This window comes from Microchirus variegatus (genome assembly GCF_963457635.1).
Source record: "Microchirus variegatus genome assembly, chromosome: 4".
NCBI classification, from domain to species: domain Eukaryota; kingdom Metazoa; phylum Chordata; class Actinopteri; order Pleuronectiformes; family Soleidae; genus Microchirus; species Microchirus variegatus.
Window position 1 is genome coordinate 10,294,266 of NC_139805.1, and position 72,089 is coordinate 10,366,354.

The 72,089-nt window shown below is 40.1% G+C and overlaps 5 protein-coding genes across 5 annotated transcripts in view; 1 reads left to right on the forward strand and 4 right to left on the reverse strand.

The window, feature by feature from the left end:
- Positions 1–5,633, reverse strand: part of LOC310925765 (uncharacterized protein) — a gene marked incomplete at both ends in the record, with an annotated part of 12,634 nt that extends 7,001 nt beyond the window's left edge. Inside the window, one exon of the mRNA XM_083887781.1 lies at positions 5,549–5,633. Within this exon, the coding sequence (XP_083743907.1) occupies positions 5,549–5,633 (85 nt within the window). The remainder of the gene's footprint in view (positions 1–5,548) is intronic.
- A 23,527-nt stretch (positions 5,634–29,160) lies between these two features.
- LOC310926538 (prostaglandin E2 receptor EP4 subtype-like) lies at positions 29,161–32,177 on the forward strand (the record flags this gene model as incomplete). The annotated part of the gene is made up of 2 exons (XM_083888689.1): positions 29,161–30,018; positions 31,842–32,177. The coding sequence occupies 2 exons, from the start codon at positions 29,161–29,163 to the stop codon at positions 32,175–32,177; spliced, it is 1,194 nt and encodes a 397-aa protein (XP_083744815.1).
- Positions 32,178–39,065: 6,888 nt separating this feature from the next.
- slc35e1 (solute carrier family 35 member E1) lies at positions 39,066–46,719 on the reverse strand (the record flags this gene model as incomplete). Its single annotated transcript, XM_083888587.1, has 6 exons — positions 39,066–39,293; positions 40,211–40,456; positions 40,747–40,872; positions 42,192–42,329; positions 43,414–43,484; positions 46,392–46,719. The coding sequence occupies 6 exons, from the start codon at positions 46,717–46,719 to the stop codon at positions 39,066–39,068; spliced, it is 1,137 nt and encodes a 378-aa protein (XP_083744713.1).
- Positions 46,720–53,367: 6,648 nt separating this feature from the next.
- cluap1 (clusterin associated protein 1) lies at positions 53,368–59,005 on the reverse strand (the record flags this gene model as incomplete). The annotated part of the gene is made up of 14 exons (XM_083888752.1): positions 58,971–59,005; positions 58,628–58,688; positions 58,418–58,529; positions 57,370–57,454; positions 57,082–57,261; positions 56,733–56,828; positions 56,366–56,449; positions 56,142–56,275; positions 55,908–56,049; positions 54,605–54,677; positions 54,405–54,515; positions 54,196–54,245; positions 53,823–53,882; positions 53,368–53,541 (listed from the first exon to the last, which is right to left on the reverse strand). The coding sequence occupies exons 2-14, from the start codon at positions 58,647–58,649 to the stop codon at positions 53,368–53,370; spliced, it is 1,323 nt and encodes a 440-aa protein (XP_083744878.1). The 5' UTR covers positions 58,650–58,688; positions 58,971–59,005.
- A 4,473-nt stretch (positions 59,006–63,478) lies between these two features.
- Positions 63,479–72,089, reverse strand: part of slc5a5 (solute carrier family 5 member 5) — a gene marked incomplete at both ends in the record, with an annotated part of 11,966 nt that continues 3,355 nt past the window's right edge. The window contains 12 exons of the mRNA XM_083887782.1: positions 63,479–63,535; positions 63,820–63,906; positions 64,521–64,606; positions 64,783–64,880; positions 65,009–65,208; positions 67,345–67,431; positions 67,614–67,684; positions 68,519–68,631; positions 69,198–69,286; positions 70,229–70,358; positions 71,248–71,388; positions 72,061–72,089. The exon at positions 72,061–72,089 is cut by the window's right edge and continues 126 nt beyond it. Of these exons, the coding sequence (XP_083743908.1) occupies positions 63,479–63,535; positions 63,820–63,906; positions 64,521–64,606; positions 64,783–64,880; positions 65,009–65,208; positions 67,345–67,431; positions 67,614–67,684; positions 68,519–68,631; positions 69,198–69,286; positions 70,229–70,358; positions 71,248–71,388; positions 72,061–72,089 (1,188 nt within the window). The remainder of the gene's footprint in view (positions 63,536–63,819; positions 63,907–64,520; positions 64,607–64,782; positions 64,881–65,008; positions 65,209–67,344; positions 67,432–67,613; positions 67,685–68,518; positions 68,632–69,197; positions 69,287–70,228; positions 70,359–71,247; positions 71,389–72,060) is intronic.

Here is a 72,089-nt window from a genome sequence, read left to right on the forward strand (position 1 = left end):
GTTTCTGGGCAGATTATAAAATATTCTGCTGACGATGTTCAGCTCCATGTAGCTCATGTGACAGATAATTTAACAACACATCTCTTTTCCGTGGAGATTACTGATTTGACAAAATAAAGTGCAATAAAAGCCCAGGGTACATAATAAAATTCAAACACAAACAGTGGCCTTAGCAACACATTAAGCTGATCTTTCACTGTATTGTTGCATGAGTGCAAATTTGTGCGTAATGTCGTGACTAATTTCAAGCCAGATCTTTAAAACCTAATCTCATTTTCAATAAGTAAACACATTTCTAAGAGATGTTTAGTCAATTCCTTTAAACGTAATTCTATGCATGTTATTCAGTTCATGTATACATATTAACTCAAAGGTGCAATATGTAAGAATGTGGCCAAAAACGGTTACTACATTCAAATTCAAAATACAGAGGTCTTTTAGGTTTCGTTTTCTGACGTAACTGGCAACCCATGGTTGCTCGGCAGCTGAGACTCTACTGACTGCAATAATTGGTAGATGGCGGTAGGTGGCGCCACATGTGAAATGCAAATATTTTGGCTGTACTGTTGTTGTTCAGTATGTCATATGAACATTATTCCTGAGTCTCTGTGACATATAAGGAGGATTTTATGACCAGTTGATTTAGATTTATTACATAATGCACCTTTAAAGGTTGGGAAAATTCTCCCCTAATGTGTGGGTCCTGACCCAGTGTTTGGGAATCACTGGTCTACAGCGCCTCAGAAAGTCTTTGATATCGTATCCAAGAAGGGTTAGGGTAAGTTCTAATTTAACTCAATCTTAGTGATCAGTTTAAAATATCTGCACACTGAGAGATTTATTGTTCTGTGCTGAGGCAAAATCATTGTCATTCAGAAAAAAACTATTTGTAGTGGGATAAAAGTACAAAGTAAATCACTTAAAACATCCCTTAAAAGTAAGAACGGTATGGGGTAAAAAAGTTGCCCTGATGCTGTTATAATCAACAGTGTCATTTCAGTTATTTTGCCGCCCTTCATATTAAATGTAATGGACAAAATAATAAGAAATACGTGTCCATAGATTTTATGCAGAAGCTGCAGAAATCAAATGACCTGCTGTAATAAAGCAGCAGAACAGTCTGAGGTGTATAAACATGAACTCTGCAGCAGCAGCAGCAGCCGCTGACAAACACAGACAAAAACACTTTGTTGCTAGACAACTCAGACAGTTGTTGATGCTGTTGTCTCCCCTGCACCGTGAGTTACACCAATCAGTCATCTGCTGAACTCATCGGCTCCACGTTCTCTCCTGATTATTTCAATTCTCAGTGTGAAGTCCAGGCCGTTAGTCTCACTGCTCTCTGTGAGGTTTTCTTGAGCTGATCCAGCTCTGCAGATCAGAAACAGCTGAAAGGTGTACATTTCACTGGCAGCACAAGTGAGTGAAGGTCCTATAGCTGTTTAGGTGTATAGGCAACAGAATGGTCTTATGTTTTTATTTCATTTAATAGTTTCAATCAGAGACGCTCTGGTCATAATTAAACCCTTTATTACTACAATACAGTAATAAATACAGTGAGACTTTACGCAGACGATTCATCAAACACCATTCTGAATAACAAAGTTTTGCAACAGCAGTAGTATGAGGCAGCACTGGTGTGGCAGGAAATTAGTGAGGAAGGACTGCTAACTATATGGACTGCTTTATGCCTGCCCCACACTACAAGGATATTTGGCCTAATATCAGTCCTGATTTGGCCCTTCTAAAAACCGTGTGTGCCTTCCAATTTCAGCCTCATCTGAACAGATTATCTGGCCAAATTATCCTGCACGGTTAGGGATTGACAGACGCAATTTTGACACACATTCGGACAAATCAGAGTCTTCCCGATTTCAAATCGTAAGTATTAAAGCTCCCATAGAGTGGTCCTATCACACATATATGTTAGTTAAGGAGATCTATTTACATACATTAACTTGTCTTTATGGTCAAAAACCTCCTAGTTGCTGGAAACGAGCCGATAGAAATCTCTCCTCACTGAAGCTCTCGTCAGCCGTGCTGAGTTTGGCCAGGTACCTGGAAGTGACGTAATTTGCACACCCGCTCTCAGAAGCACAGCTCCCCCCTCTGGAAAAGTGGATGCACTGCTACTCATTATCAAAACATTGTTTTAACAATGTTTAAAAATGGCTTCTTCACGACTCGCCGCCGCAGTCCCTTTTACGACTTTGACCCATAGTCAGACCCAAAGTCAGAAGACACTGTCGCAAGTGAAACACCTCCACAACGGACGTTATTCTTCTTCTGTGGTTCAATGTACGCAACCAGATGTGCCCAGACTAGTGCGCGGACCAAGAGGATCTGCTCATCAGGAGACGAGATCCTCACGTCACGATTCCAGGCTTTTTCAGACTGCTTGAAGAGCCTGGGAATACAATAAAACCCAGCGTTCTCAGCAGTGGCTGAACTGTTTGTTTCCAAACTTTAGAGCTTCATAAACGGGGTAATGGCATAGATACACACCAAAAACAGCATTAATTGTAACATCTGATCTATGGCAGCTTTAAACATGTTTGTTATTTACGACTGAACATCGATCGGTGGCGTGTTCAGGACCCCACAGTAATGACCAACTAAATCTGGATTGTATCTAGTCTGTGCTATCTCAGGATTAAAACATTGAAAATTGGTTACAAAGTCTGTTGTGTCTGTGGTCTCCTACATTTTTAAAATTAAGTAAAAAATCCTCCAGTGTGAGGCAGGCAATAATCCTGAGAAAGCACAGACTAGACGATCCAGTCCAGACGCAGGACCGCATACTTTGCCTTTAGTCATATGATATGTCCCTTTATAGTTTAGGAAAAAATGAAAGCAACATGTAAAAAGAATAAATGATAGAAATAAAGTATATAATGGAACTATGTGATAAGACAAGAATGACTTATAAGATGTTTTCCTGTTTTAGCAGAAATGAACTGATGTAAAGAGGCCATATGCATACCATGGTTTAAAAAGGGTACTGTGATCCAAAGTAAAAATATTGGGACATATTTGACATCTTCCACCTCCTGCCCAGAGACTAGTTTGAGGATCCAATCCAAAATTCTAACCTATGAGGAGCTACACTTTTCTACACAATTGGTGGCGTGATCAGAACCCTGCAATAACATACTCAATCTGGATTGGATCGTCCAGTCTGTGCTTTCTCAGGATTAATCAGGCAATAATCTTGAGAATGCACAGACTAGACGAGCCATTCAAGACGTAGGATCACATACTTGGTGTAGAGTCAAAAGATTTTAGGAAGGAGATTCCAGGGATTTGGGATCTCACAGAAACTCGCGTGATTTAACGTGACTTCAGAATATAAACAGACATGGAGGTGGACTGTTGGCGTTGTCAGTTAATAGCTCTTGTGTGTGCGCGTTGTTTTGTGCTTTGAAATGCAAAAACAACAACGACTGTGGATTCAGTCATGGGTGAGAAGACGGAATCAACTTGGCTTGTACAAATTACAGTTCTAAAGAAAAGTATGCAACATCCGATCGCTGATGTTTGAAATCGGGAAGACTCTGATTTAAATTACGTCTCTTAATCCCGCACACAGATTATCTAGACAAATTTTGTCTAGATAATCTGTTCAGATCAGCCTAAAGTCAGAAGACACCAAGTTTTTTGGAAAGGCCAGATTGGGACTGAAATCTGGCCAATTATCCTCCAGTCTCGGACAGGCTGTAGTTTAAGAGTGGGTGTAATTGTAGCGTGACTAATAGATTGCGATCCGCTGGTTGTCCTCTGATTACAGCTGGACCGTATAACTACTGTGTCCTGCATGAACCAATGCAAGGATTCATTTCAACACTTATTTATTTTAGCTGCTAAAATATGATGTAAGAGTGGATATTTTAGGAGAAACAGATGAAAAATACCTGTTCACTGAACATTAATGTAGACATAATAACCAATATAGATGTCGTGACTTTGTTACTACTTTATTTCCTAGAGGATTAACACCCACATCTTTGAGCTTGCAATTTGTCCTAGTTTTGTGATACCAGGTCTAGAAAGGTGTTGGCCCTAAACTATAAATAACCTTGTAACTCTAACCTCACAAAGCTGCCAGAGTAAGATGAGAAAACGGCATCTGATTCTAGGACGCTGTATTAACTTTCACTTTTTTATCATAAAAAACATCCTGCAGGGCTTCTACTGTTGTTGAAAATTTCACCATATCTTCATTAAAAACTATAATTCCTTATGACGACTAATAACTGACACAATTGGGATGGTTTATAAACATCATTGCAGATTAATTTTAACACAGCATGTATTAGAAAAGGCAAGAAGAGAGCAGCGATTTTCATTTGCGCTCCTCCACATGGCAGTCCCAAAGGCTGCAAAAGGATTTCCAGTAAGAAATGACTGTATACATCAACATAATGACACCATGTTCCTTTAACAGCTGGAACAGTTGGACACAATCCAATCGAGCAAGTATGAGGAACAAGGAGGAAAACCCAAACAAACAAAAGTGCTACCTGAAAATGCTCCTCATTTCCCATCAGATTGTCACAAACTCAGTGTCCCTCTGTGAGGACAGAGGACAAACCGTCTCTAACAGCGGAGACACGCACAAGCACAGGCAGATTAATTCTCACAATGCATACAATATCACTTTGGAATGACGTGGAACTTATTCTGAGCAATAACAGTTTGTGTTTAAAGGTTATTACTTAACATTCCTCAGGTAACGGGACGTGCCAAAGATTTGACACTGAACCACGTGACGTTACGTAGGCAAAAGGGTCAAAAATATATTATACATAACATATACAACATCATTTCCTGTACTTGTACTGTGCGAGGTGAAGTTTAGAGGCAGTAAAGCTGCACATGAAGAGGTGACTCTCACGTGCATGAACTCAGAGAGCAGAGTTTGTCTCTTTTTAGTTTTGGAAAAATTAAAGCAACATGTCAAAAGAATAAATGACAGAAAGACATTTTATAACGGAACTGATATGTGACATTTTTCTGCAAATATGTTTGAACAGATTTAAACAGGATATGTATACTATGGTTTACAAAATGATACTGCAATTTAAAGGAAAACAGTATATTGGGACATATTTTCCCTCTTAAGGATAGAAGTAGTTTGAGGATCCAATCCAAAAGATGAATCTATGAGGAGCTACAGCTAAACCCTGTTCTCTCCCCACTGTGGGATAAATAAAGCTATCTTATCTTATACACCTTTTCCACAACATAAACATAGAATTTGCAGGTCGCAAATTACATTTAGTGCCACTGTTATTGGTGAAGCCAGTACTTTAACGTTTCATTAATCTCATACGGAATCATGTTCATTTTATGAATAAATACAACTCACGTGTCTTACATACAGATATTGTGGAACTGAAGGAGAATAATAAATGTGTCAAGCCAAACAACTGAACATTCCGTTGATTTTGACAGATTTCTCCTCAGATCACAGGTCAAAAAGCCTCTGTCGCTAAAAGGGAACGTTGGTGAATTCATTCAAATTCTAACAGCAGTTAAATACTTGTACCTCTTGCACTGGAGGAGAGCCAGGGTCTGACAGCCGCTTGGCTCGGGGCAGGACAACTTCCAGTCATTTGCTCCGTCTCCATCATGATGAGGTCTGTGTGGAAATGAAAGGCTGCAGGAGTTGGGGATCCCTGTGAAAACAGAGTGGCTGTCAGTTGTCAGGGTGCTGAATCCGGTCTGGTCAAAAGAAGAAACGTTGAATCCACCTTACCTGCTGGGAGTGTGCGTCTGCTCTGACCCCGTGGCTTAGTTTGACTCACAGATGGAACTTCTCCGAGTCAAAGGTCAGGCCACAGACTCACTGGTGAAATATTAACATCCTCTGGGACACACAAGTATGGGAACACTTGTAACAGACTGGAGAGGCTTCCCCTGCTTCATCTCTCAGGGGGTGAGTGTGAGGTCATGTATTTCTTTCTATAAATGAAGGCACTGGGTGGTATTTTCTTTAAAAACACAGCTAAACCATAGTGTGACATAAAAACATTGCTGGAAACTTTGAGAAAAGAATGGTTGAAATGTAAAATGGTCATATTTTTTAATTCCTTATGTGGCCTCGAATAGCTCTACACTGTTACCGTGTAACTTGTCTGTCATTCCAGGATTGATGACTATGTCGATCAGCTGAGCGTCTATTTCTCTAACCCATGAAACACACAAACCTCTGCTTTACTGTTTTGTTACTGTGTAACATAACAGCAGGTGGTAATGAAGCAGTAATTATGAAGCAAACACATGACAACGATAAACCAAATGCTAATTTAATAGCATGTAACCATGAATAAATGTAACATAAATAATGATCTGTGCAGCTTTTCGAAGTTTGCATTTTTACATAAACGATATAAAATGTGATATGTTATATAATATATTTATTTATCATCTTTTTTATGTGGTATGCTAACACAACTCTGGAGTCTGAGAGCTGTGAGTGAGCAGCAAAGAGAGGTTTCTGACAAATAAAATGAGAAACAGTGAATGGAGTTCTCCGTAGGAAGTGAATTTGGACATAGTAAGATATCACTTCGTCAGAGTTATTTTCCCAGACTTGACAAATCTGCCCCCAGAGTCACTGAAGACATTAAGCAACTGTGCTCTCAGGCTCGAAGCTTTATCTGCTGATGACTACACTGAAGTCTGTGTGCCAAATTAGTGGACTGAGCCTTTAAAGCTGTCCTTGAATGATGACAGAACACACTGTACGTCATCTTAAGGAGTCTGTTCACACTGAAGGGCGACAAAGTTCTTCTTAAACTAACAGCAGTTTGTGTTGGGGGCAAATTTATTTTTGAATGAAAACAACCTCACTTATTTTATTCTTTGAGTCCACAGAGTTAATCATGTTTCACCTCCTCTTTCATGACTTCTCTGTGTTTCTGCACGTTGCCCTGTGATGTCTGAGATGGTGGTGAGGTGAAGTGAGGACAAACTGTGTTTATTCCGTGTTTATTGCATGGAATAAATCTGCTGCTTTGGAGATTACATTTTAGGTTTCATTAAATTAGGATCAGATTAACCTGTTGGCTGAGGGCTCCTTGTGACCCCAGTTCCTCCTTCCTTTTGGCAATAGTTGCCTGTTCATACCCAGCAGCCTCAGAGCACACTACACATTACACTGTTATTGGATTTTCTCAGAAACCAACCGTTTATTTTTGCTGTAATAATATTTTACGTAAGGTTAAATTTAGGGGAAACTATAATAAGTACCTCTGCAAGGTTAGCGGACCTTCGTTGTCATGGTTACAATAATAAACACACGGCTGAGGTCATAGCGCGATCATGGTCCTGCTTAAAAGAATCAAATGATGACTGTCGCTTGGAATTAGAAGGCCTGCAGTGTTATTTCATTTTATTCAATTAAACTTTATTTGTTTTGCCCAAAATCACAACATAATGGTACGTGATGTCAAGGCTCTGTACATAGTGAGGTCAAGAAGGAGCAATATTACAGAGAGAGCGCCATCAGTGCCCACGCTGAGGAAAAAAATCATTCCCTTTTAACAGGAAATAACAGCCAGACAAGACTCTGCGTGGATGTCTCGCCTGACTCCAGTGTTTTGTTGATAAATAGATTGACAAAAATGTTCTCTCATCATCACAGACCAACATTAAAATGTCACCATGGATACGAGAGAGCTTTTTCACTCGTCTTTTTGGGGGCATTTCTTGAAAAGACTGACGCTGTTCGACTAAATGCACAATAAGATTTAACGTAAAACTAATTTGATCTTATTTGTTGCAGTCCTGACAGCCAAGAGAAAAAGACTTAACATGATGGACCATTTTGTTCAAACCAAACTGTACCTCTCCTTCTCCAACCTGCCTTTCTCATGAGGGCCGCAGGTGTCAATGGTGCAAATCCCAGCTGACATAGGGTGAAACGTGGGGTACACCCTGGACAGGTCGCCCATCACAGTCCATCACAGGGACACACATAGAGACAAACAACCATTCACTCTCACACTCACACCAACATATGGTCAATTTAGAGTGTCCAATTTGCTTAATCCCCAAATCTGCATGTTTTTGGACTGTGGGAGGAAACTGGAGAAAAGTGTGACGAGTGGCTCAATATTTGCTTACTTTTAATACTAAACTAAAGTTCCAGCGTGGAACTTCTATTGCCTCTACTACTGTCCATCTCTGAGTCATCACCACAACGCTGCAGTCATGATTTGACCTACTTTTTCCCATCACTTGCTCCCAGTCTGACACACACATGCAGGTTCAGAGACACAGGTATGTAGATATGCAGCTGTTCAGTGAGCACTTATTCCGATTTTCAATATTGAGCAATGAGGATCATGAGGGGCTAACATTGTGATTGTTGTGCAATTTGTGTTGTAATGTGAACATCCATGTTTATCTTTAGCAGCAGAATCATGGGTGTTTTCGGCCGTAGTACTTATGCATGAAGTCGTCTCATGTCACTTTGACGTCATGCGGCGCGGGAACGTCCAGACAGACCTGATAAGACCATTTAAAAACATAAATAACAATGCAATACTGGAGCTGTGTGAACTCATTTGACTTTAACATGGATTTATATTTAAAAGTCTAGTTTTTTACTGCTTTTACTTTTACTGATAAATGGTCATAAATCGTAAAAAAAAAAAGGAGAGCCAAAAGCAGCAGTGCCTCAGAGACGACTGCTGTTTGTGTGAGGAAAACCGGAGAATGCAAGCGATGCACTTTCTCAAATAAATATTTTGAACCAGACTAGTTGTGACGCGATGTTTACGCTAGCAAAAGAGGCTTCGCATGGAGAAACATTTTTTTTCCCAGGAAGCAAAGCTAATTGTTGAAAACCCTCAGAAGCAGGAAAGATTTCATGTCAGATTAAGCACTGTTTTCCCTAAACTCTTCTCTAAATGAGAGGGAGTCTTGTTAAGTCAAAAAATAATATGCAAACCCTGAAGATGAGGGCCAAGGCAGCAGATTTTGGCAGCGTGGAAGAGACCTCAGGAACCCGGGGGCATGAATGAATGAATGATTAATCCACTTCACCAAGTGAATCTGCAGAAAAGGTCATGTGACAAACATGACCTGCCATCACATCAGAGAGAAAGGGGGGGGGGTTAGGTTTCCTTCTTGACAGGAGCGAGTGGGAGATAACTGTTAACAATCACACATCCCAACAGTGAAACACACACAGAGAGAGAATAGTAGCTCTGTGCTCTGGGATTATTTAACTGCACCCTGTAGACTTTTCATAACAAACTGTGTGTGTGTGGGTGTGCTTTGTTATTGTAGGTCGATAAGGAACAAACAAGTTAGTAGGTAGTAAACAGGTGGACATGTAGTTATAGTAGGTAGTTATGGAGGGGAGGGAGGCAGCTAGACAGGCAGGCTTGGTCATCCATCCATCCATCTTCAACCACTTTATCCTCAACATGAGGGTCGCTGTGCCAATCTCAGCTGACATATGGCGATAGGCGGAGTCACACCCTCTCACACTCACAATTTAATGTGTTCAATTTGCCTAATCCTCAAATCCTCGTGTCTTTTAGGACTGCGGGAGGAAACCGGAGAACCCAGAGAAAAGGAAGCTTGGTCATGTCGAGTGTAATTCTGAGTAACTCTGTCCGTAACGAGGCCCTCTTTCCATGAATTGATGGAACAATAAATGACTTTTTTTCTAATGACCTCAGTATCAGGAACTCTCAGAGCGTTTGACCCGTGTGAGCCTCTCTCAGAAGAATGTAACTAATGGCGGTTCACTGTTTCCCACATTCCACTTGATATAAACTGGAACAGCAAATCCGCTGCTGCAGCATGTTTCATGAAGTGGATTACATGTTCTGAGAGTGTGTGACGTCTCGAGCAGAAGAAACATCCCTCATCAGATAAACTAAAGAAAAGTCAAGCACCATGGCTGCTCTGTTTCTGCCCCGTCTTAGTGTTTGGTAATTAGGAAAAAAATCTGTGTCAGTCAGTGACTTAACAGTTACTTAATTTACCTGAGAGCAGGTTGAGAGTTTGCTCCTCTGTTTACTTGTGCGTGCAGTCTTTGAATATCCCCGTATTCATTACATCTGGTCTCTGATATGTCCCACTGCTAATTCCACATGGACTCCTTTGTACACACTTATTGTCACGGCTGACACTGAATATGATTGGAAACAAAAATGTTTTTGGCTTATTTCTGGCTCTGTTTGCAGGCAGATGACACAAGGTAGTCGGTTAACAGTGTGGCTGGATGCCAAACTCCTGGGTGTCTTTTACAAACCATAAACAAAGCCTTATATAGGGAGTGTCACTGCGCTCTCAAAAGGCACTCAAAAGCAGAACCCAGGAGGGAGATTTAAAAGCAGAGTCTTTGCCCACCACAAATAAAACACAAGCTTACAAAACCCTACGCTGGCAAACAAATTAAGCATCCGGCCAAGACACCGAATACATGTGAAAAACATTATCAAGATCAAAACGACAGGCAAACAACAAAGTGCTGGGCATTTAAGCAGCATGACACAAAGCCAGCCTGGCAGAAAAGTGTAAACAGGTCTGTTTATGTGGTGTCTTCAAATGATGGATTTACAAGAGTCCATTTGAACGACTCCTCACATTATATACACAGGCCATGGAGGTTTGTTTTTCAGCTGAAGTATGTGATGAGCACATTGTCACTTTAACAGTATGGAATTTGTCCTAGTGTTTTACTTTTCACAATAGACTTTTAATTTCTTCTGTTGTAACTGCTTCCATAAACCTGATGAGTACAAAGTACCTTAAAGGGAAACTTCAGTAAAATTACAAGTATCTCAGCAGAAAATGATGATTTTGGTAGAAGTCGAAGTCATTTTAAAAATATTTTTTAATAATATTACTTAAAGGTGAAGTAAGTAGTTTATAGTGCCATCTAGAGGAGAGGCTGAAATTCACAACAAAGAACTGCTCCTCTGCTCACCCCCTCCCTTCCCTGAGCGATACGGTATCCTCAGCTGGTCAAATGTCGTCCTCGTCGTCTTTCTCCGTGTCAGCAGATGAGGTTCGTGAGGCGAGGGAGAGGGCGAGCTACCGCGGCCGTAGCAGACGAAGCGGAGAGAGGAGGCGGGACTTCCGCTACAAGTAAAGAGACGCTTGATTTGTTCTCTCGCGTTTGTCCTTACAGGCTCCAGTAGAAACATGGCGTCTCGCTGCTAACAGTGGCTATGCAACCGCGGCCCGCGACCATGTTATTTAACATGACTTTTTGAAACACTACGAAAATGAAACAAAAACTATTATTCAGCGACTAGACAATGCAGGAGCACATAATATGTATAAAAAAGTGGATTTTGGGTTATATAAACCCATAAATACTACATATTGTACCTTTAAGTATCAAAAGTAATTTTATGATATAAAATGTGCATCAGTTTTAGATGTAAAAGTATTAGTAAAGGAGTTAGGATTGAGCCATGGTGGCTCAGTGGTAGGGCGAGTTGTCTTTCAACTGGAAAGTTGTGGATTCAATTCCTGACTCTGCTAGTCTGTAAGTGTCCTTGATGAAGACACTTAATCCCATGTTGAAGTGTGTGAATAACAAAACTGTTGTGTAAAACAGTTAATCAAGAATAGAAAGGCTCTTTATAAATACAGACCATTAAACCAACTCTTCTTCTTCTGATTTTATTAGGTAGTAACGAGTAACAAAGATAGTAAGATGAAATCTAGTGGAGTAAAAGTTGTTGGAAATACAAATAAAGTGAAGTACAGATATATGATTTTGTGCAGTAACAAAGTATTTGTACTTAAAGGGACACTATGTAGTATTTATGGGTTTATATAACCCAAAATCCACTTTTTTATACATATTATGTGCTCCTGCATTGTCTAGTCGCTGTATAATAGTTTTTGTTTCATTTTCGTAGTGTTTCAAAAAGTCATGTAAAATAACATGGCCGCGGACTGCGGTTGCATAGCCACTGTTAGCAGCGAGACGCCATGTTGCTACCGGAGCCTGTAAGGACAAACGCGAGAGAACAAATCAAGCGTCTCTTTACTTGTAGCGGAAGTCCCGCCTCCTCTCTCTCTGCTTCGTCTGCTACGGCTGCGGTAGCTCACCCTCTCCCTCACCTCACGAACCTCATCTGCTGACACGGAGAAAGACAACGAGGACAACATTTGACCGGCTGCGGATACCGTAGCGCTCAGGGAAGGGAGGGGGTGAGCAGAGCAGCAGGTCTTTGTTGTAAATTTCAGCCTCTCCTCTAGATGGCACTATAAACTACTTATTTCCCCTTTAAGTACAGTACAACACTGGCTGCAGCACTGGTTTTTCTCACCGCTGAATAAAGAGCATGTTTTTGTTACTACACGTGTTCATGAGGACCTTTTTAAAACAGTGGGGTCAGCAGGTGAGCAGTTCATTCAGGTGTAAGTAGCACATTTGGCTCATCCCCAGATGGGATAACTCAAGAGGCCATACATAATATAATATAATATAAAACACACAACGAGGGAAAATACTAAAAGAGAGCGCAAACCTCATCCAAAAATCCTAATAATTTCCTCGGGGCGATAAACTACATCCTCAGAAAACGTCATTCAAATCTGTCCTTTACTTTTTGAGCTGCGCTGTTCAAAGGCAGACAGAAAAAACACCATTATATCATCTCTTTTTTGATCTTCCTCTGATGTTATGATCATGTGACATGTGACAAAAGCTCCGCACCTGGAGGCCACAGAGAGTAAGAGACAATTAAAGGACAAGGACAAAGAGGTGAAGAAGTAAGAGGAGGAGGCATGTGTCGACTCGAATACTTTCCACACTGTCAAGCACTTTTTACTTTTACCACCACTTTTGTTTGAAATATGAAAACCAAAACTTTAATCCCTTATTTGTATTGATAATCTCGGGAATGCATATCCATCCCTCAGACTTTTGAATAAAACATTCAGGGGAGAAAACTATCTCACAGACTGACACGCTTTGCACACAGAATAATAAAACGTGTGTTTTGGTTTTTGTGCGCTCATTCAAGTGATCCTTTGAAATGTTTTGACACACAAACAGTTTTAATAGAATTTCGCAAAAGAGTTGTTTACTTTTGCAAGAAATGTGTATTGATTTGCTAAGTTTGGGGAGAGGTTTTGTGGTTTTGAGTGTGCAGAGTTTTGACACAATGAGCGAAACTATGCACTAAAGTGTTTCAATAATTTAGTGGGGATTTAGAGAAAAACTCCAAAAAGTGCCATGGAAACATCTTCCTCATCTACAGCAGCAGCAGCAGTCTGCTGTGTTGACATGAGGCAGGTCTATAGATTCACGTTGTTGATGCCAAATTCTGACCTGATCATCTGAAAGAATCAGCGTAATCCCGACTGATCAGAGCAGGCTTTGTTTTTCCAGTTTTCATCTGCCCAGATTTCCGTTTTTGGCTGACAGAGGGTGGAACCTGACGTGATCAGAGATCAGAGATGCTTTTCTGCTCACAATTAGGATCAGAATCAGCACTAAAGAAAAAAAAAAAAAAAAACCTTTTGTCTATGATGACAGAAAATCAGAAAAGACAGAAAAGATGTAGCTCAGCGCACAGCACGTGACACACACTCAAATATAGTTTTATAAAAGGCACAAGTATAAAAAGGCATGAAAGTACATGCTAACCTGCCACTTTATTAGGTACACCGGTTTAACAGCTTGTCACAACAAATCTTGTTTTATTTGTATTATGTGTAGCCCATTTGGATAATTTAGTAATTATAAGGAATATATGATCCACTTTTATTTTAACATTTGTATTATTTTGTGTGTGTTCATTATCATTAAAATGGTTTAACCCTGTAACACCGAGCATATCGCTGACAACACGTTTGCACAAGCGCACTTTTACCGTAAATACACGACGGTTCGTGCCATCTATAAATTCCAACGGTTTCTGAAAGCTGAGAAGTTGCACTTCAAAGCCAACATGTGGTCATTACGGTCATTACACATGTGCTGTTTCAGGAAGCTGAAAAAATCTGCGTCTTTGTCGCCAGAGAGGAGCGAGTGGGAAGAACCAATTGCAAGTTAATTTAAAACTGCTTTTTCTATATAAACCTTTTTGTTTTTTCTTCATTTTAAATTGTTAAAACCATAATTTAATTGCAGTAAATAATAAATAACTGCCGGGTATTTTAAGTTATTCTGGAAATATGGACAATCGCACTTAAGTTACAGGTTAGTTACTTAGTTTTCTGGTCCTTTTATGGTTAAAATAAGCAACAAAAAAAAAAAAAGACGGACATTTTGAGGGTTAGGTTTTAAAGGGTTATGGCTCCTTAAATTGTCCTGCTGACGTAACTAAAGTGTCTCGTCACCCACATAGTTTTGAGGAGAGTGTTTTTTGTTCATAGGCTTATTTTTGTAACTGATGGCTTTTGTGGAATGAAGGTCCAGATGCCAATTTGACGTCAGTCTCGCCTTTTTTTTTTGGATTTCACGAGTCAGGAACTTCACGTCCTGCAACAGTGGCAAGGAAGGTTTTTGCCACTATACAAATATCTCAACGAATATGAAGTGAAAAATAATCTGCTAAAGTTCAAACCAAGCATCAGAATGGAGGAAAAAAAATGGCCATGTGACGTGTTGGTTGGTGGAAAACAGGCGGCTTATTTCAGAAACTACTAATCTACTGGGATTTCTCTCTCTCACACACACATGCACACGCACACACACACACACACACACACACACACACACACACACCCACACACACACACACACACACACACACACACACACACACACACACACACACACACACACACACACACACACACACACACACACACACACACACACACACACACACACACACACACACACACACACACATCTCTAGTGTTTACACAAAATTGTCTGAAAAAGAGAAAATGTCCAGTGAGCAGGAGTTCTCTCAGCAAAAAAATGCCTGGTTGATGCCAGAGGTCAGCGGAGAATGACCAGACTGAGGATTGAAAATAACCAGTTGTTACAAACGAGGTATCCAGAAGATCATATCTGAACACGCAGCGCATGTCAAACCTGGAAGCAGATGGGCTTCAGCAGCAGTGGCACAGCGCACGGATGAGCGCACACAGCGACAACTGCACACACGCACACTTATAAAGAAAGAGCGGTTATCTGAGCTATCCTCGTCTTTGTCAGCTCTCAGCAGTCTGGCCTTTCTCCTCTCAACACTCTCATCGACCATGTGTCGCAGAGAGTTTATCTGTACAACACTCTGACAAGACTGATTCCTGCTTCAGAGACCACGATTATTTTACGCCTGGAAATTCAGGAAGGAAAATGTGCTCATGCAAAGATCCAGATCGTATGTCTCAAGAATGGACTGACATGCAGTCGTTGGAGGGATGATAAATGAGTATTGTTTGACGACCTGTGTGAATGACATGGCTGAGTGTCATTAAGGTAAAAAAAACAAACGCTTCAATCATCAACATCCATTTAGTATCATCGGCTGTGGACAATGAGACCTGAAACTAGAGCTTTGTTGTGTTTTTGTGTGCAGTGTAATTTTAGAAAAACTGCGTGTGTGTGTCGAGCAAAAAATAGTGCTTGTAATTTTGGAAGCGTGGTTTTGGGGATTTGATTTGGGAGTTTCAGGTTGCACTGATTGTATTCCAAATCTCCATTTTTAGTGCAGAAATAGCAGAAAACTGCAATTCATGGTTCATCAAACATGATTTTGTGTTTGTTTGGCCTGGATTAAAATTTCACCAAACCATGACAGTATTTGGACTGTCATGTTCTGTAAAGCCACAGGTTGTGCGTTCAAGAATCAGTCATGCCCCGATCACTGAACTCCCTCATTCTTCATTATTTAAAAAGTCTCACTGAGATTAAGAAAACTCTTTTTTTTGAAGGGAGACATGGTGAAGACAGGTAGAAGCACACATAAAATCTGCCTCCACTTGTCTTATTCCGAGTTTAAAAGCATGTAGTGACACCAATCTTCAAGTCTTTCTGCAGTTCATTCCATGCTGCAGGTGCAGAATATGCAAATTCCACTGTTTCCATGTAGACACTTGGAACAGAAAGCAAAAGGTCACAAACTCTTACAGTTAATAAAAGCATAGGCTACTTCACTGACATATCAGCAGTTAGACTGGTTCAGTTTTAAATTTAAGAGCAGTTTACTTTTACAGCGCAGTAGCGTCCATGTTATTTGGACGAAAGAAAAAAAAAAAGAACCGAGCCTTTATTTGACTTGAGGTAACGGCTGGTGAAATTCCAACCACAGTAAGTTGTTCCATTGTCAGAGTAGATTACTTTCAAAGAGTGAAAACAGAAAAGCATCAACAGTTCCAGCATTTGTTCCCCAGATGGATTTGCAGTAGTGAGTGCGGCTGCGGCTCCGTGCATGCGTGTCGCTCACATGAATGGACTACAGTGCTATAGGAGCGCTGCTGCGTTTCACAACACTGCAGAGGTTTACATCAAAATAATAACATGCAACAGAGAGTCACCACATAAACACAGATTTTGTGTCTTTTTTTTTTTTGTAGCCGCACTAGCGGTGTGTGTGTGTGTGCGTGCGTGCGTCTCCAGGGTGATTTAACACAGGATCCACAACTGGAAGTTACTTGAGGTCGTTTGTTGAACAGGAAGTTTGATCCATTTGACAGTGCGTTATTGTTCTGTACAAACACTGATGAAACAGAGATGTTAAGCTGCTTTGGTCCTGACCATGATTGTCAGAGACGTGCACTCATACACACACTGAACTAAAGTCTGTTCCACACAAGGATAATAATTGGCCAGAATTCAGTCTGTACCTTCAGACAATCGTGGGTGTCTTCTGATTTTAGGCTGATTTGAACAGATTATCTGGCAGAAATTATCCTCCAGTGTGAGGGATTAACAGACGCGATTTAAACATCATCAGACGCATCAGCGTCGTGTTTGATATTTACGACTGAACAGTGATTGTTGGCGTGAGCAGAACCCCGCAATAACCAATGAGAGTTGACCGGGAATCGGATGTTCTGTACTTTTGTTGGAACAGTAACTTGTGATTCCGTCTTCTCAGCCATGACTTCATCCACAGTTTTTTTTTGCGTGTTCTCAGCACAAAACATCGCAGCTATTAACAGTCCGCCTCAATGTTCTGAAGTCACGTTAAATCATGCCGGTTTCTACAAGATCTCAAATCCCTGGAATCTCCTGAAACCCTGAAATCGGTTGATTAAACGCATCCTGTGTCTCGACTGGATCGTCTAGTCTGTGCTTTCTCAGGATTAAAACACTGGTGGTAAAGTTTTGTTGTGTCTGTGTTCTCCCACATTTTTTAAAATCAAGTCAGACTTGAAAATCCTCTAACGTGGAGCAGACTTTAGATGGGAACAAAGCAGGTAAACATCAATTATTTGAACAGTAAGTTTGATACCAGTGCATTTAAGATTCTGTACAGGTGTATTTTGATGATGGCAGCATAGAATGTCAGCCTCCCCAAAAGTAAGAAATTACAGCCTGGTAAAACTCAAATTTGCGTTGAGATATTTTAGAATAAACGGCGTTACAGGGGGTGATACAAAATGCCCCAAAGAGGAAAGTGATACTCTGTACAAACAGACTTTGGTCCCCACTACAGTTTGCGTGTTAGAGAGCAGAGAATGTTTTATATAATTTAAAAACATACTTTTAAACACTTACCTTTTTTTAATCATCATTCTAATGTGGCATGGTGGCGAGTGACACATTTTCCTGTGAGGTGACAAAGTCAGGAGAGATTTCTTTTTTTTTTAATCACTTAACATGGTTTTTAACGTGTGCTAACACAATGATCAATAACACTTTAAAACTGTCAGGTTCAAACATACATTCTCAGGGTCGAGCATGTCCTCCAGTCATCTGAACACATGCATCAAGAATGAGTTCTTCAGTGCTACCAGCGCTAAACAAGACAATAGTTTCCAGGTGCGTGCCAGCCAGCGAGAGAAGCAAGGGGGTGGATCCTCCATGAAGAAGGAAGGAACAAATGACACCCCGAGGCCCAAAATCAAGCAAATCAAGACCCAGTTTTTTCCTGCTGTGCTTCCCTACTTAGGTGAACTTCTGAACCTTGTTAACAATGTTTGGGCTATTTTTAAATTAACTCTGAAAGGAGCGAGTGAGTAAAGACCATGTGGAAAAAATCTCAGATCAGATTTTTATCAGAAATTCACCGTCGCACAGCATGCACCTTGGCTGCTGAGGTATTCACTCAGAAGCACTCACTCTCACTTGAAGCACATTGATGGTTTCGTCTGGTTGCAATATTACTTCACTTGGGTGAAAAAAGAAAAAAAAGTAATGGAGATTAACATTTGCTCTCGAGCCTTTAGCCGCTGTATTCAAGATTAACTTGTGGTTCATGATCTGCAAACATAATTAAAAAGACGGAGGCTACATTTGAGAGCTTGCTTTTCAAGGAAAACAAACACAAAAGTCCAGGAAGAGTGTCTCGGAAACTTTACTTGGGAATAATTCTGCTGTTGACACAACAAATTAAATCTGTCCATGTTTGACACACACACACACACGCACGCGTACACACACACGCACGCGTACACACACACACACACACACACACACACACACACACACACACACACACACACACACACACACACACACACACACACACACACACACACACACACACACACACACACACACACACACACCAAAGGACCAGCCAAAATATCCCTACTTTACCAAAAATGTCCCCACTTCATTGTTTGGTCTTCTCAAAGAAACAAATACAAGACCCACACGTTCCCTATAGCCCTTAACCCTAACCTTAACCATCACAACTAAATGCCTAACCTTAACCCTGGCCCTAAAACCAAGTCTTAACCCCAAAAGCCCTTTAAAGATGTGAGGACCAGCCAAAATGTCCTCACTTCATAGGGTTTACAAAGAAATAAATACTCCACTGAATTTATAATGAAAACTGCTGCTACACTGTAAATAGAGCAAATGTTAGCGATACATTTTTTTTGGTTTGTAAAGCAATCCGAGATCTTCAATTTCTTGTTTCTCCAAATCCATAAAATTGCTAAATCATGGTCTGGGGGCAACATATTTTTGCCATGTGGTTGCGGAAGTTTGGCGGGCAAAGCAAAGTGTATGAGTACCACACTGCAGAGCCGTATTAATATCCACCCTGAGCCCAGACTGTAATTAGGTTTAGCCAACAAAAGCATTTTGATTAAGGGAAAGGAAAGGTTGTGCATTTCGCTAAATAATGTGGGAGATGTTGAGTATCGAATTACAGCCAATATTCTCTGTCCTTGAACTCGGGCAGACTGCTGCGAGAGTCCAAATAAAACAGATTGACAAATACATACAAACACTGCTAAGATGTAAATGCTGTGCCTGAGCATTCATATTCATATTTATGAGTTGCCTTCAACAGTTCACACTTTTCTCAATGGAAAAGGTTGAAAAATTAAAGATTTAGAGCAGGAGTGTCAAACTCTAATGACCTAAGGGCCAATGAGCATCTAGTCTGGCCAAGAGGGGCCAGACAAGAAAGTGTGAAAAATCATCATGATATCGCTGTTATAATATCTTCATGATGATATTGCACAGAATTTCAAAGTAAAAGTGCTTGTTTTGATACGGAACCATGTGTCACTTCACAATAAAAGCATATTTACATTGCAAAATCAATCTATTAATGCAAAAAAGAAATGAAATCCAAAATGAAGTAAATAATGTTGATAACTGCAATTAAAGCAGCTGAAATATATGTAATTCAATGTTGAGCGTAAGACATTTAATACAACCCAATGTCTTATTGTTACTATTATTATTAAAAACATTGCCGTATATTGTTTTTCAAGGATGAGGAGGTCATGGGTCACATGTTCATTATAATTCACTATAAAAGTGGTGGGTGACATGTAATTGATTGGGCTGGCCGACAGTTTGACACCTCTGAGTCTTACCTGCTTCCACCATTAAGCTCAAACTGAAAACAGAGTACAGTGTATTGTTTGATCTATTGTATGTATTGTTTGTTGGGTCCGTTTTTCCGAGATTTTTTTTTCTCCTCCATTGAGAACCTCCAGCAGATCCGAGTGTTCTTTTCGTCTGAACAACCGTCTAAACAATAGTCCTGAGGTGCCTGCGCAAAGTCGACAACTAATAACAATTCCATCAACATGACTTAAAGCAAACCCAAAGTTGCTTTCAATTCACCCCCCCCCCCCATTAGGTAAATGCACTATGCTTCCGTAAAAACCACTTGGTTAAGTTAAGGTAAGGATTACAGCATTGTTTGAGGTTAGAGAACCTTTGTTATTATATTCTACAACCATAAACACTTGTCAAACTAAAAAGGGAAACAAACATTCTTCCATCCCACAATGGCTTTGTTACCACAGCGTGAGGAGATGGTCGTGGTGACAGGTGGGCGATACAATGTGCAGGACTTTGATTGTAGAGGCCTGTGTCACCTGGGTCGTCTCTGGGGAGGAGCTTTTTTTTTACAGTAATATCACTTTGTGTAATGTTAGTAGGAGATTGTGGCCGTGGTGATTGTAAGAATCGCCTTCTCAGCCTGGTGTTGAGTTACTTTTTAACCAAGGGCTTTCAGAATCCAAACATAAAATGTTCAACAAAGCTGTAGCACAGTGCTTCTCGAATGATTCAGCCTCTGGGCTCACATTTATCCTGAGTCATTAAGTTGCAGGTCCTATTTTTGAACCGCTCAGGTTTGATTTCACAAAAGGGGTTAGTTAAGTTCTTCTTCAAAAGTGTCACTTGTGATGGCCTCGCGCTTTAATGTGGCAACACTCGCGGTACACAATGCGCTGCCGTTCTCCCTCTCCTCTTGACCTCACTGTAATAAAAACCCATATTTAATTTTCATTCATTGTCTCCCGCTTTATCCTCCGCACGAGGGTCATGAGGCGCTGGTGCCAGCCTCAGCAGACGCAGGGTGAAAGGCGGGTTGACCTTGGACAGCATGTCAGTCTATCACAGGGCCAACATAAAGAGACAAACAACTACTCAGTCGCACATTCACACCCACGGTTAATTTAATGTTAAACTTTGAATATTACTGGACAGTAGAAACCAGAAGAAACCACCCTCTCCACACACACACACACAGGGAGAGAACATGCAAACTCTGTGCAGAAAAGCCCTCGATTGGATCAGGTTGCAAACTAGTGTCTTTTTGCTGCCAGGCATCCCATATTTAATATAATCCTTTTTTTTGGCACTTCAAGAAATGCTTGATTGTGCATGAACTCCTCAGGTAACAGACACTGTTGTCATGACAGTGTTGGCTTTATCACATACACACACTGTCACACGGTCCAATCCAATCCAACTGTATTTGTAAAGCACGTTAAAACTAACACAGTGGACCAGTCATGTACAGAATAATACATAAAAGGTGTATATGATACGCTCACACGAGACAATAAGAAACAACAAAAATATATTAAAAGACATTTAAAAAACTGTGCATGGTCCTGAAATTAAAATAATAATAATAAAAAAAATCTTGTTTTCACACATATGTGTGATCCACTCCATTGGCCCATTGACCCACTTTTGGACCACAATACACCATTGAGTAAAACTCAATAACAGATATTGTTCTGATATTGTACATCAGATTTTTATTTTGGAAAACAGTGATTAAATTTGTCACTGAAATATACTCTTAAACACTTAAGCAGCAAAATGTCCGTCTGGACTTTTAGACTTATTTAAAGGTCTCATATTATACCCTATTTCTCCAAATTAACCTACGGTAGTTACCTGATGTCCTAATGAACATGTCTGTGACATGCTTTGGTCAAAATACCATAAGGATGAAGCCGTCATATATAACATGTATCCACTGGACAGATAAATCCTCTGAGGCTGGAAGTTTGTAGTGTAGGACTCTGTGCTGCACTGTGGAGCCAAGAATAGAACTTTTCACAGACTTCCGGTTTTCGGACAAAGAAAAAAAAACAATTCCAGGTATTTGGCGATTTGTGACGTCCCAATGAGTGCGGAAATCAACATTGTGTGTTTTATCTTCTGGACCACAAAAATATGAGTGAGTCATCTTTTTTCACACTTTGCCGACTGATAGGGCCTCGAGAGTCCCAAATATAAGGATTTAAATGATTAAAAAGTTGATTTTACATAATATGGGACCTTTAAAGTAAAAAGGGACAGAAAATGTCCAGTAACTTAGTGCATTTGTCCATTTTTCAAGAATAACTTTCAATATCTGGCAGCTATTTACAATTTACTGCATGTTATAATAGTGTATTAAGAATTTAAAATTAAGAAAAAACTAAATATTTTATTGAAAAAAAAACAAAAAACAAATGTAGTTGGACAAAAACACTAGATTTTGCGTGTTAAATATGAAATATGAACAGTATAACACATTTAAAAAAAAAAAGGTTTGTTTGAGTCTTTGTCTCAATGTCCAAAAACAAGCCAAAAAAAATGGGAACTATGTGCAGGCGTTTTTCCAACTGTCTCCTCTCTGGTGACAAACACACTGATTCTCGTTATAAGTGGCTATAAACAGTTTTGTTTCTGGCCACATGTTGAATCAATAAATGACCATTTCCTCATTATGTTAAATATGTACTGAGATGCATTTCCTTCAAAACACATTTGCTGCTGAAAATGATTACATTTGCAGGCCATGGAGTCTGTGTGTGGTGACTTTATATGTTCGCCGTGTTGAGACACTTGCTCTTCGTGGGAGGAACGACAGCCTTAGCTTTATCCTTTGTCGCTTGCTCGCTGCCCACATCGGGAAACTGTGAAATGAAGAACAGCCCAAATGACATGTGGCCACACCCAGCAGGGACACACGGATACAGCCTGGAGCTGCACCTTTGCACAACCACACATAATTTGGCCTTTAATGTTGCCGACACTTGATATTTATTGTGTTTTCCTGCCTAAAAACGCCACAATAGCAGCTCCTTCATCACAAGGGTTTTCCTTTAACGTTGTCAGTTTTACAAACATACAGTATACTGCGTATTTTTTGGCTGGGGTAATTTTTTTCAAGTCTAATTCCTTCTATTGACTCTCATCTAATCTGGTTTTCATCTGCTGTAGATTTTCATTTGCTTATGTAACTCCGGATCCACTTCTCTTTTGATTTCTTTGTGCTTTTGAAGAAAGATCACTGCAGGACAGGATAGAGTTTTCTCCTCCTACCTCGAAACTCTTTTTACACCAAATGTCTTTACATCTGCAAATGACAGGGGGAGAAAAAAAAAATCTATTCATATGGCATTCATTTGTTGTCATTTTTTGTTCACTGTTGTGGCCTCTCTCAAATGATCCAAGACTTAACTGGAGGCGGAAACATAAAAAGAACATCAAGGCTTTGGAGTTGCCAAGAAAGCAAGCAGCATTATTAAAAACAAAATTAGAAAAATACTCAAAAATGCACAGGACAAAGGGGTGGAGATCCCAGGGAAAAAAAAAAACCCGGGAACAAAGGATGGAGAAACTATACAGAGCCAGCTGTGCACTGGACCAGTGCACTTACACTATGTCCCCCAAGAAAAATCCTCACACTGAACCATTAAAGACCAATCATTAGACTATGAGTAATGACCAAAACAGTCTAAAATAACAAAATAAATTCAACAAACCTGCTGGAGAGAATAAATCAAATCAATCAAACAAACCAAAAAAGCCACAGTGGATGTTTTTGACCCACATCTGCTTAAATGTTGTTGACATCTTTATCTCTTCCTGCAGAATGGTGCCAATACACAAGTCTTTGATCGAGTCCTGCTTTTAGTGACGAACTACAGAGCTGTGGTCAGTACACACAACGCCACGGAACAGAGATTAAAGGTGCCATACGTAAGAATGTGGCCAAAAACGGTTACTACATTCAAATTCAAAATACTTTTATGTTTTGTTTTCTGACGTAACGCAACCTGTGGTTGCTCGGCAGCTGAGACTCTACTGACTGCAATGATTGGTAGACGGCGGTAGGTGGCGCCACATGCCACAACATGAATTCAAAACATTAACATGATTTTGCAGTCTGCGAAATATTTTTTTTAATGCAACTATTTTGTCTGTACTGTTGTTGTTGGTGAGTTCAGTTTGTTATATGAACATTATTCATGAGTCTCTGTGACATATTAGGAGGATTTTATGGCCAGTTGCTTTAAATTTATTACATAATGCACCTTTAACTTTTTTCGAGGACAAGAGTCCCTTTAATGGTGAAAGGCACCTGATGATGCCTGGATGCTCCACACAGCATCATGTCCTTGATGTAAGTAAGGAATACAAACTAAAAGCCTGATTAAAATGCTTTGTAAACCAGTGTCTAGGCAGTGAAGGGGGAAAGGGAGAGCGTTCCACAGCCTTGGTGCTATACTGCTTCAAAGGAGCGATCACCTCGTCACGTCTTAAAATGACAAGTAACATCTGACCTGCTGAAGGCAGGGATGTAAGGAGGAGTTTGACCATGCAGCGCTCTAAAGGTTCGGGTCAGGATTTTCAGGCACATCTTGAAGGCAGCACCTGCTCCTAACAAGTAGTAAAGACTAACACTAGTACAAGAAGTACTGGTGTGTTAGTCATCTGACCTCTTGATAAACATTTAAAGTAGGCATTTAAACATCTGAATGTTGTGGAAGAAGGTTCAAGATTTTCAATTTATGAGGATGGGTGGCGCTTTTTTCACACTTGACCCCCTGTCCTCTGAAATGTCTGTGCACAGCACTGTGAGTCACCAAAGAATTAAGTGCATAAACACTGATCACCACTGAACAGGGAACAGGACTGAGGTAACGGCTTCAGATACTGTGTTTTACAGAAAGTGAATGTAAAACGTTTGTAATACACAAACCTGATAAGAAAAAAAATAAAATATATGTTTGAAGTTTGCAGTGTGTAACTTTTTGGAGCTTTTTTTTGAGTCATACTCCAACCTGTTTGCAGGCGTCTCATTTTACTTGTGCAATGTTGCTGAAGCCTTTGTCTGTCCTGGCATAAAACAAATCACTTCCTGTGTGCGGCGTGGGAACATCATCGTGGCGACATGAGATCTAAACACCAGTGAGAAACAGGGAGAGAGTCGTGTGGAGCTAAAAGGCTTAATCAGCAGTGTGTGAACTCATTTGACAGTCAGGGTATTGGTATACATGCATGTAAAAAGTCAGATTTTTGTCTATTTTTTTGTTTTTCTTAATGTTATATGTCTCTTATCTTATCTTGTGTAAAATCGAGCTAGTCTTAATCGAACTAACATACCTGAATAATGTGATTCATAGTCCGTTTATTCCTGCATGTATACGCACGGACGGGAGTCGGACTTGGTGTCCCGTGCATGCGTACAAAGTTTCCTGCACGGTATTTGACCCGAAAGTAGGAGGTGACGGCGTATAAACTGCAGTACTGTTGCCGGAAACCATACGGCGGCAGCGGACAACACTGCGATCACAAGAGCCATGCTCCATCTAATTTGTGTCGTAACGGTCAACAGGAAACTGATTCCATACGCACTAGCTTACAGAGAGATACAGCACCACTAACGGAGGCGGAGTCAGACGTACATGGCTAATACATCGGTTTTCTCCTCCGCATGTATACTTGGACTCGACAAGTTTTTCCGATTGCCTGTCTTAGTCAGACTACGGCCTTAGCTTGGTTAAGCTGTGCATGTAAGCGAGTGAGTGGTTTGAATGTAACAGGGGTTCTTGATTGTATTAAAAATGTTATGTTATGTTATTATATTTCTTATTTTATATTTAATCGATGACAACATCCTTTTGAACCGGTTAAAGTGCTGATGCACAGGTTAATGGGTTAGCCATAGGTTTATACGCAGGTTAGTCATGGAGTCAAATCTAAGCACACATGGAGTAAGTACATCTACTGTCTGAGAGCAGCTGAGACCACAGACAGAGCTAATGCATTTGAAGTGCATTTGTGATAAATGAATTACCTTGAAGGCATTTAAGACACTATAAACCACAGTCGGGACAGTTTGTACATCCCATGATTCACCTTGAGGACATGGAGTTTCCAAACGCTGGCATCACTTAAGTGTTTTGTTGGGCAGAGAAGGACAGCAGGTGTTTACCTTTCAGAGAGGTGTTGTGCTTTTGTCTTTTACGGTTGGCTGACACAGAGACGCCTCGCTGCTGCTCACTGTAAACATCAGTCACACTGTAATGAATGTGTGAAGGCTGCAGAGTCGGAGCAGAGCTAAAGTGCTAAACTGACGTCCACCGTGTCTTCACTGTCCATCAGGCCTCCCCTGTTCCTCACAACCATTTACAGTCATCTGTGTTTGGGATAACACCGTGTGCCATACTGTAGGGAAAATACCAGCTACAACAACACACTGAAACACATCATACTGAATATTCTGCATCATTCCCAATGATGTCATGTCTTTGAGCAGTTAAAAATAGTTTATACTTGTTGTAAACATCTTTGTAAGATAGTTTCCACCACAGGCTGAGGGAAAAAACAAGGAAATTTAATCTATTGCACATTTTTTTTGATTTGTTTTCTATCAGTTGAATAGTCTCACGCTCACGCTTTCTGCTTTTTTTTTTTTTTTTATTCCGCACATTATTGTGTTTGTAACCTATGTCAAAGGACGGCCGTTAAAGGGCCACTTCAAACAAAAAATATACAGGTTTTTTTATTTTATTTTTTTATAAAGTTCCAGAGATAAATGTGTTATTCGATCATCAGACAGTGAATGTGAGACACATATCTTATTCCCAGAGGAAGTTGGGATTGAAAAAATAAATATAACTGACAAAAAGTGACCCATAGCCCTATACACTGCTTTTCCCTGTGTCAATTATAACACGTTTTATGAGAAAAAAGACCTGAAAACAAGAAACTAAATTTAAAGAAAAAGGGTCAGATTTAATCTACCCTTGTAATAGAATGTGAATTAAACACATAAGCATTTTTTATTTTTTATTTTTTTTAACGTTTACTCTTCATTTGACCACATTGGGTGAAACAGCCCTTTAAGTTATTTATGATGATCTCAGTCTAACAAATCCTATTTTCTTTTACCAGGACATTCTAGAAAAAAAGATATGTAAATAAAGCTGTAAATTAACATTATTACATAAATCATAAGGGGAATTCTTTTATATTATTATTGATGGCTTACTTTAAATGCTTAATGTCGTTTATAAGCAGAGGTGGAAAGTAATGAATTAGATTTACTCGCCTTACAGTATTTGAGTAGGTGTGTATTTTTTGTGGTGGGTTAGGGTTAGGGTTACGTAAGTACGCTTTTTTTGGAAGTACTGTATTCACTACATCTTAAATCACATCCGTTACTGAGTAAAACAAAATGTTGGCCTGAATTAAAAATAAATAAATAAATAACTTACGCCCCGTAAACTTTGGCAGTGAATGATGAGGACGGGTCAATCTGCACTCATTAAGGTCCCAGAGTGAGTGAGAAAGTTAAAGCATTTGTGACCTTTGACCCATGTTGACCGATTACATCATGTGTTTACATAATTGATTTTGTCAGCACTTTAAATTGTAAAGGTTTGCCTTTAATTAAAAACAATTCATGTGATATGTATGTCCCCTTGTCCTGTTTTACACTACACAAGAAAGTAAGTAACTTTTACTCAGAGTACACTTCAAACAAGCCACTTTTTTGCTTTAAGCTGAGCATATATTTAGACCAGTACTTAACCAGTGCTTAAAATAGTGGCACTTTTACGTGAGTAGAATATTCCAGTAATCTTTCCACAAAACAAATCTACATGCAGGTACAAATAAAGTGACTTGATTTGACTTGAAGCATCAGCAGTGAAATCTGTGGCAGACTAAAAGGATGAGGAGCGATGCGGATCTGTAAAGTGGTTCTGATTTGTGTTTTGATGTTGTTGATTGGTTACAGTCATCACTGATGCTTTTATTACAGCCAGTGGGAAAAGTGCCAGCATTCATTGCACAATCCGACCGAGAACCCCCACAAACACTGGACTGAATTAAACCACACATGTAATACAGTATGAGCTGCGATGGTAACAGAAACCCCTCCGCTTAAGCTGCAGACATTTATCCTGTCAAAAAAGAGTTTTCACAAGGGAAACGGGAGAAACCGACACGAGAAAGAGGAAACCTAATAGAGCATAATTTCATCAAACTTTTCTCTTCCAATACAAATGCTGCGTTTTCTGGTTGTGCTTTAACAATCGGCTCATCAAATTTAAACATTTGACATATGACAAGCCCGTCTTCTGAATGCTGCCGATTTGTATAATCTTGGATGTCACACAGAGATTGAAACAAACTTTTCCATGGGTGTTTTTTTTTTCAATGCGTCGCTGCTGCAAGTTATAACACAAAGCAGCACCAATAAGGTGGAGGTATGTGTGGATTATGTGCATGTAAACAATTACATAATGAGGATTTCACAGCAAGAATTTCAGCTCAGTGAAAGTCCAAAGTGCTGCAGTGATTTACAAACACTGAACAAGATCAACATCAGCATATTTAACTTTAAAAAGAGCCTGGTTTATGCCATAATTAAAGCACAGTTCCTTTAACTTTTACAAGTCTCTTTGTTTATTGTGATTTGATCATTAATATAATGGCTTCATTATTAGACATAAAGCATTTCAAGTTTTTTAACAGCCCGATAAACCACAATTATGTCATCATAAATGACTGAACTATGTATGAAGCCTCATTAAAGTTGTAAGTCCTCATTAAAACCCCACTTTGGCTGCAAACTGAGTGCGTTCACACACATTATGACTCATGTAGGAAGCCTCTTCCAGTGTCTGCTTTATCTGTACTTCGTCAAACTGACCCCTTGACAAGTTGCCACAAACGTTACGCACAGCTGACGCCAAAACTGGATGACATGTGAGACATACAGCGGAAGTTGTAAGGGGGAAAAAAAGTCTATTTTACTCTTTATCTGTGGCTTTCGCTCCATCCTCCTGTCAAACTGCTGCTGCTGCTGCTGCTGGGTGGTTCACTGCATGTAGAGACATCCCACCTCTGTGCGCACAGACCGCGTGGATCATTACTGGAAAGCAAATGGCATGAGTCTTCCAGAGAAGATATCCAGGGGGGCTTATCTAATGCTGCAGGAGGTTAAAGAGGAAATGCTCTCCCACATCCACAGCAGAGCAGAGGAAATGTCACTGACGAACGCCAGCATGTGGGTGACTGCTGTGGCGATGGAGAGCCACAACTTTACGCACGGATCTCCGGTCTCCGTGAACAGAACTCAGACTCTGCTGTCAGAAACGACCAGTGTGCAGACAGCCATCAGTTTGCCTATTTTCATGTTTGCTGGAGGAGCCATCGGGAATTTGATCGCAATAATCGTCCTTTCAGTGTCGCGACAGGAGAGAAAATCCTCGGCTTTCTACACGCTGGTGTGCGGTCTGGCGGTCACGGACCTGCTCGGCACCTGTCTGGCCAGTCCACTCACTATAGCCAACTACCTGGACCAGCATGTGCTGAGGAACCAGCACGCGTGCGAGTTCCACTCCTTTTTGCTGCTGTTTTTCGGTTTAACGGGACTCAGCATCATATGCGCCATGGCAGCGGAGCGCTACCTGGCCATCTGCTGCCCTTACACCTACCAGCGCTGGGGTGTGGACAGACGCTTCGCGCAAAAGTTCCTTTTCTTCATTTACATCAGTCACATTTTCGTCTGCTGCCTGCCGATGATGGGCATGGCGAGGAGCGAGCTGCAGTCGTCCGCCACATGGTGCTTCATCGACTGGAGAACGCAAGACCCGGCGGCCGCCGCGTACTCCATCGTGTACGGCGCCGTGAGCCTGCTGCTCATCATGGGAACCATCGTGCTGAACCTGGCGGTGTGCGGAGCGCTGCTGCTGATGCGGCAGAGAACCGTGCAGCGGCCCGTTACCAGAGCCAGTGTCCGGCAGCGGTGGAAGGCTCTGTCCTCGGCCGCAGAGACGCAGATGATGGCGGTGCTGGTGACGACCTCCGTGGTGGTTCTGGCCTGTTCTGCACCGTTAGTGGTGAGTCAGTGAGGGGGACCGTTAACCAGACTGTCTGCTGTGGTTGTCCATCTATTCTAAAGAAGCAGCAGCAACTTTACGCATGAACAAAAAAAGGCATAACATTTTACTTTGGAATAATTTGAACATGCATTCTTTAATTTAAAATGTACAGACAGTTCACCTGCTGTCTGACTTCAAAACTTCAAATGTAACTTCAAGTTAAACTGTTTTTAAATATTATTTCACTATATTTCCTATCTGCGCACATTGCAGTTTGTCTTGCATTATACAACTAATTTATTTAAAACAATACAACATTTAATTGAATAAGAACAATGCAACTCTTTGTTTTCTGTGTGTTCATCTGTGTATTACTCACTGTGGCTTACTCACCCATTCAATACAATTTATTGAATGGGTGAGGGGATATTTCCATTCTTTTCGTATTCGTTTTAACTACAACATTAACTGTGAGTTTAACTTCTGAAAACTAAATAATGTCCAAAATGTAAACTTAATGTCCAATAATTTTAGATGATATGAGAAACGACAATATCACAGTGGGGTTATCATATTTCTCAGAGAAGATTCCAAAAATAAATCAATAATAATTATTTCAGATTAGAAAATTAAAATGCATTAGGTGTCTGAAGCTTTTGTTAAAAAAAAGCAAAAGAAAAATGCACTCAAAAAGTTATGATAAACACATTTTAAAAACTATGGAAACACATACATGGATTAAGTTCACTAAAAAAAAGAAAAACTTATGTTCAAGTGTTATTGATCCAGTAACAACTGGTCTAATAAATGATAGTTAAATGGTAAATGTGCTTTGTATTTGTCTTGATGACCACTCAAATGTCACTCACCCATTCACATTCATTCATACAGCACATCTACACTATATGTGGTGCATTTTCACATTTATCACATCTGTCATGTTCATCACCATCAGCCTCCAAGTGTTTTGCTCAGAGACTTATTCACTTGTAAATGATAGGAACAGGGGATTGAACCCTAACTTTCTGCTTGGAAGATGACTCCCTCTACCGCTGAGCCACAGCAGCAACGCTCTTCACATTTAGAGGCAGTTGGATTTAACTTGTTAACTTAAAACGTAATTTAAGTAAGCGAGAATTCTTCATAACACGATCAATTTTCATGGATACATCTGGAAAGTGTTGATAAACCTCATTTGAGAAGCACTGAGTTGAATAAATGTAAGCTTAGACTTTCTGATACCTGATAATGAGGAGGAACCATCTGCAGGCAACATTACACATTCCTCTTACAGCATATTACACATATTTTCTAACTTTGTTTATCCATAGTTACGTGTGATAGTTTTGCCTGTTTTCTTTTCTTATCTGAAAATACTTGAGGGACACTTGTGTTTTTTTGTTTGTTTGTTTTTTAACAGACAGTATTCAAATAAAGTTCTGAGAATATGTAGAGCTGAAAATAAATCAGCTGGATTTATGATCATCTGTTTGATGTTTTTTTTTGTTCCCTCAGTTCATATTAGCTTAGCTATTGACCATAATTATGTCATATAGCTGCAACTTCTGAACTTTTCTTTTCATGATCTATTAATCGAGTAAACGTTTGGTCCACAAAATGTCAGAAAATGTGACCAGTGTTTCTCAAACCTAGAAAAAACATAATATTCACATTTAAGAAGCTGAGAAATCTGATAACTTAACTTCAATCAACTTTCAAAATAGTGATCGATTAATGAAGTAACTGTTTCAACCCTAATATATATCCACGGTAAACCATCTACAAAACTTCTATGTACACTATGATACACTGTGATAATGACTTATTTTATTATCCTTTAGGTTCGAGTTTTTGCCAACAGCTTCAAGATGAAAACTGACCCCAAAGCTGACCTGGCAGCGATCAGGATTGCCTCGGTTAATCCCATCCTCGACCCCTGGATCTACATCCTCCTCAGGAGGTCTCTGTTCCGGCGGCTGCTCAGTTTATCCAGACGGAGCAGCAGCGCCTCCTCGTCACCACAGAGGAATCTGTTTTATCCTGACATCATGAGGGACAGCCACGTGTTCACGCAGTTAATGTGCAGCACAAACATCATCACTCAGCTTCCTGCCACTGTCAAATTCACGCCATGCAACACAGAAAGCCTCCAGCAGACTTCACACACGGCAGACTGACGGCGCGTTTGACATGAGCGAACGTTTGCCGCGCGTTGCAGCCATGCAGACTCCGAGCCTGTGGTGAGATGGAAACACAGAGAGGACAGAGCTGGACAGAGCTGCTGCAGGATCTCGTATGCAGGACCTGTGGCCTGGTGTCAACACAGCAGTTGGCCCTTTTCGACCCTGATCACTCCCAGCAGCAGAGTCTCTGAGTCTCTAATCACTTTAAGCTGGGGACATACTACAAGATCAACAGTTGGACAGAGTCTGCACCAGTCAGCACTAGTTGGGGATATAAATCTGTTTATGTGAGGGTAACAGACCCGACCTGTTTGTATTTTTGGACACAACTGGGTAATACTGTACTGATTACTGACCCAACTGCAAACACATGGAAAAGGTGGAGGTGGGACACAGGAAATGGTGTTAGAAGAAAAAGAAAGACAAGAGGAAGTAGCAGGAATATCGAAACAACAATGGCGATTTTGTTTGTTTACCCTTTAAACCAGGGGGCTCCAACTTAAACGAACATGGGGGCCAACGAGCATCTAGTAGGGGTCCAATTAAGTGAAAGATATGTTGGGGAAAAAGCAACTATGGAGTAGTGATGGGCGATATGATCTTAAAATGATATATACTTCACAGAATTTCAAAATAAAAGTGTCAGCAAGTGGTGGGCCACATGAAATGGATTGGAGGCGCGCATGTGGCACGTTGGCCGGGCGTTTGATACCCCTGCTTTAAACTGTTGCTCTCGTAGACATGGTCACTCTGACGAGAGTGTGATGCGCTGCAATCCCTCATCAGGTGCAGTCGTTAAATATGTTCTCCCTAGTCTTTTAATCGTCATAAAATAAATCTGCTGAAACCAGTCAGTTAGTGTGAACTCCAAGTCTTTTCAAAAACAGTGACGACTCTGAAAGTTGTGTCTTGTGTCCCCAGCTTTAGTCACGCCGGGGCCACACTGACTCTGTCCATGTAAACAGACCAAGCAGTGGTAGCTAGCGTTAGCCAGTAGCGGTGGGACAGTATGTTCAAAAGCTCAAACTCAGCACCTACTCAGGGTTACTTTGTCAGAACCTACAGTTAGTAGTAATAGTTTTCTGTAGGTCTACGTAAACTACATACACAGAAAATAAATACTTTAGTAGGACCGTTAACATTTGTTGTAGAAATGCCAATACTTTAGCTTCAAGCTACATAGGCTAACTGCTAGCACTTACCTGTGTAACAGATAAGAGGACACCTTCATCCCATTCTCTCCCTCAGTGCTTGTCCCTTTTTTTCCACTTAGCATCATTTAGCTTCACTAAACAGGCAATCATATCTTTGGGGTTGTCATGTCCACTATGTCCATTACTGCACTTTCTGATACCTGTGCAGCTGTAGCCAGAGTGTCCCGCCCCCTCGCTGTGATTGGCTGGAGGATATAAACATACTGGTCAAACTCCGCCTAGATACTTCCTGAGAAGAGAAAACAAGGTTAATGAGTATGCAGAGGGGAAAAAAACACCCACTAATTAATAATGATTGACAGTGTTTAATTTTAAATTAACATAATATTAGGACAATTAAATAGAAACAGAGGCTCATTCTGAAGACTGATTATTTGTAACCTTGATTGCTGCTCACCTTGTTGTTGTCCTGTCCTGTAGCTCCTGCACGATGATCAAGAGCTCAGTTTATTTCTGAGGCCTTGTGGGTTTTTAAGTGACCTGTGAAACCATACAAATGACACTTGAATGTAATACGATTTTCTCGGCATTGAAATGTTGAAATTGAAATAAACCTGATATCATAAACCAGGCATGCTAATCGCCATCCACAGCAGTCAGTATTAACTCGTGTAATTGTGGCACACCCACCATCCAAAAGTGAAAAGTGAAATTGTGGCGCAGCATCTGTTTGGGAGGTCCACTGTTTTAAACCATGTGTTCTGGTATTTCTGTAAGGTGTGGCGCTGGGAAAATCCTCAGGAGAGAGATTTGTGCATTAAGGTCTGGGACATTTCAAACTCTGGTTTGAGTTGAATAATAATAATAATAAAAAAACTGGCTGAATTCTTAAGCTGCTCTTCCTTTTTTTTCCTTTATTAAAGATTCTTATCTGCTGCCTTAAACCTCTCTTACTTACTGACTCTACCTTACACTGAGTCAGGTATAGTAGATGTTTCTTTACAGAAAACATTGGAGATTATTAGAAGATAAACAAGATTTAAGTGTCACCAGGAACATATAAATCTTTAAAGAGCACATTTTTAATTCTCCATCACAATATCAACATCCGCATCACATCAAAGACAGTCTTTCTACTTTCACAAAAACCCTCACTGGTGTTTGATTGTCCTATAAGAGCATAATGTCACTTCTTATCTCATTAACTTCTATTATTAATTAATCTCATGTCACTAATGTGACGTCAGGGTCTTCAACAACATACTTGAATCTGAAAATGATGTAGGTTTATGATCATGGTCATTCATGTTTTATAATTGTGCCAAATAAAATAAAACCAATGGGAAATGCATGTGTATTGTTTTGACCACTAGGGGGCAGAAAGAGTTTAATACAAGCTGATAGGGATCATTGACAACTGTAAATCCATACACACAAATCAGTATTTCATCATCTTATAGTGATGTATGTTAGTCCATTCTTTAAAGGGCTCTGTCCAGAATTCTGCTGGACTTAGTTCATACACCACTGTCAGATGTACACGTTCATACTGAACCACAGGACTGATTCAATGAAAACATACTATTAATTATGGTAATAGCAGTAAAATCAAAAGCCCAATAAAAATATTATAGCACTGATTATTTCAATAAAATTTCCTTCTGGCTTTTAGTTGCATTTAATTTTGAAGACAAGACATATTCACTTATACAGGCATGATATAAAAGACACATTTCAGTAATCCATGATGCTTTTATTCCCTCCCCCTTACATTTAAAAATAGCATTTACTAAAATATAAGTGGACATGAAGAGTGTGCCAAGCTGCACTTCTGTACATTTTTAAACCTTGACACCATAAATAAGTCTATAAACAGTGGTGAAGTAAAAATTATGTCTCAAGACCCATTAAAAGACAGACACACACAAAACCAAACAGTTGTACAGGTTTTACAAAGTTGTACTCTCTTTCTTCACTCATTAGAGTTTTGCATCCTTACAGATAAGAGCCATCATCCCAACTCAGTTTAGTTCACGGTACAGAAACGCACGACCAGCAACATGCTGAAGAACAAACTCAGAGGGAAATTCATAAAGTGTCAAACGCGTTGGCATTTATAAATGTGGCATCTTGTAAAGGAGGCCTCCAAAAACTCACTCATGTCTTTGGCAACATGAGAAAAAGACAACAAGAAAACAAAACTCCAGGAGATTAAAACATGAGCTGCGACAGTGTGATTAACCGCTAAAGTTTTCAGTGTACCAATTTCTACTAATATTCCCATTTTCCCCAAATCACTAAAAGGTTTATAGATGAGCACTTAAGTTGCTTTTACATCCAAAAGTCAAGACTTGACTACAACATTTTGGTAAATGAGTGCAAACTCTGAGGTGCAGTTTGCACACGAGTATTACATTCCTACACCATGAAAGCACAGTTTCAGTTTGACTGGATGTCCAAAGTCCTGCTATTTGAATCACATCACAGATTCTCAAGCAGACTCAGAATGCAGATTCATTCATTTACTTATTGAATTATGAATCAACTCTGCATTATGTGAATTCACTCCGGGCTACACAGCTGCTTCTCATGTGCACGACATATTAACTGGTTTGATATGCAAATAAAGGACAGTTCTAGTTATTACAATATGCATCTCTATATTTATAAAAAAAAAAAAAAAAAATCCCAATTACTGGCCCATGTTCAATCTGATAATTAGAACACGTATGCCCATCCCAGCTCATTGTGACACTGCATCATATTTCCAGTATACTTTCTAATTTAATGCAACTCCACAGCCTCAAAAGTGCTCAACTGTCAACAAGTACATAACTGTACCAGCAGTCCCTACAAAATGGACATTTGAGAAGTTATTATGTTAGGCTGTTAAAACTCACAACGTCACATCATTCATGTGTTTAAAAACAAAAGATAGAACATGAACGAACCATGGACTTGGAAGTAAAGCTGAAAAAAACAAGATTACAGTCGACAAATGGCATGTTAACCCCGCTGAAATATTAAAACTGTATTGATTTAAATGCAAAGATAGTTAAATTACCAAAAAAGATTATAAAAAAACAAACCTTTATATTGCTGCAGTGAGATGCTTAAGAGTCCATTAGAGAGAATAGAAGCATTCGTGCCAAGAGAGAAACAAGCAAGAGACATTTCCTGAAATAAATAATTCAAAGAGTAAAAAAAAGGTATTAATGATCATCAGTATAAATCAATAATGATAATCAAGCTTCAGGTGGACTTGAAATTACAGCTGAGTCTCAAATTGCACAAACCAAAACTTTGATTTCATGCAGGTCTTATTTAAAGTCAGCATCTGACAGCAAACCATACGAAGAACAACACACTTAGATGTTTCATGTTGTGCAAAGTTGACAATGGCCTCTGTTGAAAAAACACAAAAAAAATAAACATGATAGAGCAGCTTTGGTTCAGGCTGAAAAAAATCACCTGACAGGAGAGAACGATCCTACTCATTCTGAGAAGCTTCACAGATCAATACGACTAATCAATTTTGTTTTATTTATTTAAAAAAAAAAAACAACAACTATGCATTGCATTAAAATAGACTCTTTCACTACAAACCATGAGTGAAATAATTCATTTTAACATCCCTATGATATTTTACATAGTTAGACTCAAAGAAAGATGAAAACATCATGCATGCATGATGACGGTCACATGAAACAGCGGAAACATACAGAATGATGAAGCATCATACTGTTTTTTCACCATTTATGCTCCACAACAGCAAATGCTTGTTACTATCATGAACAGTGTGTGTGAATGTGCGGCTTTGTGAAACAATTTCAGAAAGGCACGTTTTCAACAGTGGCAGTTAAAAACTAGTCTGACTGCATTTTTTTTTTTTTTACAGATTTTACAGAGTGACAGGTTTAGAGCGAGTGTTTTTCTTCATCAGGCACTTTTTTTTTTGTTTCCGAGCACCCACGTTCCTTGCACCAGATCCTGTATCACTTTGCCTGTCGGCACCAAACAAAGTAGAGAGCAGGCTGATGGGAATGTCCTGAGATTTTCAGGGCGTGTTAATCATACACCAAAGCATTTAGAGATTTAAAATGTGAACTTGTGATGTTACAAAATAAAAAATAAAAAATCAGAGGCGGCCCCCCGTTCAGACCTGGTATTAAACATCCGCCCTGAGTGATCCGATCACACACAGGCAGCAGTCTGAATGAAGTCTGAATGAATCTGTCCTGAATGGATCCTCAGGTCGGTCACAAAAACCACATTGAGAGGATGACTGCAGTCCTGAGCAGAGCAATCTGTCCTCAGGAAGCTTTATAGAACTACTCCTCCACTGATGTCCTTACTGTAGTTCCACTGTATTTTTTTTTTCTGATCATGCTATTTCTCTAAAGGTTAAAATGTAGTGCTGTCAAACGTTAATGCTTCAACGGCGTTTAACGGCGTCAACGGTAACGCACAACACGTTCCATGGTGACTGAAAAAAGACGCGCGGATTGTTAAAATTAACTGTCAAGTAACGCTAAACTTTAAAAACAGAGGCGCACATACCCAGTTCACAGGTACAGGTTATTTGTAGCGCTGCTCTTTTCCTTTAATGAACACACCACTCCAGTTCGACTGTAGGAGCGCTAACGGCACTAAAAGGAGCTAATGCAGCTAACAGGTAAACAGTGCCTGGACTCCGGTGTTGTGGCGCGTAAACATGACATGTCATACGTATCTATTTCCGGTTAGTCGTCATGGAAACGTGTCATGCATTAAGGAGCATTAACCTTTTGCACAGCACTATTAAAATGTAATCTCATGTTACAGCAGCACACTCACTCGGCTCATCCTTACTTTTTTTGTCCCCTCACAGAAACAAACATCGACAGCGAACTTAGTTGTACAGTAAAAAAAAACAACACATTTTGTGGTGAGTTACAGAGACTCGTCAGTTTGTATTTGAGCACAGCGTGGCTAAAGACAGATCCAATCTCATGTGGTCACAAAGCAGGAGATGCATCCAAGACGCCAGGTGTGAACTTAACTCTGTCCACTTGTGATTGGATGTCTCACGACTGATGTTAATACCAAGTCCAAACGGAGCCAGAAAATCACAGACAGTGGGATTTTGTCCTCTGAAAATTATGAATGAATGTGGAAAAAAAAATTTTTTAGCAACTCATTTAATAGTTGGCACTGAGCTCACTCAGCCTGATCAAATATAAAAAGAAAATCTACAAAAAGTGACTGTTGCCTGAAATCTTTCACAGTCCTCATTCAAATCCCATCTGCCTTTTAAAATGTGTTTTGCCCTCAGATCCAGACAAATGCCTCATGAAGAAAAATGACAGTATGAAGCATGAAATGCTGGCATCACACTCTTGTTTGGGTGTCATAACCTAAAAAGTATAATTACAGCTCACATCCCTGCAAATGAAAATAAAATCCAAAACACTGACTGGGTTGGGTTGTGAAACAAAACTTTGTAGACATTTCCAAACATTGAATTACCATTCCTGCTAAAGGCGCCTGATAAAAATGATAAACTGTCCCCCACAGTCAGTACCCAAGTAATAAATGGACAGTTTAAATAAATGAAGTTTCTTCCCGTCAGAACAAACAGCACTTGCCTTCAGTCTCGAGTGTGAAGCAGGGTGAAGGGAGGGCTGCTACACACACACACACAGTAATGTCGATGACGGCAACTCAGCGTGACGACAGACTCCTCCTTTCACACCACGTACTGGTGGTTGCTGCTGTAGTTTGACGTGTAGGCCTGCCGGCTGTACTGAAAGTGGTCAGTCAGCACGTTGTTCCGACTGTGCTGCTGCTCTAACCCATGGGGAAAAGGCACTGACCCGTTGCCCTGGATCTTCTCCAGTGCTGGGTTGTCGAAGGACACCAGGTCCTGCTTGGCGCTCGGCAGTAGCTTCTTCTGCTTGTTTGCATCGTACTTGGCCTGTAAGCAGAGGAGAATACGATTTTTAAAAATGTTTCCTATGCCACTTTGCTGTGGCTGTCACCCAAGTAGCTTTCACCAAAGGGATACATAACAATAACAACACAATTATTTACTTCCAAGTCAATGGCAAGTGGCTGCAAGTTGGACAGAGTGTTAGTGACATGGGAGGATATTTTGGAATGAAAGTGAAGTCAATCACACACACGCCTATCACAGTTATGTAGCCTTAGTTTGTTGCACAATATCTGTGATTGATTGAAGATGTTTAGTTTGAGGGCCACTGCAAAAAGCTCCTGGTTCAACATGGAGCCTCTGATCCAGGTCCTGAAGTAAATATGAAAGGCTCAGTCTGGGGTAATAAAAAACAGCAGCTCATACAGTCAGGTGATAAAACACCTATGAAATGAATATAATTAGTTTATCTTCAACTTCTGCCAAATTAAAATAATTACACCTAAATTTGGCACACTGAACCTTTGAGGATTCTGCAGGAAATGTATTTTTTTCCAAAGAATGAGGTGTCAAATAATTGAATATATGGTTTTATTTATTCGTTTGTTGTGTTTTTATGCATGACTGACTGCTGGGAAAGGGGTGAGAAAGTACCTGGGGGTCTAAACCAAGAAAAATAACTTGAATTCGAAAGCATTCTCCTTCATTTTTAGCAGAGAAAGTTAAGAAAGCCCCATAATGTTGCCTCAGAATAACAACCTTAATCTTAGCACCCCCCGGTTATCTTACACACAGGTTCAGTTGGCAGCTGTATTCAAAGCACCACCAGCTAGCAGACTGGAATAGTTATAAGCAGATCATTTAACCCTTTGCTATCCAAAATACAAGATAAACATTTTGTTTATGTTTCCCCTCGTAATAACGATCCTTAGAAGTACCTGTGAGAACCCAGGGAAACTCACCTTGTTGTAAAGAAAAACCCCAACTATTGCTGTCATCATACCCATGACATTGGTGAGGGTGACTGGATTGCGCAGCATCAGGAGCGAGATGCTGATGACCATGATTCTCTTGGTGGCGTTGGCGACAGCGTAGCTGAGCGGGCTGACGAGGTTGAGCACGCTGAAGGCGATGACGTTCTGGGCGAAGTTGCAGAAGCCGCTGATGAGCAGGAGAACAAAAGTACCTGACCACCCAGAGATCTCAGACTGGGGGCAAAACAAAAAAACACAGGGAGGTTAATGTGTTTATCAGGTCATTCATAATCTATGCTTCAAGTCAAATCCTGCTGAAGTCCCTTATGATTATTAATTATTAATTATTAAATCAAGTATTAATGTTTCTAAGATGTCTATATACAGTCAAATAACACAATGATAGGTTCACTCATGTTATTGACGTGAAAGACAAATGTGAGCCTGCGAATGTCTCATCAAGAAACACACGATTCACAATCAACATGAGATGTTAGACAGTGACGTCTGTATTTTCAGCTCACCAGGTCTCCATTGACAAGAAACACAGAGAGATCTACAAGAACCCAAGTGGGCACCATGAACATCACTGCATTAAAGCCCAGGATTTTTAGGAGCCTTAGGTGGTGGATCCGTGTGTCGTGCAGCACCTTTAGAGACAAATAAAACAACATACATGTGAATTAGAAAGTCCAACCATCCATCTTCTACTGCTTTATCCTGCACATGACGATCACAGGGATTGCTGGTGCCAATCTCAACTGACATAGGGTGAAATAGACTGTCCACTCTCACACTCACACCTATGCTCAATTTAGAGTGTCCAATTTGCCAAATCTGCATGTTTTTGGACTGTGGGAGGAAACCAGAGAACCCGGAGAAAAAACATACACACACAGGGATAACACACAAACTCAAATTTGCACTAGAACCGGATTTAAAAAAAGTAGTGCTATCAAACGATTAAAATATTTAATCGCATTATTTATCGCATTTAATCGCTAGTTAACTATGATAACATTTTTATCTATTCTAAATGTCCCTTGATTTCTTTTGTACCATTATTTTTCCTCATTTTAATACTCGTATCAACATAGAAAAGTGGATTGGCTTGCTTTGTGTAAATGTTATTTGCATATTTTGGCATATACTGTAGTGTAGGGCTGAACAATTAATCGAAATTTATCTAAATTGCAATACAGCTTACTGCAATTTCAAGAAGCAAAATGCATAATATAATATTTGTTCAAGACAAAATATAATTTTAGATGAATTATTATTACACATCTTATTCCACAAACTGAACCACTCTGGCAGACACACACTGGCAGACAGTGTGTGTGTGTGAGAGGAGCTATGCATGTGTGTGTGCTGTTGGAGGTACGAGAAGTTTGCGTCATGTGATGTCAGCGAAGCAGGAAGTAATGTGTTCCGTGTGTTTACATTAGCGAGCTGCAGGTGAGTCACTCTGCATATTTTTGAGTTATTCCTTTATTGTGAGAGCTGCACAATAATAACAGAGGCTGTGAATCACCCCACAGTTCTGTGAATAAAGAGCCGTTGTTTAACGCAGACGAAGTCCTGTGGTTTAATGTGTTGTTGCCGTAACGAGCTAATCCGAGCTGAAGGAGCTAGCGGAGAAGCGCACAGCGCTCTTTGGTTGGGTCGCGCAGCGTGTCTGATGTTTTGTTTCCGGTCTATCTAGATCTGGTGTAGTGTTGTAGTTCTAACGTTACTAGTTGAGGCAACAGCATGTGAAAAAAACTACAAAGTTTGCTCAGCCAAAAATAGCGTTAATCGCTCGATAAAAAAATGTACGCCGTTAAAGTGGGTTCCCGTTAGCGCGTTAACTAACGCTTTCAACTGAAAGCTGATTTTGTTTTTTCTCTTTATCAACCCAGACCAATTTTAACCAGCATCCTCCCAACACTCTGCTAACTGTTACCAGCATGAGGATTTAAAAAAGTACCTTTTTGGAGAAGATGTTCTGCAGAGAGAAGCAGAGTGTGGCAGCCAGAGCACTGATTAATCCTGAAACATCGAAGGACAGCTCAGTCGCTGTGGCCAGCAGCACTCCACCAATGATGGGGATGAGTGACACGTACACCTGCAACAAGGACCGCACAGAGACAGAGACAGAGAGGGCAGAGTCAGCAAGAAGAAAAGACACTCAGTCGACTGATGGTTACAGGTCTAATCCATAATGACAAATATACTCACTAAGTGCAGAGTACATTCTAAAATAAGTCAAAGTCAACATTTGTAAGGTCATCTCAACGTGTGACCTCAACAGCTGTCCACTTAAAATGTTCATGTTGCAGAACATTATATCGCATTGTCATGGACATTTTATTTTGTGTACATAAAATGTAATTTTAAAATGTCTACAAACTCTACAAATGCGTTTTGTGACCACAATATAATCGGTTGACCTAAGAGTTGCACTGAATGTTTGTGCTGCATATAAAGGAAAGACATCGAAGTGTTCTGCAACCATGAACTTTAACAGAAGCCTCGGTTAATTTGACAGAGGTCTCATTTTCTGTCCTATTTCCGTTGTCCTGAAAGAGTCGAGTACTAGAGGAAAAATACATAATAAGGCATTCATTTTATTACATCCGCCTCTACTGCCGAGTGCAACCTCAGATGACATGTTATCATGGTATTAAAGATCAATTACTGTTGACACAATATAGGTGTTACTTATATTTCAGCATTCTGCCTGATGTAATTCTATTATAATCTTACAGAAGTACATTTACTCAATGTATTTCATGACAGGGACTTGGCGTGATTCACCAGTTAATCTAACATAAATTCCTCTAGTGATATTTTTCCTAATGCCCATGGGCTGATATCAAAGTCATTACATTGTGTTTCCGCAATTGTAGTTCTCATATAACCCTTTCAGTCACTTGCACACTGCATGACATTACATTATGTATGAGAAGTGCAAATAAACAGAAAACCAGTTGACTCCTAATAACAAGTGGGAGAATTTGGATGGTTAACCAGGTGAAAGAGGCTGGTTTATGCCATCCTTCCTGCATGAGGGACAGAATCCCCTGCAGATGACTGTAACGTGAGCAGCAGTACTGACTCAGTGCTGTGCCACATCATCACCACAGAGTCTCGAACACTTGCAACAGAGCAGGCCCTTGTGTCATGTGGGCTGTGTAGAACCTACTCACCTTTACGGTTTGCTTCTCTTTCATGATAATTCTTGACAGCAGGACAACCCATATAGGCATTGTAGCTTTGACTGTGACAGAAACAGATACAAAACAGCGTGTCAGTTTTCATGTTTCAGTCGAGCTGAAAAGACTGAGGTTAGGATTACAAAATGCTGATATGTTAGATTGAGGCCCATGCCTCTGTCAGTCACTAAATTTGTCTTCATATACAATTGCTGGGCTGTAAAAGTACCTTCACAGAGTGACGTGCTATTACAGCTTGTTTACTCTGGTGTGTCTGACAATAAACCGTCAATTCATCCTAGAGAGGGATAAAGTCAGCTGACACATGAGACTTAATGCCTTAGAAAAAAAAACAATAACAGATTAAGTCATATTTAATGATGACTTATTTTTAAGTTTATTGACATGACTTCAGTTAGGACATAATGTTATTGTAAATAAACCTATGTATTAAAAAGCTTTAACAAAAACTGACAATGTACTATATTCAGTTACTTGTTATGTACTTAAGTATTCTGGTTCTATATGGAGAGGTTTTAGCTTACCGTCATGTTTAAGAGAGATGTAGTACGCTAAGAAGATGATACTATTTCTAATTTGTACTGAAAGGTGTCATATTCATTCTGCATGTTCAGGACTGTAACTTACAGTACATTTTAGCACTGTAATGTAAATATAATATATTTGTATACTATATTATAAGATTACTATTATATTTTCAGCAGTATACCAGTGTAAATAATGACTTAGTGGATGTATACAATGTTATTACATTGCCTATTTAGTGTTAATTTCATTATTCTCACACTCATCCCTTTTTTCCTTTCACTTGCATGTATCTATTAGTCACGTTTAAGCTCTTTAGCCTTTACTGTGTACTGTGTATTTTCACCTATTGTACATTAGTCCGTGTTGATCTTGTTCCAGTACAATAACAATAATATTCCCCTTTTTCAACAGATGTCAGTCAACTTTATTGTATGGTGTGCAAAAACATATTTAACCAATACAGATGATTTTGATCTGATTTGATTTTGTTGTTGTGAAGTAAATGAGTGCATTCCTTATTCTGTAACTCAATATATGCACTAAAGCAGACATTTCTACATGTTTTAGAGGAAAATCACAGATGCCATGTGATACCATGAACGATGGTTCCATTCTGTTCGACTAAGTCAGTAAAGTGGGACAGTGAGCCAGAATAAACCCCAATACTGAGGCAGCTAAATGATTATCTTCATCTGTACTTTCCCTACTGTAACCTGTCAAAATATCTGCTAAAGAAAGAGCACTAGACAATCAAACAGTCTGATTCTTATACTCCTTATAGCAGGATGACGCTTCAAAACTGAGTGAATCTTGTAAGATGTGCAGCTAGGTTGGAGATTGTGTTATTGAATTACACAGCAGGCAAGATAACAACAGTTCACCTTTTTCTTATTAGGAGAAATCAGTTACACAAGGAGCTCACATGTGTCTTACCTGAGATTTAAGTTAATACAAGACAAATTGGAAAACAGAGTTTCCTACAATTTTCACACAGGGATACACTTTTTTCGTGACCCAATTAACAAAATCACATTTCTAGACTAGACTAGACTTACTGTAATACTTACAGTAATATTTTTGAATAGCTAAACCAGACATTTCCTGGAGATGTAGGTTTCATAACTGAATCGGAATGTCATGTACACTCATGTACACAAGAAGTCAAAAAAATATATTGTGGGATATTTTGAAGGATTGTTCATGTAGGCATCACGTATTTGGACATCTCAGACATTTAAGTTCTAGGTTCAATTGTCATATTAAAATATCAATATTTTAGTTGTGTGGGGTCAATGTGTAGTTTATCATTAATAGGAACACAGTGGAAAGCTACAATACTACCACATTGTTGACGTTATTTACACTTCTGTTCAATATGGTCACAATGCGTCTCCAACCACATTGTATTTACTACAAGTGGTCAGTCTGATTCTAATTCAGTGACAGAAAACACATTTTAATGCCAAGTGTAAATGGGGCCAAAGAAATCAAAGTGTGTACTGAGGTGCAGAAACGTTTCTTTAGAGGTACAATTTTAAAAAGGTACAGTGCTTGTACCATGATAGGGTACAACTGAAGCGACAAAGCATTTGTACCTTTACATGTACAGTCTCATACTTTAATTTCTTAGTGTGCAGTTGGTACTGATTGGTATGAACATGGTACTAAACAAAACAGATACTGTAAGTGGGATATGGAATGTTTGTTAAAATGACCTGTTCAGGTGCTGTCCATTAACATGCAAGTTTGTGTTTTTAATTATACGATAATTCTATTTATAATTAAAGAAGCAACAAATCAACAAATAGACATTTTCCCATTCTGATCGCTGTAGAAGACAGCTACTTACAACAGGTGACGTTTTTTGGTGAATATTTTAAATATTTCATTTCATACCGTGTCAACATAATGGCAGATATCAACAAAACTTCACCTGTAGTGAGTAGCTGCCTACCATTGGCAACTACTACAGCAATCAGAATGGGAAAATGTCTATTTGTTGATTGAGAAAATGTCATTCGAAAACGAATATCAAACCTCCTGCTAGCTTATGCACGCTCCTCCGAGCTCCTGCGACTGTGTTTTACTGAGTAACAACACACAGCAGGTTCACTAATAATGGTCCTTCCCCCTCACGTCACAACTGCATTCATTAACTACGTTAGCTAGCTTTCAGCAACCCCGGTAGTTCATCTAACGGAGCATTAGAAACGGTGAATGTGTGTTTCGAAGCTCAGCGGTGAGTGCATTAATGTTTCACATCATTACGCCATCACAGCACCGAGGCCACAAACGACTTCACTGTCGGTTTCACCGAATTGTTCCGAGTTAGCCACAAGGCTAATAAGCTAACGCCAGCTGACGACAGGTCACCACAGTCGACACGCTCACCCCGTCACTGTCAAAAAAGCCACTGTACTCACCCGTGTGCGCATATGAGACCGGAACCTTCCATATGCTGAAATGAGCCGACACTGATGCGAAGTATTTCCCGAAGGCTAGAGGCAGGATGTACCAGCGGTAGTAACTGCTCGGCAGTTCTGTTTTGGGGACTCCCCATGCTCGCAGGAGCGGCGGAAGGAAGACGACGATAGAGATGATGTGGAACAGAGAGACGGTGACCGGGTACGGGAACCCGTTCAGGATGATCTTGTTGACAATGTTCCCCCCCGAGCTGACGGTGTACCAGCACACACACAACGAAACGATCCGGATCCCTTCCCTGACCGGGATCCCCTCCACCGCAGCCATCTTCCAGTTGGAGGAGTGACGAGTCACCGGAGGTGTGCGTGTGGCGGCACCGGGGGAGGGACGGCTGCCCTGCTCAAGTTCCCCTCACACTACCGCAGCCAATGAGACCCTGTTTCCGGTCTCTGCCTTCAAAATAAAAGACAGACTTAAAATGACAAGATTGATCAGTCCCTGTGTTCATCTGTCGCCACTCGTCCCCAACGTTCAACTGTTACTGCGCTCACAAGAACCTGCTCTTTACTGTCAACTTGTTTGCACTTAAACAACTATTTTACTTTGATGTATTGTGTGTAACCCTTTCCTTTATCTGTGATATTTATTTAGACGTGTGCTACTAAACGAGACCTGAGCTCAATGGGTCTCTTATCAGGTTAAATAAAGGTTAAACATACATATAAATAAATGAATAAACTAACTAAACTATTTAAATGCACCAAAACACCTTGTCATATTCCTTGTATATATAGAGTACTTGGCAATAAATACCCGTTCTGATTCTGACTCTGAAAAAATGGCACTATTAAGAGTGGCACATCTTGTACTTCTGTAAATATTTATTTCAATGAAAAATTTAAAACTAGAAAAATAAAAGAATAACAAGTCTTTCAAAAAGGACACTAATCCGATCAGAAGGCAAAGGGCAAGGTGCCACAGCATGTGTCTATTCTTTTCATATACTTGTTTATCACTTTAATATCTGCTTTCTTTCAACTGTTCAGTATTCCTTGTATATAATGTTCTAGTCAGAGGCGATTCTAGAGTCTGTAGGGGCCCTAAGCAAAAATTCCCAGGGGGCCCTTCCAACCAGTGTTCATCACCATTATGTTATGAATAATCTGACGCAAACGAAAAAAGTATGAGTTGCCTTGCCTGTTCACAAGCTGTGCGTCTGGTTCTAGTCTTCTGTTGCTTCTTTGAGAGGTGGATTTCTCCCTTCATATTAGAACCAAATGATCAAATCCACCCTAATTTTAGCATCAGAGGATACATTCTATGACAAAAAACAAGATGATCAAAACCGTGGTAATGTTTTCAAGTGTGATGGGTATCCTGGTAGTAATTAATCAATATTTGTTACTTTGATTTACACAGACCACTAATCTGCAGGATTTCTTCTAAGCACTTTGAGAGACAGCAACCAGGAACAGTTCCCTTTTTTATGTATTTATTATTAACACATATCAAAATTGTGTCCATTAAAGGACTAAGTAGCAAGACATTCTCTCTCTGCATTTGACTGAACACACATGTCTAATTTCTGTACGTTCACTATGGCTCTGTCTTCGGGGAAAACAACAGTTTCATAAGGCAAACATATCTAATAAAATGCCTTTAACTGTTGCATCCAGCATGTCAGTTTATATTTCAGTTCGTCTAACAATACAAAAAATGCAAAATTGAAGCATAACCTGCTTTGCCATTTCAAGTAATATTGTACATATTAAATACACAGTAAAGGGAGAAGGCAAGTACAATATGAGAGAAGTTCACATTATGAAAATGTTTAATCTTAGGGAGTTTTTTTGTTTAGTTTTTCTGTAAAAGTAAGGTTAGGGTATCAGCAGAAAAAGTCTGGAATGTAGTTGCTGGATCACTTATCAAACATTCAGAAACCTGGTTTTATTCCAGACAGACGTATGGCAGTATGTTCAACCTGCTCTCATCTCCATGCAGGTCTAAAGAGATGCACTGTGACCAATCGTACCAGTTGCCCTTTGTGTCATAGCAGCCATTAACTCCCGGCCAGTGTTGTGTGTGTAGTCTGCCGAGGTCTTCATTATCGATCTCTCGGCTAACCCCAGGTAAATCCTTGGCTGGTGTTTCTGGTGTCAACGTGTGTGTTTTCTTGGTGTCTTTTCTTTGGTGTTCCTGTGTTTTTAAGAACTCCGTCATGAAAAAATGTGCACCGGGAGTGTAGGCACCCGACAATGTCAGCACACTGCTTTGGTGTCTAAGGTAAGATTGGATCCTTTCGCTCCTTGACAGCTCTTTCCAGTCATTGTGCTGTAAGGGACTAGAAGGAACTGATGAATTCAGCTGTTCTGTACACTGAGGTTCATGTCTGTCCCCCGGATTGACTGCTTTCTCCAGGCATGCTTCCTTAGGAAGGGAATGCTTGATCTTCCCTGACACAGGGTCAAATAACAGTTTCCTATCTTTTAACCTGACTGGTTTTGTGCCATCTTCTACAGTGTGCACATCTAACTTTACCATAGGCCTGCATTTCTGTCGTTTTGCTTTCCCTGTATTGCTAAAAGGACCATTGTCTTCTACACCTACTTTATTGGACACATTTGGAAGCCTGCTTTGAGAGTCCACATCTGCAGACTGTGAGCGATCACAACCCTGAGTGCCAACATTGAAAGTTTGAGTAGAAGGCTCCAGCCCAAAGGTGTTCACAGGCCCAGGCCTCACTGTGAGGCTAGAAAGACTCTGTGCTTGTGTTGCCGTTTTTTTGACAACAGCTTCCTGTATTGGAGTTTGAGGACTGTGCAAAGAGCCGTGAGGGCTTCTGGGTCGATACTGCCCTCTGGTGGCAGATTGCTGAGATCTCGCTTGCTGTTGCAGAACTGATGCTTTCAGCAAAGAAGAGGGCTTGTTGTGTCCCAAGACACTTGGATGAGGTTGTACAGCATTGACAGGGATTTTACCAAACCCATCCAATGACTCAGAAATATCCCTGTCCAAAGGTCGATGTACATTAAAATCTGTACACATATCAGAGCTACTCACTTTTTCTTTGGATGGCAGTTGTTTGGAGTTCTGTATTTTATCAGTAAGAGTCCTTTTTGATATCTTGGCTGGTAAGAACTTCCCTTCCTTCTCAGCACCCTTGCACTTCCTGTTTTCTGGTTTTTCTAACCTTGGGGGATGGTAGTTAAAGTTATTTCTGTTCTTCAACTCTGGACCTGTTTTACACGATGGCATGGCTGCAGTGGGTGAGGGCATACAGGTAAGAACTCCACAGCTAGAAGACCACGATGCACCTGTGTGTTCTTTGGAAATCAACTCATCCTCAGGCTCAATTAGCTTCTGCCAGTTGCGCAGCAGCTTCTTTGCACGTCTAGCAAGGTCCTCGTTGTTGGTTTTCTTTCGGACTTCGTTGATCAGCTTTCCAAGGCGGGTTTCCTTCAAGGAGATAAGATTGGTTTTGAAAAGCGCAGCTGACATTACTTGTGAAAAGCAAGAATCAGCTGTATCTTATTGAAAGTATTGTAGGTCTGAATAGAACCTACCTCCAGTGCTTCTTTGGTGATTGGATATTTCTCCAAAAAAGAGATAACCTCCACGACTACACCCATGTTGCATATCTGCTGACAAAACACATGTGTTTTTACATCACAATCTGGAAACATCAGTGTTCACATTACAACACATTACCAAGTACAGCCATTTCGTTGGTAGATGTCAGTGTGTGACTCAGCATGCTATGGGTCATGTGGTTTTTCTAACGAAAGAGAAGAGAGGCTATTAAAAGGTCAGGAATAATTTGAATTGACTTTCAGAACTGCACCTGCACATCAAGAGACAATGTACTCATACTGGTTTCTGGCTCAATATGACCAACTGAGGCTGCATATGCAAATGTACAGATGTACACATGTGCAGCTCTGTGTCAACTATATCCATATACCAGGAAATATCTACCTACTTGACTGTGATTATGACGGCACATCAAAGTTATGTCAGTGTCGCACATGACGAGTTGAACCTCTTGATGGCAGGAATGCTATTACTTATATACTTACTTTACCATCAGCGAGCTGATGTACCTTGTTTTGTCATTCCTGCCTACTTCTGCACAACATTAAAATTTGAATGTCATAATTGTCATAATAAAAACAATTTTCACCCAACACACCCTACTGAGACAGCTTTTTCTGTTGGTCAATTGAAATAAATTGCATCACAATTAATTTAAAAAACCAGACCCATGAACACAAAGGAGTCCATGGAGTTTAATGTTGAATGATAAATAACATATAGTGTAGCCTACATATGGTTGGGAGAACAGTTCAATGGAATACAAAGGTGCAGCAGTGTAATTTACACATCACATTAAACATAATCACATGAATGTTAATGTAGTCACATAGACTTCAGGAAATAAATTTGTTTTTTTTGTCTTACAGAGAGGTATTAACAAGTTATTAACGCAATTAAAATCGTGGTTTGTCTCTCCATCCACTTGTTAAATATTACACATTGTATTTTAGGTAATGTAGCTCAGTATAACACAGAGATGTCAACATTAGCAGCAGCAGCAGCAGCAGCAGCCTGTGAGTCTGTACGAGCCTATACAGTCTGACTTCACTCATTGTTCGCCTCTCATCACCCTCCGCTCTTTGGAAACCAGCGGACACACTCACGTTACTCTGGCCGTCGATGGCCTGCAGCAGCCGGTCTCTCATCACCTGCGGAGTGGCTGGAGCCGCTGTCATCGCCTGGCGATGGTGGTGGTGGTGGTGGCGGCGGTGACGCGGTTCACTGTGGACGGACAGCGGGGAGGAAACCTTCCGACTCTCACAGGCCGTAAGGAAGATTATATGTACCATATACAGGTATCATGTTGTATGACGCCTCCTGCTTTGTCTTAATTCATCGCCGCCGTCACGTAGTTACTGGGGCTGACGAGGACAGAAGAATGTTGACTCCGTACACCGCTTACCCACTTATAAGAGTAGCCTCTGTCTGTTCCTCCCCCTCCTCCTCCTCCTCCTCGACCCCCTCTCTTCCCGAGCTTTTTACGCATTGGTCACTGGAAGCTACGTCACCGTCGCCGCCATATTGAAGTGACAAGGGTCTGGTTGTGACGTGTTTATTGAACATTCCTGAGCATAAAACAACGTACGTTCACGTTTTAACGTCACCATTGTGATTGTATGTTGTTCTAATGATGTACCTGTGTTGTTACAACTATGAAATGTCACAGGATAACGCGAAACCGTGTTATATGAGCTGTTGTTGTCTGTGTTAACATGCGGGACTAAACAAAGTACGAGTGTTCCGACTCAGAGGCGATTCTAGAGTCTGTAGGGGCCCTATGCAAAAATTCCCAGGGGGCCCTTCCAACCAGTGTTCATCACCTTTATGTTATAAATAATCTGACACCAACGAAAAATATACGAGTTCAAAATATTATTTTTTTCCCGAAATGAATGAAATAACATGGAAAAACCTTATAATTAAAAAGTATGTGAAAATATAAATGTAGAGAACAATAAAATACTGTAAATAGCTTTAAAAAAAACCGATATAAACTTAGTAAAAAAAGATGCATTACACTGTAATTAATCTTATTTTTCCAACTTGCAGAACGATAACTTCACACCGGTTAACGTGAGGTGGGGCCCCTTTAGGGAGGTTTCCTACTGATGTCATTGCAAATCGGCCATTGTTGTTTAAGGGGGACTGGGATGCGGCTGGTCACTGCACATTTCAGTAAAAACAGCCCTCAGGCTCCGAGTGTCGGGGGCCCCCTATCGGCTCGGGGCCCGAAGGAGTTGCCTGCCTTGCCTGTTCACAAACTGCGCCTCTGTTTCGACTATGGCAAGCCGATTTAACATTTGACCGATATCCACTACCAATATCTGTGACATAACAGTGACATTACAGATATCCCAACTTCAGTTTTTAGTAAGATTCAAACTCATTTTGCCATTCATGTGTCACTGATGTGTCAAAATTCTCTCTAATTGCACTTTCAGATATGTGTCATTGTGACTTCTCCTAATTGAGGATGGGATGATACCACTTTTTGTGACCCATACCTATATCACAAATTCTTATAGGGTACAGTGAATTTGTTGTCATTATTTTAAGCAAACCTAAGACTTAGATTTAAACTGGTCTTTTCTTGAAACATTTGTTTGTTGTTTCACCTGATTTATCATTTATTTTAGTCTCAGTTTTCTCAATTCTTTTTTTAAGCAACCTTATTTTAATTGACACATATGGAAGGGAACTGGGCTTGTAACCACAAGGTTGCTGGTTCAAATCCCAGGACAGGTCAGCCTGCACCCAGTTTGTGTGTGTTCACTACTGAAGTCAAATTCACTATCATAAAAATAAATATATATAAACATTCTAATGCACAAAGAGGCACTAACAACTTCCCCTAAAATAAATACCAATTCCTTAACTGTCAGAAGGACAGGTTATTTTTTTTTGCCTTTTATTAAGGAAACCATTTTACACAAACATTTATTGGGAATTGGAACTATATTAATGTGCTATGCTGCAATAACAACATACATGACAAAAAAAATTCCATTTTGTCATTTTTAAGAGGAATGGAGTATGTGCGCGTTAGGGATGGGACAATATATGATGTTATTGAGCATCGTAATTGATGACCTAATGAAATCTTCTTCTTCTGATTTTATTTGGTAGTAATGAAACAAAAGATAGTTACAGGAAATGTACTGGAGTAAAAGTAAGTTGCTAGAAAAATAAATAATGTAAATTACAGATGTATACATTTTGTATTTAAGTACAGTGTTTTAATGTAACCAAGTATTTGTACTTTGTTACATTACAACACTGCTCTTCAGTTATTGCAATAATATAATGAATCAAAATGATATTGGACACAATTACGACAGAGCATTTCCTGTCGTCTGTGCCAAGCATGCGTGTTCTTACAATTCAGAAGTCATTGTCACTCTCCTCTAATAGAGGGGGTCTCATGCCTCCCCTGGAGTTGGGAACTCCCTTGGACACCGATCCCTCCAGACTGTCGTCATCCAAATCTTTGCTTTCCTCCTCCTCCTCCTCGCCTTCTTCATCGTCCTCGTCCACGTCAATCTCGCTGTCCTCCGTCTGAAACGACAGACCACGTGATCACAACTCACAATTTAAAACAACGTGTCAAGCTACAAAGGGGGTGTGTGTGTGTATTTTCATTCCAACTAAACAATGAACCAGCAAACTGTTCACTACTGTACAACGTACATCAGACGAGGGAATCTAACCACAAAGGCACACAGAGTCCAGGACTGATACACTAGTTTATAGATGTATAAATATTTTTCATTTATTCAACCATTCAAGATCTATCAAGATGGGATGGAAGGAGAACTACATCCTGGTCCTGCACAAACCTTTAGACGCCGTTGTTTTTTGGCAGAATGAATTGACCCTCTGGAGACAGCTAATGGGGGCTTTTGGAATGCAAATGAGTGATGGAGAAAGATAAAAATAGAAACAGAAAGATCAAAACCCAGAGGGATGTGAAGTGGTGAGAACAGAAGCAAGTGATGGTGCACATGACAAAATTACAAAAAGAAAAAAGTAAATCAGGCCAAGAGAGCAGCATTCAGGCCATTGTTTTTCACAACCAAAGGAGAAGAGGAAAATAGAAGAAACAACTACGTATGTATATAAAAGCAGATTTTGCTCACACATACTGTATATATTATGTGTACAAGAGAAAAAAAACCCGTCTTGTATTGATGTTGCTATGACAGCACTAACCTCCTCACTGTCACCACCCTGCATGGTCCCGATGAAACGAGCTCCGATTCCTTGGGTAAAAACAGTTTACATGAAAGGCAGCAACATTTTCATTGGTAATGTGTTTATCTTTTTGAGACTCAAACATATAAAGTAAGGCAGTTTAAAAGCAGAGCGTGGTTATAACTTGTTGATCATTTCAAAGACTGGGCTTTCATCGATTTGTTTACCTGCCATGATGCCATTTCGTGCGGGCTGAGGCTTAGCGGGTCGACTTTCTTCTATGTCGCTGTCTGAGCCATCGTCTTCGGGAAAATCCATGTCAGAATCCTCATCTTTTACTGCAGAAAAAGTCAGTGAAATAAAGGTTGATAAATTATCAGAAAAACAACAACATACATTAGAAATTTTAGTTTGGTGTTCATCTCACAGGAGCTCCTCATCATATCTCTCTCCTCCTCCCGCAGTTTGTGCTGCATTATTCTCAGCGTGTTTTCAGCCTCCTGCACAGGAACACAAAATTGAATTTTTCACCCAGTGCTTTCAGAGTATCATCTACATTTTCATTATTCACATGTTATATCTAATCACCACAGGTCTGTTTTTAGTCAGCAACACTCTATTTTAACAACAGTACTTGTAATATCTGTAATATCATGTTATACAACAGATAATGGTATACATCTGTCTTCAGTGATTTCATCATGGCCAGATCTCACCAACTCCAGGTCTGGACAGTCCTACTGTGTCCTGATTGCACAGAAACCACATTTAAAAAGGTTGTTTAAGGAAGCATTTGTCCACATTCCCTAATCCTTGTCCACACACAAGCTGTTTGCACAGCTTTTCTCTTAACGTCTTAACCAGTTCCTCAGAAGTTCTGCCTTATTAAGACCAGGTTTTGGTCCCAATGAGGACTACTGGTCCTGACAAGATCAGTGTTTATACCAGAAAAGGTCCTACGATATGCACATTGACATGATTGTATTTAATTACTTTAGGAACAGGATTCAGTGTCACATGACCACATGACCTCCCACCAACATACTCCCTGCCACACAGGTTAGCCGTAGTTATGCTAATCGGGGTAAACATGGGGACACCAGCCTTCCGCAACTTGCTCTTTTAGCAAGCAAGTTGCTCTTTCATGTGCTCTTGCTTGTACCTTACAGCAGAGCATCTGAATGTTAATCCAGAGTTCAATTCAAATCTTGACTAATTGTCGTTATCAATGTATTTTTTTTCTATATCGCCCACCCCTAAAGTAGACACACACTTACTGTACAGCACAGTTATTTAGGTGAGGACACCCATAGCATTCCCATTACCTTAACCATCACATCTAAACACCTGAACTTAAGCCTTAACCTATAGCTGTCACCTTGAAACCAAGTCTTAACCAAAAAAAAAAGCCCTGTGAGGATCGTCCAACATGTCCTCAGTTTCCCCACATTATCCTTTACAAACACAAACAGAGACACACACAGCAGGCTCAGCTGTTAACAGACATGACATGAGTGAGTGAGTATTGAATAAAGGGCGGAGAAGCCCAGATCCTTTCATATATGGTCACATAAGACACATCCAGGGCATAATTTAACACCAGGTGTAAACCGTGTTCTGACCTTGATTGGATCACAGAGAACTGATGTTAATATCAGGTCTAATCAGTTATAAAACTTATATTAGTTATAAAACAACCACTGTTCTACATATCATACAAAGTCACACACCTCAAACCGCTCCTGCTCTAGTCTGTGGTATTCATCCAGCTGAGACTCCAGGAAGCAGAGGTTCCTGAACTTCTCCACGTAGGTCTCATATTGCTTTTGCAGATCTTCCTCAATCTTCTCATATTCATCCATGAAAGCCGGCCTAAATATAGGGAGAGTTGATTTTTCTTTCACAAGTATGTACTGATAAACTGAGATACATAAACTCATAAAACAGTTAGTTTGAGAGCTGACCTGACGCTCTGCAGTGTCTGAAGCCTCTTACGATTCCTCTCCAGCTCCTGCTGCTTCTTTTCTATCTTGGCGTCCAGGCTGGTTTCATCGGACACAACGTTACTGAGCAATTCTTTGGTCTTCTCCACACTTTCCTTGACAATAAAACAAAAATATTCTGCATCATTCAATGATTAAAATTGGGAATTAAAACAAAAAGAGTGATAATCAGGATAAATACATACCAAAACCTCCTTGATGGCAGCTCTCAGGGCCTTTTCAGTCTCATTGATCTCCAGAGGTCTTGCAATTGCTGCAGTTCTCATTTCCTGCATAGGGAGGACACAAATCTCCTGATATACTATGACTGGTCGTTTTACACATGCAGTCATCTGAGAGCAACAACTTGGATTCACTGCTGAAAAAAAGCCACATACTGCTACCAGCCTCCTCTACACTGAGCACCATATATCTGTATATGAAATCATATTTACATCCGCAATTATAGAAATTCTGAAATCACCACATCATGGTTGATGCTTACATTCTTACTCAGGACTGTGTGAACTTGAGATCAAGCATGTGAGTTAGTGTGTGTGATTCTTTGCTCACCCTTAAGTCCACCTCTTTCCCCAGTAAATCATACAGAGACGCTCCTTTAGACGTGGACTCGGACGCCAACTGTCGAGCTGATTTAAGGTCTGAAATCTGCAGCAACACAGGATGAGACGCACTCAGCAACACAGTTAACTCTCTGTCTCCCATGACTTGATATGTACAGAAAAGAGCAGCCAGTACCAATCGTGTATTAATGTCCATGTGGCTCAGATTAGACACAATTCTGAAAGTAAACACTGGGCATATTCACAAAATCATATTCATTTTACAGGTGACAAGTTTTTAGGTGACAACCGAGGATCAATATTGACGTTAACAACACAAGAAGAAACCACCACCTCACCCGTGAGCCAAGGTCAAACTTGAACTTGCTGTTATCCTCCTCAACTTGGTCTCCCAGAGCCATCTGCTTGGTCTTCATCGCGCTGTACAACATTGAGGTGATCTTCAGCATTTCCTTCACCGCATGGCCGTCGGCCTGGTAAAGACGCTTAGTGTTCAGTTTAATGTGCGCCTTCGTTGCCTGTGACAGAGGGAAAACACTGGTCAAGAAGACAGACTGACAGCAGGTTTTCAGAAGATTTAAATGAGCTGTATTGCTAATTTGGACAAGACGTGAGAAAGTTGTCACCATGAACTGGGCCACAGCCTTGATGAAGAATATCCTGTCCGACTCAGTGTCCACATCTGTGGGAATATCCATGTGAGGCTCATATCTACAGCAGATACAATGGAAAAAGAGAGAGGTTGGCAGCAGATGACCAAGAGCAAAATGTGTAACTGGCATCTCAGGTAAGGTGCTATAACTAAAGTCCTATCTGTCGGAACAGAGTCATTGTAACGTTTTTTCTGAGACTTGTCTTGTAAGGCATGGTGTTCCACATGGTTCTGTACTGGGTCCATTATTGTTGTCATTGTACCTAGCACCATTGTGTCAAATTATGCATTCCTTTGCGGTTCATTTCCATTTATATGCTGATGATGTACAAATATACATGCCTGTTGTTGCAGGAAGTGGGTGTGATATGGATAGACTCACAGCCTGTTTGACTGCTGTCAGGGCCTGGCTATCGGCAAACGTCCTGTTACTCAACTCAGCCAAGACTGAGCTGCTAGCAGTTAGACCAGTAAGACTGACTTGGAATTTTTACAATATTGCTTGATGACTGTGTTATTCACTGCAAGGACAGAGTAAAGAATCTTGCTGTACTTTTTGACCAGATTCTTTAACTGGATTTTCACATTAGGGAGGTCACACATATAGCATTTTTCCATTTAAGAAAAATAACAAAAAATTGACAAATATATGTATATACTTGTATACATGTATTACATTTTCCTGGAATCAAGGTTGTAAAATTTAGATTTTGGTGGCGACATGGGTGCATATGATATGGGTGTCGTTTTTTTATCGTTTTGTCTCTGCCAAAAATGTCAGTATTGCTAAGTGTAAAAACAGACCAATTTGAAAAACAGTCCAAAGCATAAAGTAGTGAGAAAAGAAAATAGATTTTTGGGAGAGGTTGTGCAATATGGGTTTTTCAAAGGCCAATGCTGATCTTTAGAAATCAGATCAGACATTAAGAAAACACTGAAAGAAAGTTTAGTTTAAAAGCACCAAATAGACAGAATTATAAACACAATTTCGCAACAGACAACTGTGTCAAACTCGTACATACCTTTTTACAAGCCATGTCAATATTTCTGCCACTAAAGTGAAGTTTGGTGTTCTGAAGTTTTCCATGGAGATGAGCCTGGGATAGCCTAAGGCCCTCATCATCTCAGTGAAATCTGACAAACAAACAATATGCAACTCTGATTACTAACATCGTGTAGACTCCAACACTGAGTCCTGATAAATGAGAGATTTCAACTTTATTATCACTCACTTCTGGAGTCTCTGAAGGACATTGTGACGTGAGCACAGAGCTACACCGACTCCACCACTGTCTGTGGAGATAAGACTTTTAGTCACACAACAATGAATCCATCACATATCACACAAAAATACGTCACTACGACAGACGAAAGCGTCACGGTTAGCGTGTGTTTAGATGTATTCGCACTATAGCTAGCTCACGGCTACATTTTCTGTCCGTGTGTGAGGAAAATAAAATAACACCTCGTGTCGCCGCGAGTTGACGGTGATTTATATGTTTTAAAAAGCGATGAACTCGTCGTAAAGTCGTTGTTAGTGGCGAATTAAACACAGCACGACAGTGATTTCCTTACCTGTCGCTGCAGTTGTAGGTGAACTACGTTCTTCTTCACAGCGCACTATGGTCTCTATGGAAACTGCTCTTCTTCTTTACGTTTCAATGCTGAGTGACAACACAGTTTACAGGTGCACTATCACCACCTACTGGACTGGAAACACAACTACCACCACTGCTACTGACAACAAGAATTAAACAGAAGGAAATCTATATTCAGTCTTGTATAAAGTACCTAAAAGGGATACTTGAGTAAAAGTACACGTATATTACAAGAAAATTACTTTGGTAGACATTGAAGTCACTTTTTATAATATTAGTATATGACATTGACTGTATCTAAAGTAATATTCTGATATAAAATGTATAGAAGTATCAGAAGTAAAAGTATTTAAAAAGTGAGGAGTTAGGATTGAGCCATGGTAGCTCAGTGGTAGGGCAACTTGAAGGTTGTGGGTTCAATTCCTGGCTGTGGAGTTATTTAAATCTTCAATTAGAACAAGAGTGATCCAGACAGACATCAGCTTCTTTATTCGCAAACACTGTGTTTCAATAAAATGGATTCAGTTCAAGTAAAAGTACCACTATTTTTGTAGCACAAGTACAACTACTGGTCTAAAAATGTACTCAAGTTAAAGTAAAAATAAAGGTAGCTTGTTTAAAAGTATTCAGAGTAAAAGTTACGTGGTTACATTTTTAATAAAGTTGGGGTTATTTTTTGTGTCGAGCAAAAAGAAAACACAAATCTCACAAGAATTGACTTTCATTTAAGGCAAAACCTTTACAAATAAAGTGCTGACAAAATAAGATATGTAAACACATAATGTAACAGTAGAAACGGGTCAAAGGTCACAAATGTTTTAACTTTCTCACTCACTCACAGACCTGAATGAGTCCTCATCACTCACTGCCAAAGTTTACCGTAGGAATTTTTCGTTTTTATTTTAATTTTTTTTTACTCAGTAACGGATGTGATTTTAATATGCAGCGAAGTACAGTTCTTCTTAAAAAAAACATACTTAAGTAAAAGTAAAATTACAGTACACAAAAAACTACTCAATTACAGTAAAGCGAGTAAATGTAATTCATTACTTTCCACCTCTGTAATAACTTATTACATTGACAGAGTAACGGCAGCTAAATCACTTCACTCTGACGTAAACCAAGCCTGTTTCTATTGTCCAGATGAAACTTTTCCAAACCAAACTTGTGCTGGAGGCTTTTGAAATGATTATTTCTATCATACATATATAGTGGTATGCAAAAGATAAGAAATTTCAGTTAAATATCTCATATAGGAGACAAATACAGTGATATTTGAGAAGTGAAATAAAGTTTATATGATTTACAGAAAGTGTGCAATAATTATTTAAACAATATTAGGCATGTGCATACATTTTTGAGTTCAATACCTTTAGCACCAATTATTGGAACTCAAAATTGGTTTGGTAACCTCAGTGACCTTTGACCTCCACACAAAGGTAAATCCAGTCATGAGAAAGGGTATTTAAGGAGGCCAATTGTAAATGTTTCTCCTCTGCATCATGGGAGCCTCAAAACAACTCTCAAATGACCTGAAAACAATGATTGTTCAACATCATGGTTTAGGGGAAGGATACAGAAAGCTATCTCAGAGATTTAAGCTCTCAGTTTCAACTGTGAGGAATTGGAAGACCACAGGTTAAGGTTAAGATGGTTAAGGCGAACTGTCCATGCTCGGAAACCATCAAACCTGACTGAACTGGAGATGTTTTGTAAAGAATGGTCCAAAAACCCTTCTGCCTGAATCCAGACTCTAATTGGAAGCTATAGGAAGTGTTTAAAGGCTGTTATTTCTGCAAAAGGGAGAAGCACAACATTTTTCTTTTGTGGTGCCTACATTTATGCACATGCCTAATTCTGTTTAAAAAATTATTTCAGACTTTCTGTAAATCATATAAACTTTATTTTACTCAAATATCACTGTGTTTGTCTCCTATATGATATATTTAACTGAAATGTCTTTTTCAAACAACCAATGATTTATAAAGGAAAATCATCAAAACTGACAGGGGTGCACAAACTTTTGCATACCACTGTAACAGTAGTGTCTATTGGTGGCGCTTAAAGCAGCCACAAGGGGGCGACACCTGTCCCTCTGCGCCGCAGAAGTGTCTCGTATCTACGGTCTGAACGACTGACGAAGAGCATGATGGAGGAAGCTGGTGAGCCACCTCATCACAACAACACCAACAACACCACCACCACCAGGCCGAGTGGAGACCAGGCTGCTGCCCACGGCCTCCACAGGAAGCGCCTGAAGGAGCTGGAGAATGCCGCCCTGCAGACAACCCTAATATCACAGATGGAGACGGAATCGGACGACGGGAAACGCGCGGAGCAGCAGGCCGGCGAGGACGAGCACTCCAACGGCTTGTCCTTGAACCACGGGTCGGCCCCGCCGCAGCGCAGCGCGGGCACCGAGGCCGAGGCGGAGGATTTGGGGAGAGGCGTCGCCAAGGAGCGCCCGGAAGAGGAAAGGACCCTGACGGACCATTTAAACAAACGGCTGCTCTCGTCCTTTCTGGAGAAGCTAAACGAAAGGGACCTTGCTCTGCCCGGTGTCCAGCGCCTGGACTGTGCTGTAGCCGAAGAGGACTCGAACAGGGCCGCAGATGAGTGGTGAAGCACCGGGGGCTGAGAGCACGACGAGGGGGGCCGAGGGGTTCAGGAGCAGCGTGCATGGAGGCACAAATCCCACAGACTTGTACTTAGTCCAGCATGTCTACTGAGCAGGATGGACCGTCTGGAAATGTCATGCTTATTTTTGTATGGTGACAATGGATGAAAGATCAAGGAAATGCAATAAATGTGACCAGTGACACAAACTGCTTTGTACTCAGTCACCTGCATGCTCTCCATTCTCGTTGTTGTCGTTGTCAAAATCCCGATCTGAAACTACACAATTGATTTACGAACTGAAGCTGGACTTAAAAACATTTTATTGCAAATAAATTCGCAATTGAAATATCTTTCAGAAAAATCTCTATCATATATTTCACATTTTAACAAAAAAAAAAAATCACACCACACTCACAGGAAATGATTTATAATCCAGTACATTTTCAATATTATCCACTACAGTTGGTTTTAAATCATTAAGGTTGTCAAAGTAGAAGCTGTAACATTTAACATTCTATTTTAATCTTCTAAATGTCCAGGTGCTTTAGCAATATAAAACCAGGCTGTGTAAATATTGCTTTGTGGAGGGAACAACCACATATTATTGGGATAATCTGCTGTTAAATGCAATTTGACTGTGCATATTGGAGTTCATTTAAAGTGGACCTAGACCGGAAGTTCCAATTAACGCAGTTTTTTAGTGTGTATCTGCATTATTACCTTGTTTAAGAAGCCCTGAAGGTTCTAAACAAACAGTTCAGCCACTGATGAGAACGCTGTGTTTTATTGTAATCTCGGGCTCAGCGAGATCTCTGAAAAAACCCGGTCCGGTTACGTAAACAGCAGTTCTCCTGAACAGCTGATCCTCCTGCTCCGGGCACTAGTCCGGGTACATCCGGTTGTGTACATTGAACCACAGAAGAAGAATAACGTCTTCTGACTCTGGGTCTGACTCCGGGTCAAAGTCATAAAAGGGACTGCGGCGGGGAGTCGTGATGAAACTATTTTTAAACATTGTTAAAACAATGTTTTGATAATGAGTAGCAGTGCATCCACCGTTCCAGAGGGGGGAGCTGCGCTTCTGAGAGCGGGTGTGCTGATTATGTCACTTCCGGGGTACTGGCCAATCACAAGACAGTTGGGAAGGCTCTACGCTGGCTGGCCAATCACAACACACTCTGTCTTCTGGGGTGAGAGTTCAGTCTGAAATATCGTGGCTCAGCACAGCGTCAGAAAAGACAGATTTCTATCGGCTCGTTTACAGCAACTAGGAGGTTTTTGACCATAAAAACAAGTTAATGTATGTAAGTTGACCTCCGTAACTATCTGTGCAACAGGACCACTCTATGTTAGCTTTAAGTAACCCATAACCTAATAATAGATTTTCTTTCAGATCAATTTGGTCTGTAAAAGATTCTGAGAGCTGCGTTTTCTGTCGTCACAACTGGGCCAGGGATCTAACAGAAGAAGGCTTGTGGTCACAGCTTTTTGCTGAATAACCAATACAAACACAGAGAGCCAACGCGACTGTCACATGACGACTACAGCTGTAGATGAAGTGCAGGTGTGTCTTGTACAGATATGGAACATACCACAAATAAAGTCCAGATGAAAGAGCTGAAAGGAATTCAAATAACATTCCTATAAAATTGAAAACTCTGTATGTTCCTCAGCACAAAAATAAAAAGCTCTGTGCGACCAAAAACCACCACCAGCATTTGTAAAAAGTGCCAAATATCAACTATCATCATACATGACTCCTCTACCTATAACCTTAAAAACGTCAGATATTTGAGTGTTTATCAGAGAAATAAATGTGTAAACACTACCAGCATACTGTACGTGCTGTTTGGAATAACATTTAGTTCAGTTGTCGATGATTTTCAGCAGTGATATCTCATCCCATCGTCTTTTTCCAGGGTCCTCAAAGGCACAAGACATGGATGGTCTGTTGCCTCATGTCGCTGAGAAAAAAAAAAGCATTTCAACAATGTTTTCTAAATGACAAAGAAAACTGTTGGATGAAGAAGTTTGGAATCTGAATCCTCATTTTATACTGTCAGACTGTATTACCATGTTCTTCTACACTCTGCAGGTGAGCCAACACTAAATGAAAGTTGAGTGCATTGTATTTGCCGCAACAGTGATCACAACCTTCACGCTGATATCGATCTCTTTAAAAAAAATAAAAATAAAAATGTCTTTACCTGATTGTCCAGGCTTACTGGTGGCTGCAGCGTATCCCAGCATGCATTGTGCAGAAGACAGGGAAACATTCTTGACATTGTTCCAATCTTGTAGAGCAAACACACACAGCAAGCACATTTATATGAATTCATAGTGTGCACAATGTCTTTTAAAAAAAAGCATACATTTGAAATAAAAGCACATGTCCATTACATTCAAACCACTGTCAAATGAATAACAACAGGTTCACATGAACAACTGCACACAGGAAGTAAAACCAGATGACTGCAAACAGGTTGGAGAATGACAGCGAGGTTAAAGGTTAAGTGAATTCTGCCCTCATCCTGCCACTGTACACACAAAGCTGTTTTCAGAGGACGTACATACTGTAGCATAATAATGTTCCAGCACGGAGAAGGGAGAACAATAACATCAGCAACTGCAGCTCTACACTGTGTATTTAACATTCTGAATCCATGACTGTGTAAACGAGTATAAATTAATGAAACGCAATGAAATGCAAACTCCATATCAACTCCAGGTTCACCCAGGTTTCAGTTCATCCTTTTAATTTATTTTTTATTTTTACTTCAAAACCACATAATGTAATACAGTAAACATGGATCTAAAACCTTAAATGCCACTGCCACTTGTGCTTACTTATTACAAGGTTCCTTTTTGAGGTATATCCTAAGTCAAAGGCTTTAAATGTGGCACTTACTCTGCGCTCTGAAGGGACATCCACCTGCTTATTATTCAGGTCCCACCACAGTAAACCCTCTTTAATCTGATCCCTCTTTGTTGGTCCTAGAAAGAAAAAAACCCCACCATTTATTCAGTAATATGTAATACAATTTAATAAACAGTAATAATGTCTAGATGACCTTGATCTCTTGAGAAGTTAAGAACTTCTTAACTTAAGTTCAAACAGAATGGGTAACGTAGTTGGGAATCAGCAGTTTTCACTTCAGTCAAACTCTTACCTGTTGCATAACTCACTATCAGCCCCACAAGTATGACAGTACTGGTCGCCATAGCACCAAAGTAAAGGTAGGATATGGAGTAAAAGCTATGTAGGCCCCTAGTTTGGCAAAAAGAAGAGAGATAAAAGTTTACAACGACAACAGAGCTGCAGAACAAACACGACTTGACAGGAAACAGTGAAACGCATTACTATCTTAATAAGTGCATGCCATTAAACTCACTGACCTGTAGCCATTGGGGTGAAGGGGTATGGATATGTAGTGCTCGTCCTGGTGAGGGCTGTTCAGGGTTATATTGTCAGGTTGACACTGGCCTGCATAGCTGGGTAAGACACCCATAGTCTCTTCACTGGGTGGGTAGAGTGATGAACCAACACCCAACCACACAGAGACACAGAAGCCGGATATTATTCCTGAGAATGCTCCCTGAAAGACGGATAAAAAAGAAAAACAGTAAAACCAGCATCTCTGTCTGAACCAGCAGTCATGTAGCTCCTGTGTGGAACTTCTGTTACCTCTTGTGAACTTTTAAGTAATTACAAAACACTTTTAAAACTCCCTCTTCTACCCCTCGTCTCTCACACATTTCATTAATTTCCTGAAGACTTATTCTAACCTTAACCATAATTACTACTGGCCTAATCCTAACCAAATCTTAACCTCAGCCTAACTTTAAACCTTGAAATGAAGTAATTCATATAATTGCGACTTGACATTTTTGTCCCCATGAGGAAGTCCCCGTTTATTAAACATTAATGTCTGACTCCGTCTCCATAGGTGGCGCTGTATCGCTCTATAAGCTAGTGCGTACTGAATCAGTTTCAGAAAAATGAACAGCACCTGGCGATATGGATGTTGAGATGAATGGTGGCATGGTTCTGTATGTTTCGTAGCCGCGACATGAAGAAAACCAAATTGTTATCTTAGTCAGACTAAAATGTAAACGCACTGTCCTCAGTGTATCAGAATGCAGATGTTAAGTGTCAATTGTAACGTCAAAATAATAATAAATCTGAACTTCCATGTTTACACAGCACTTCTCTTTCAGGTGGATGCCGCTGCAGAGCCGCATAAATTCAGCTGAATTCAGCACGAGCAGGAGAGGAAGTAGGAAAATAAACTTCCCATTTACTTTTCCAGAATAAAAGCTCCCCTGTTGACGTCTTATTTCACTTGACTTCATCACAGAAAGAGTCCTTGTGAGCTCAGTGCGCTCCTGTTTATACGGTCGGTAGAAAAACTGCTCCGTTTGTTGTGTTTACAACATTTGCAGAGTATTTCTGTGCAAGAGGAACCATCAAAAAACATTGTCTCGAGATTCATTCTCGAGCACATGTCCATTCTGCCCAGCAACAGGGAATACTATTTTCTGATTGGCTGATCGGTCGCAAATTCAAGACAGCTATTTGAGTGATTGATATTATTTTATTTGAAAGGAGCCATCCATGTTCAATTAAAAACATAAATGTCACCATTTGATGCATTGCACCAGAGTTAAGCCCAATGTATACTTCTGCGTAAAGTGCTCTACGTCGGTTACGGAGACCCCTCTACGTCGGCTACACAAAATATTTTTTAAGTGTCCGTCACTCCGACAAGGGACAACGGAGACAGAAAGGGCTGCGATAGGTCCTCAGGACAGGCCGAGATAACGCTGCTCTGTGCCGGCCACCGCGCGCACCGAGGGTCCACAGAGGCGGAGCTGGTCACCGCTGGCAACGTCGCTGCCAAACTATAAATACGTAATTTCTTAATGCGCAAACCACATGTTTAGACTCTAAATGGCTAATTTCTCGCCTCAAATGATCTTAAAACTGCATTCCGGGACACAGAAAATATTTATTTCAGGTGAGAAATAACTGTTTCAATGTTATTCAGCTGCAACAACAACAGTCTTTCTCTCTTGGACGCCATTGCTCACTGTAGCAAGAAGCACAACTTTGCGTAGCGCCCCCTACTGATCGGGCAGAAAAATGCAGTGCGTATCCGGTACCACGACAGAAAAGTATGAAGGCTCGAGGGGTCTCCGTGGTTACGCAGTTAGATAACACATTACGCAGTCAGAGAAGTATAATGTGGCCTTTAGCCTTAGGCTAATTTACATCTGCAGTCCCGAGAATGAACTACGCAGAGCAAACTGCCATTGCGTTATTGATTCAGTGACTTTAATCACTTGCGTGAGAAATGATGCGTGGCGTGTGAGAGTGTGAGCTTATTGAAATGCATGTCTCATGCAGCTCTAAGCTGCCACTGTGCTTGAGCTTGCTCAATGAGTAACAGCAAACGTGAAATGTTGAACTTGAACTTTTTTTTTTTTCAAATAAAACAACTTTATCTTTGTTATGACATATGACATCTGACACAGCATCACATAAATCAGACATGTCAGACAGTAAAATCAGTCGGACAAATTCCTCTCGCTGATCTCCAGACAAACTACTTGGCAGGACAATAAACAGCTGCTGGGGAGGATGTGACTCCTGCTCATACAACCATCATGTAGCTGAACACAGGTTAAACCATAAAACAAATGCTTGGCTGGCACCAAATAATTATACTCACCAGCCTGTTTGCTGCCGGAACAAACATTCCCAAAATAAATACTCCTAGTAAAGGACCGCTGACCACACCCATGACAATAAATGAGCCCTGAGGGGTAAAAGAATCATAGATGTTACAGAGTAAATGAGGTACAGTGGTATTAACAGTCCATTTGTATTCATCAGTTACATTTTTTAGATTGTGCTGCCTTAATAAACTTGTGAAGTGCTTCATCTTTAGATTAAACTGGGTTTAAATGATGGATTATGCGTGATATGACACGGTTATACCTGCAGTACTCCCCATTCCAGCAGCGAGGAGAGGACAGCCACAGTGATACAACCGACTCCATACATGAGAGCTTGGTGAAAAGAAGAGTAAACAACTGTGTAAAACAGCTTTAAATGAGCATTCTTACAACCTTCTGCCTCACAAGATACCAGCAAACAAACACTCTGCACATACTAGAGTACTGATGACATCAGTAATTATAGAAGGCTTTATTCTTGGTAATATACTTGAGTTTAAGTTTGGTTCAGTCAGACAGAAAAAATAAGTGATTTTAATTAACTGAACATCAGTGGTGATTGCTCTAAGACAGCAAAAGAAGCTCCTTTAAAATGTGGTCAGATATGTACTGTGTTGTATTAACATTTCAACTCTAACCATGTGCTAGAACGTGTCACTAGTTTGTTTAGAATTACTGTTTGTTTGTGTGGTCTTTCTTCTTCCTTCTGTTTGCTGGATTTCCTTATTTATTATTTGTTGTTTCCCCTTCTCTATGGCCCACCTAGGATAATGGCACCTACCTTATTTTGACTGACTGAACAAAACTTATGCTAAAGTCTTTGGTTTTCTCAGAAGCTCAGAATTCAGGTTCACAAGTTCTGCTTGACATACAGGGAGTATTATCGCTCAATAGTGGCGGAAGTTCAAAGCGTTGAGCTGAAGGCAACTCTCTGGATTTACTTCCAAAAAAAGCTTGTTCTTTGGCTAAAAAAAAGCCCTCCGACAAAGAGAGAAGGCATATCTATGATGTGACCTGCTGGAATAGGCACAATATCCCACTGGAATGAGCGGTTTTGACTTACATGTTAATTGTGAAAATGTGATGTGGTGGTAGATGCAATGACAAAGCTTACACCACATTCTGTCATCTTATCTTGGTGGATGTTGTCAATGAAAATGAACTTACACAGTCCTTTGGAGAGAAGAATCAGTTTCTTCTGGGACATGTGGACCAGATGAGGTCGCAGCAGATCCTCCATCGTTACTGCTGCCATGGCGTTGATGCTCGTGGAGACCGTGCTATCAAAAAGACATTTTGTTTTAGAATGCTCATGACTGACCATGTTTATATACTTTAAATGAATTCTGTGGAGTTGGGCGAGCTGCTCAAATGTATGTCTTGAGGGTTGATACTGCACTGAGGATACACAAAATACAACTTTGAAAGTTGATTATTCGATAACAACAACAATCTAAACCAGCAATGAATATATGCTGCTAATTGTTATGGATTATATTATGTTTTAACAGGGCCATTATTGTCCAAAATCCATTACAAAACACATCATTGATCAACACTGTCAAACTACAGAGAGGACTCATCACATGTCACCCAGTGTTTTTCTCAACAACAGTGGAATATAGTTGGGTTTTGATGTGCAAAGGCAATACTTGGTCATTTGATACAATTATATTTGGTTTTCTTTTTTTTTTATCAGATTGGCAGACATTGACAGACAATGAGAAACCCACAAAGGATAGGACTGATATGATAGTATAGTACACATGATTGTTAAGTATTAACTCATTATTGAGGAAAGCTGTGATCATTTTAGTTAGCTTTAGAGAAGAGACGATTCACATACCTCAGAGTCCCACCGTATGCACAGGCAAGGAAAAGGCCTGGAAAACCTGGGTGATTCTTGAATATGTCCAACACAAAGTATGGCATGTACTGTATTCAACGAGTCCAAGGGGAAAAAGTAATATCAGTGTTTGAAACAAAAGCGGAAATGATTGACAAAAATATTATTTTCTTAAAGACCGCGTAAAACGACAACAAATATCTCTTCTGACTTTGTCACACCACGGGAAAATGTGTTACTAACTACCTTGCCAAATTGTAATGATTAAAAAATTGCTAAGTGCTTTAAAAAAGTTGGTTTCAGGTCATGTATTAATTGAAGTATCTTTTACACTTTAACACAGCAAATATGTTTACTATAAGTCTATGTTCACATACTCTGTAACTGGGGTTTACAACGCCCTACATTTACGTTTACGACGGAAGCCTGCAGAGTTTATCTGAACATTGCCTGCTTGGATCGTCGTCTGACCATAAAAAGTGGATGTTTAGATTAGGCATTTGTCCTTTGATGTGCTAGAGTATGAGGGTCGAATAAAGGGCATAGGATGATGTATATAAGGAGGAGCAGGTAACCTTTATTAAGTGTGGTTTCGCTCAGGGAGAGTTGGAGCTTTTTGAGAATTTGGCTGAAGCGTTCCCAAGTAAGCTGCATCGCTCAGAATTGACACTTGACTTGTAACAGAATAATATATGTTCTGAAGAAAAAGGAAGCCTGACTAAATGACATAATGTAGGAGCACAGGTCTAATTAACCATGGCTCCAGGGCATCATCTGAACAGGTTGGAGAGAAACTGTTTCTAGTCTTTACTTGTACATAATTATTCACTCCACTATTTTATGACATATGCAATATCATATGTGAAGAAACCAAACTCTGCATTGCTTTACATGGTCTTTAACCTGAATAGAAACATATGGGGGAAACAAAATCAACACATGCAATGGCTTTCACAGTCTGCGTCTAATAAAACACACACAACTCTGTTCATGAATCAGTTAGAATAATCTTTTTGGAGTGTCACAAATACCAGATCAGGAGCAGATATTTTCCCAGATTTTAGGGGATCGCAGTGGATGTAATATGCAAACATGACGATGCCACAGGTCGCTGCAGAGGTCACAATGAGGCAAAGACCCACTTGGTTCACAAACAGCGCTCTGCAATTGAAAGCACATAATTATAAGCGTTAATTTCAGATGTTGTGCTTTTCTATTTCTATTTCTATTACCTGGTATGGAGGACACTTCAAATTCAGATTTACTGGGTAACGGTTCTAAAACAAATAAGTATATAATTTCAAGCAATGTCAAACCTGATCCAGGAAAAACATTAATGAAATCATCAAAGATCAAGTCAAATATTTTCTCCAATCTTGATGGAATATCTTAATACCGTTTAATAGAAAACATATTTAAAGGTAATTAAACTATTTGTGGGCTAAACACAAAAAGACATGGAAAGGTGGTCGGTGTTGACATTGGATTTCAGCTCCAGAATTGAAATCAGGATGATGAAAGTACTACAGAGAATCATACATCTGTTTCAGTCGTTACCAAATCGCAAATTAAAGAGTGGGACAAAAAAATCTCACGCTTCATGTTTTTTTTTGGGAGGGGATACCCAGGATAAAACACAACCCTACAGATTCCCAAAGCCAAAGGTGGTTTTACCACATCTTCCCCTGAATAAAGTGACTGCAACATTATGTAAGGCATATACAAATAACACTGAGAAAGTGATTTCAATAATACATTATGGTCTAGTAAAGAACAGAGGAACCCCCAGTCACAAGGTATAGTGAAGGCTCTCTGTGGGCTGTGCTTGTTTGATGACAGTTTAGGTGTGTCAGTTTGTTTTTAAACTTGTGATGATTCTCTGAGTTCCAATCACTTACCTTCTATCAATATGAGTCAGGTGCTTCTAAGATGAAAGGCAAATACAAATCTCCATTTTGATATCAGCCGACACGCACTGGCCACTTTATTAGGCATGTAAAACAACTATATACTATATAGAAATATGAATGGAAAACAGATTTCTACTCACTTCTGAGCTTCTCTCTCTGTTCTGCAGGAGATGTAGCGCTGCACTTGAGCCTGGTTTACACCGTACATGGACAGCCACACCAATGCACCGCCAACAGAGAGGCTCCAGAAGGTGTAGCGCCGCTGTGGGTTCAGGTCAAAACTGGGGGCAGAATATCATTGTAAAAATCATTGACACTTAACCAATACATTTAGAATCCAGCCATTTTCGACCACTTTGTCGAGGGGGGGGGGGGTCTGTGTCAATCTCAGCTGACATAGTACACCCTGGACAGTCACATTTGAAATCATACTTTATATTTTGTGATTGACAGATATAAAGTTGTCACTAATAATTGCTTAAATTACAACAAAAAATCGTGTGAAGAAAGAAATATATACCTCTTACAGGCTTTTTTCTGTACATTTTGACCACCCCGACACACTCTTAAATAAGGGTTCCAAAAGGGTCCTTCTACAAGGGCTGAGGTTCTACCTGGAACTATTTACTTCTGAAAACACTAATGGTTCCAGTAAGAACCATTTTGTGCCAGAGAACTCTTTATAACCCCTTTCCAGAATAAAGAGCTAAAAAGGGTTCTTGGTGGCTCAGATTTGAACTGAGGTGTAGTTGTAAGATCAAAAAAAATCTGACTTGTAGATTTGACTTAGAACCATTATAAAAAATGTGTTAAAACTTCTGTTTCTGGGTTTGTTCATTTATGTAGGAAAAACAATTACAAAGCAAGCATTAGGAAGACTGTCCACCATCAGCAGGAAATTACTTTACACATAATGTGTTCAAAGAATGTTTATCAAGTCTAAGTGTATTTACTCATTAAAATTAATGCGTGATCCATTCCT